The 72,089-nt window shown below is 38.5% G+C and overlaps 1 pseudogene; it reads right to left on the reverse strand.

Moving 5' to 3' along the window:
• Window positions 1-16,976: 16,976 nt before the first annotated feature.
• Window positions 16,977-17,086, reverse strand: LOC113250936 (U2 spliceosomal RNA; annotated as a pseudogene).
• Between the last annotated feature and the right edge of the window lie 55,003 nt (window positions 17,087-72,089).

Consider the following 72,089-nt stretch of genomic DNA (forward strand, 5'->3'; position numbering starts at 1 on the left):
CTCACTTGGGCTTGCCTGTCCCGTTCACCTGACCTTTCCCTCCCTTCCAGCATTTACAGCCCCCAGAAGTCAGGGCCCCAAGCACACGCACAAATACCAGGGTTTCTGCTTTGAAGATACCGCCCCACGTCCTAGAGCAGTGCTTCCTGAGATTTAAACCTGTGCAGGAATTCCCTGAGGGTCTTGTTACAATGCAAGTCCTGACTCAGTGGGTCTGGGGTGGAGACCAAGCTTCTGCACGTCTAACAAGCTCCCGCTGCTCCTGCTCTTTGTCCCAGCTCTGCACTTGGAGAAGACCCCGTCTTTCTATTACTTGCCCTCTCTGCCCTCTTACATCCCCCAACCTAGTCTCATTCACTCACAGACTTGTTTTTGGCTACAGTGGTAATAGAAAAACTATGGATATTCATGATTTTCTCAGGTAACAGATTTGCATTTTAATCATTTCCTGCAGTTCATCCTTTCCCTCTCTTTGCCACCTCCACGCACAGGAGGAAGACTCACTGATAATTTTACACAGCTGTGCAGAGAGACTAATTTTTTTAAAGATTTTATTTATTTGAGAGAGAGAGAGAGAGAGAGCATGAGCAGGGGGAAGAGGGAGAAGCAGGTTCCCTGCTGAGCAGGGAGCCCGATGTGGGGCTGGATCCCAGGACCCCAGGATCATGACTTCAGTGGAAGACAGATGCTTAATCCACCAAGCCCCCCCACCCCCCAGGTGCCGCGAGGGACTAACATTTGTAGGTAAGAAGGGATAAGGGGTAAGGTTAAGGAGTGAAGAGGAAATTTTTTGGTCTTGTCAAGTCACATGTCCTAATGGCCATTTACGTATATGGGTCTAGTTACTGAGTAAATAAAATAATTCACTGTAGTTTCAAAATTCCTAAAATAGGCGAATGAATGCCTTTCTCTTAGGAACCTATCTTTCATATTAAATGTGGGTTATGGATGCCAGCACAGTATTCCTGTAGAAAATGTTGATTAACTTTTTGTGCAATTAGGCTGTTAATAGGCAGTTCTGTGGCTCTGGAAAATCTAACAAATACTGACAGAACCCAGTGAAATGATGTGGTGATTTTCATACCCTTTCTCCCCAAGACTAAGTGGGGCCCTCCTACAGCAGCCCTCAGGCAGACTCTGCCCTTGGGGAGAGACTCAGTAATTGACATAATCAATGCTTCTTTATCCAAGTTTATAAATAAATAATTCTCAGAAAACAATCCATTTTAAATATATATATATATATATATGCCTTCTCCAAGGGTTATTCATGCTATACCCATTTCTTTCAAAGTAGGACATTGATTCATAGTTTATATATCTGAAGAAATTAATTGATATCTAAGGGGGAAAAATCAATCATTCAGAAATACCCAGTTTTATTGACCATTACTTAGAAAAATACTTTGCAACTGCCGGTATGTTTTACATTCATCATCATCGTCACCTGGAATGCGGTAATGCCCCCCCCCAATTATTACCTAAGTGCAAACACAGTGATGCATGCCGGGAAGGGACGCTGTATGCAAGTACAAAGGAGCGTACTTTAAATGTTTATGTTTAAAAGGAGCTGCCATTAAAAGCAGGGAACTTTCTGCTTGTGACACTGTGGCTGTCCACCCATTTGCATCTCATAGCTGCTCCTGCTGCCTGCCCAGTCTCCACTTCCGTCTTGCTATCAGACTTTGACAGGAGGAATCAAAGACAAGGAGATGGGGCCGCCTGGGTGGCTCAGTTGTTAAACGTCTGCCTTCGGCTCAGGGCGTGATCCCGGCGTTATGGGATCGAGCCCCACATCGGGCTCTTCCGCTATGAGCCTGCTTCTTCCTCTCCCACTCCCCCTGCCTGTGTTCCCTCTCTCGCTGGCTGTCTCTCTCTGTCAAATAAATAAATAAAATCTAAAAAACAAAACAAAACAAAACAAAACAAAGACAAGGAGATGATCCATATTGCTTTTTCCCTTTACAGCAAGGGCTTGCACATGTACCCAAGTCAGCCGAAAGTCGTTCGACAGGAGGCTTCTGGCAAAGGACTTTCTCCGAGATAAAAAGAGAGGCATGGAAAGTCTTTCTTCTACATTTTGGAGTGATTATGTGAAGCTATAATACCCTGGAACTGAGGCAGCCATTTTGTAATCACTAAAGAAAAAGATTTAGGACAAAAGTAAAACTCTGAGGAAGGAGAACAGAAAGATGAAAAGAACCTGGGTCCTTAGTGACATTGTGGAGTTCTGGCTTCAATTGTGGAAGCGCCTCTGTTCCAGACTGCTTGTTCTGTGAAATGATAGCTGCTTTTTTGTTTCAGCCACAATTAGTGTTCCTTGCAGCCCAGAGCACCCTGACTGGTGTTCGGTTTTATAGAACAGAGCCTCTGGGTTGTGCCTGAGTTCTTCCAAGGCAGAGTAAGCTGCGCTGTTTGAGCTCTTCCCGAGGTGGCCGACAGCAGAGGTGTGGTCACCTGCACTTGGAAATAGGTCTATCCAGTGGAAGCCATCAAAATGGGCTCTGCCATCCTTGATCAAGGAGCCTGACCCTGTTTCCTTCCTGTGCCAAATTCCTGGTGTCATTTGTAGTAAAGTCTCAGGTTTGGGGCCAGTGGTGATTTTGTAGAGCTTTTAGTTTCATGGATAAGTAGACATTTGGGGAAGTTTATTTCTCTGAATATAACCTATACAAATTATAGTCTCTTCAGTCATATGAGTGGAATAGAATTTAAAAGCAAACTATTAACAGAGGCCATTCATGTCCTTTGCAAGTGATGTCACATAGAAAGGTCTTTTCCTTTATATAAACTGTTTTTGCTGTTACAAGAATTATCTAAAATTGAGCTCATATCCTCAGACTACACTGTGATGAAAGGGGATTTGTGTTTATGAACAAGGTAGTAACCATGAAGTGATGCAATTCTATTTCTGGAAACTTAGAGGAGCCATTTGTAAAACATAAACTAGAGGTTATGTTGATCTTGCCTGTCCACTTTTCTTTTGATTTTTATTACAGCAAAAACAATTTTTTTTGATTCAGACTAATCCCCTTTGGTACAGATAACTTTTGACTTTCTATAAGCACGCATTATTGCAGTTACTGTTTGTGTATAGGACATTCAAAAAAAGTGAAGGTTTTGGAATTAGTAATTCCGTACCATTTTGGACTTACAGCCTCAAGATTTTAAATACTTTCACATTCTGAAAATAGTGGTAAACCTCTTTCATTTCCTTCATTTTATCACAGTACTTTTCTATATCTTTTTTTTTTAAAGATTTTATTTATTTATTTATTTGACAGAGAGAGACAGCCAGCGAGAGAGGGAACACGAGCAGAGGGAGTGGGAGAGGAAGAAGCAGGCTCCCAGCGGAGGAGCCTGATGCAGGGCTTGATCCCAGGACCCTGGGAACACTCCTTGAGCTGAAGGCAGACGCTTAATGACTGAGCCACCCAGGTGCCCCTCTGTATCTATTTTCATATGCCAGGGAAGTTTGCAAGCAAAATATATTTCATTCCACAGGCATACACAAGAAAAGAAAACAAATTCAACATAAAAAAAAAATCACACTGATAGGTACTCATTAAATTTAGAAAGTATAAGAACTAAGTCATCAAACAAACAAAAACAAGATGGTGTCACAGAGGACATTGTATAACAAAAGCTACAAAGATGTTATCACATCAGCTGCGGCTCCTTGGCTCTCTGTTCATTCTTCCAAATACTAAGGGAGAAAAAAGATGCTAAGGGATGGGAGGGCAGAGAAAGATGAGGGCTGGGAAGCCGTGCTTCTGCTCTACCTAATTGTACTTCTCTCTACCTCCCGTCCATCATCTCCATTGTCAATGACACCTTTGTGTTGTAGAAATTTTTGTATTATTTTTATAGCATGAAATAAGTAAATAGTTAATTGAGTCTTACAATAATCCTTCAAATACAAATAGGAATCTTGATTCTTTCAGCAATAGGGAGCCATTGAAAGAATATTTTTTCAGGAGAATAGCATGTTCAAAGTTGTGCATTAGGGAGATTAAGAAGGCAAGAGTGTGTAGGGTAGATTGAAAGGAATGGCGGAGCCTGATTGGGCAAGCTGGTTAGAGAACACTACATTGGTCTAGATAAACTTGAGAGGCTTTGGTGGGTTGAATTAGGGTGGTGTCCAAGAGAAAGGAGAGGAGATAAGTGCAGAAGTTCAGTGTATCTTAGGTCTTGCATTCTATTCTACTTCATCTAAATTTGATACTCGAGTCCAGCTCTGCTTGAATATACAAGGCCACTTCCAGTCAGATGCCAGAGATGCTTATCCAACCCCAGCCACATGGTCTGATGGCTACACCCGTAGCCACCCTTGCTGTCAATGCAACGGACGTGAATGCCTTACAGTTTTCTAGGCACCCATCTTCAGCACCTTTGCTATGCTCTGTCTGAAGCTCCCTCTCCACATTGCCAGGGCTTAATAGTACTTCAAGAATGTGCTCGAGCCCCATTTCCTCTGCGTAGGAGAGCAGAGGAATAACACTTCCAGGTGGTACAGTTGACCATCCCCTCCTTTGGAGACTTCTGAACCTTATTTGAATCTGGATTTGGAACTTATCATACTGAATTTCACTTACATTTAAACTCTTTTCCAATGTCCACTGTGGTGGTCCATAGTAGGTAGTTGGTAAATATTTACTGGACAGTTAAATTCTGATAGTCGAAGATTCCTGATTCTTACTCAACTTTATTCTTCAGCCCTATCTTCCTTCCTTCATAACACAGTTCTTACAACTGAATTCCTTTGCTAGCCCCTGTTTCTGAGTTTCTCTTGTGCTAATGATTTAGCAACAGAGTCCATATTTAAGGGCTATTCATCTGGGTTGTCTTATTGCCCCCTTCCCCTGCCATCAAGACCTGCCTGAAATCTACCAGTGTTAGCCACTCCGTGATAGACCAACTATGAATCATGTGATCAACCAGGTGACAACTTCCAAGTGTCACCTGATTAGACACCTGATGACTCAACTCCTAGTTGCTGAGTCACCCTCCCCACTCCCACCCCCACACACATACTTTTGCAGACTACCTGGTTTATAGTTGGAGAACTCTGCACACTTGATCTCACACTTGCTCACCAGGCTGAACACCTGCCACCAGCAACTAACACCTCCCCTAACATGTGTTCCTTTCCCAACCACCCACAAGTGGTCATGAGTGATGCCTAGTCTGATTCTTCCTGCCCCTCTAGTAACTGGTGGTACCTTGCAGAACCTCAAGATATGACACAAATCCATTGCATTTAAAACCTGCTTGGACTTGGAGGGGAGGCAGACAAATGTGGAGCAGGAGTCAAAAGGTAACTGAAGCTAACTTGGGTGACTAGGAATGTGGAGGAGGCATGAGGGAAAAAAGCACATAAGAAGGAGCAATTTTAGGAAGGGAGGAAATGAGTTTAGCTTTTAAGAGGAGATGATGAGTCTAAATTTGGATATACCCAGGGGAAATCTTAAAATATTTCATGAGGTATGACATGGCATCAGCCAATCAACATAGATGCCAGTGTTACCTAATGGGTACCTACCAGCCTAGGAGATATTACGTGGGGTGGAGTGAGCAGGTGAACAACTTACTGGAGATGAGAGGAGTTGTAGACTTGGGCCGGCAGGTTTATCCCAGAAAAACTTCCCACCTGAACTTCAACCTGATTGTCCCTTCCCCTTCCTCTAAAGGTTAGACTGTGCTTATATGCCAGTGGGTAGTAGTTAGCCTTTTTTCATCCTCGTATTAACCCTTAGTTTGTCTTAAAATTACGCCCAGGCTCCTAGTGAAAGAACTCCATTGCACTCAACCTCAAACCATTTTTCATGACTTTGTAACAGCAGAGCCAGCCCTCCCCTTCAGCATGTGAAGACCTCTTTTATTCTTACAAACAAGAGAGGGCTGACTGCTATGGATTTATGCAAATTCAGTTTTTAACCTGCCAGCCAAAGAATCAGGCATAGAGATTAATTCTTAAGATGCTTTTCGGCTTTTGAATTTTGTGTTTCAGGGAGGATGTCTTTGATTTTTGCTTTTGGCAGATTTGACGTAGACATAAAGATGGAAAGTTAATTGTTAGCTCTGAGGATTTCTACCACCCTGCCCAGAAAGGACAAGCCTATCGCCCAAGGACTTGACTCTGGGTTAGTGGCTTCTGATTCAAATTGAAAATACAATACACGTCAAATAACCAAATTGGCTGCACTGGGGGTCACTCCAAGAGAGCAGAGAGTTAGCATAGCTAATGAGAACATCTCTAACAAGGGAGGAAAGAATGCTGGATTCTAGTCTAACTTCTGCTAGTATCATACTAGGAATTCCAGGGCATGAGACTTGGATTTTTCCAAATTCTTTCAACAAGGAATGCGCATTTGTTTCCCTTACAGGTGTGTAGGAGATTTAGGTATTTGGAAGGTACTAGCTTGCGTGTCTACTGGCACCTTAGGCTGATTACAAGCTTTTGTCTTTTTATTTCAACTGGTTTAATGGGTATAAGGGGCATTGATAGCAGGACTGTTTGTCATGCGAGGCAGTCGCTGGCCTATTCGGTGGAGACAGACTGCCACTTGGGTCTTGACTCTGCTATGAGCTTTGCCAAGTGATGACATGAACACCCACTCAAACGTCTGCGAAATGTCTGCCTCTTGAGTGTTCCATTTGATCCACTCCCCACCCCACCCAGACACTCGTTTCCTCACTGACCTTGCTCTAGTCCCAGGAGTGAGCTTCTTGGCTTTGATCCTGTGCTGGCAGAATCAGCTACCTCCTCTGAATGTTCAAAAGGCCCCTTTTGGCAAGCATTTCTCTCCCAGATGAGTCGCAGGGCGTTGGAGGCACATCACTTCTTAGTGAGTTTCTTAAGTATGCACTTTACCTGGCTTTAGGCCCAGGGTTATGTGGAAGGAATGATATGTTGGCTGACTGGTACATTCACAGAGATAAGTTTAATGGATTTCTCAGTGTTTTCAGGTGTATTCTTTACAGTTAAGATTGACTTCATGAAAAAAACCTCTACGTATTCTCTGCCTTTAACCATGCCTAAGTTTCTCCCTCCCTTGGAATATAGAGCTTTACTTTACATCCTTGCCTTCTGAACCGCTGCATCCAGACAACTACCTTTCCTTGACAAATTCCTGAATAGGTAGTATGGATTTATTGATTGTGTTAATTTCTTTTCATCGCCTATTCTCATATGAATCCTTGGCAATCTGGTTTCCATTCCTGGTGAACAACTGACATGATTTTTTTTTTTCCCTGTGCTTTTCTACCAGCCCTTTATCCCTGTCTCGGTTATTATGCCATTAAATCTTTCAGGGGCCTTTGGCTCTGTTGATTATCTTCTTTCCTTAAAAATGTGTTCAAGGCTCTGACTGAAACATGGGATCCTTTCTTCACCTCTTCAACTCTTCCTTTTCTCCTTTGCTGGCTCCCTTTCCTCCTTTTAGTCATTGACTCAAGGCTTTGTTCCTATCTCTGTGCCCATCCATTTTCAAAATTAGCACTTTTATGAAAATGGTAGTGATTTCTTCTTAATATTTTAAACTCCAATTTCTCACATAAAATCTGTTCTGTACTTCTATCTATCTACTAGTCATTTCCATTTGGATATCCAATCTCCTTCCCAAATTCTCCATTCTAGGAAACAGGCTAATTGTTTTAAGTCTTGGATCTAGTCACCTATTGGTGTGGGACTCTGGGCAAGTTACTTTATTTTGTCTCAGTTTCCTCAACTGGAGTGGATGATGACAGTGATAGTAAAGTCCCCTTCAATGGATGTAATGAGTAAAATATGGAAAAAGCTTAGCACAGCAACCACGTACCACAGTAAATGCTTTTTTAAAAAGGTAGTTACATTTCTAGTTATTATCTACAATACTGCCTTCTCCTTAGCTCTTACATTTAATAATTCGCCAAATTCTCTTCTGCCTTAATAATCTATTTTCTATCTTTGTTTCTTTTCTACTATCCATTGAATGAATGTTTTCATAAATAGAATTTAAGAACCTCTTTGCTGTGTGTTTATCATTTATTAGACTGCTTTCCAGTTCAAAAATGTTGACCACTCTCAATGAATACCATTCAAATCCTTCAACTATATATCCAAATCTAAGCATCCTGTTCCTACATTGGTGATGAGTTTTATCTCCCGCTACTTAATATATAAACCCACTCCAGACAAGGCAGTCAACTTCTCTGTCCCTGAATATGCCATGCCATTTCTGCTACCCAGGCATGTTCTTTAGATGGCAATACCTAACTTGGGCAGGGGAGAGGTGATATGAGCCCCATGGATTTGCCATCTTTCATAACTTCTTAAGAAATACATCTTAAACCAAATGATTTTGAAGGTAGGAGAAAATCCTTTTGAAAACCTTGGCAACAGGATACACAGTTCTAGGGGGCATAAAAAGTGTGGAAAATAGAAGTACTTGGTTTATAGTATTGATTCTCTAAGTTAGACTATAATAAAAAGTATTGGTTAATTGACTGAGCACTTTACAGTTTGCTGGCGTCATACAGGAAATAAGATCAGCTCTGTTTTCCTCTAGTTGCATCTAATTTCTCTTTCCAATATCAAGACAAAGGACTGCACAGCACAGTTTGACCTCTAGATCCTTTTTGTAAAGAGAAAATTAGGTTCCAGATTATATCCCACAGGATCCACTGCCAAATCCACCGAATTAGCATATGAGTGGTCATTATTAAACAGTATATAATTATCGAGTTCCTAATATATTTAAGGCACTGTTTAGTGCTGTGAGGAAACCTCAAAGAAGAATAAAACATGTCACTTCACTGTGCATGTTCTGGACTTGGCAGTATTTTCAGTACTTGAACGTATTTTTTCAAATATTAATTTTTATGAAAAAATACATCTACAAAGTTAAAAATGTCAAATACTATTACAAGACTTCTGATAAAAAATAATAGTCTTCTGCTCCACCCTTCCCTGAGTTTCATTACCCGGAGGTAACCACATTCAGGTCTTACAGCTTTTTGTCGAGCTACTTAATTCAGTATATATAAAGAGTATTGTTTGATTTTTTAATTCTTGCCAGTTGAGAATTTAGTTCTTTTATTATCCCCAACCTCTGCTAACTCTCACCTTCTTCTTTTTAAGATAATTATAATTTTTGGCAAACTAAATATTCAGGGTTTTTATTACGACATTTATACAAACATTGTTCACCATTCACTAAATAGTGTATTATGATCACACTTCCTTTCAGGTACAACGTTTTTATTACAGTTAATAATTGCCTCATTTTGTCATTTAAAAAATTGTTGTTGTACCTCTAATTAAAAAAAAACAAACCACCATAAAATCCTTCCTAATATGGTCAAACACATTAAATAATCTGTCAGTTTCATCCCTGATCACATCACTCCCAAGAGCTCTCTCTTGGAATCCTCAGTTTCATGTTCCTCTCTGGACTGGCTGTTCTTAGTTTCAAACAGTTATCATAAAGGAAAATATCCTTTCCATATGGGAAATGATCTTTCTCTTCAGTTGGAGCTCATGTTTTCCTCTTTCTTGTTTTCGTCTTCTTTTTTTTTTTTTTTTTTTTTTTGAGGCCATCCTTCACTAGCTTCCTGGGGACGGGTTTATGAGAATACATTTTTGATATGTCTTCTTCTAGCTTCAAACTTGAGTGACAGCATGGCTGGGTATAGAACTTTAATTTGGAAATCATTGTTGCACAAAATTTTGAAAGCATGCTTCACTGTCTCCCACCTTTCAGTGTTGCTGCTGATAAGTCCCACATTGTGTTCACATCATTCCTCCACTGTGACCACTTCTTGCTCTTTTTTCAACTTAGTGACTTTTTAAACTTTTAAAACATATCTACCTCAAGTCTGTGTGATGCTTGGAGATAATTTTATGGGTTCAATCTTCTGCCCTTCCTTGGGAGTGTTCAGTGTCATATTAGTTCTCAAACACTAAATTTTATCATGCGTAGAGTTTATTTTTGCGTTAATCACGGAGAAGTGTCCTGATATGACCATGCACTCATTATTCAGTGGCTATCACTCTCACATGTTTGAAATTAATTACCTCTTTCTCAATGCATCCTATTCTTTTTTTCATTACTTGTAGCTTAGAGAGAATAATACCATTTATACCACTTTAAGAATGTGTCTGTCCCTACTGATGTTTATAAACATATCTATTGGGTTATAACTAAATTCTATAAAATTTATCTATTTGGATGTACAATTCACTTTTTTTTAGTATAATCACAGAGTTGTATAACCATCAGTACAATGTACACTATCACCCCCCAAAAGACCCTCTATCCGCTAGCAGAAAGTCCCCATTTTCCATTCCCTCCTGTCCCTGCAATCACTAATCTAATTTCCACTTGTATAGATTTGTCTATTTTGGACATTTCATATAAATGGAATCAAATCATACAATTTGTGGTCTTTTATGATTTTTTTTTTCACTTAATGTGTTTTCAATGTTTATCCACGTTGCAGTGGGTATCAGTATGTCATTCCTTTTATTGCCAAATTCTACTAAGCATCGAGTTTTCTGAAACATCAAGGTTTCATCTTTGTATACCCAACACCTAGCATAGTATCTGGGAGCTATTAGTACCCAGCATATTTATTAAGTAGATAGATGGCTAATGCTAAGTCCATTTTCAAATCTGCCCTCATTGTTCTGTTTTCAAAATAGAACATTATTTGACCATGGTCCTCCCCCTCCCCAAAGTTTTTTATTTCAAAAAATTTTGAAAAAGATTTAGATAAAAATTAAGGTATTCTAAATATAGATTATTCTTAAATTCTCCTCACAGTGGGAATAGTATACTAGCCACAACTGTCTCCTTTATCAGAACTTCATTAGGGTTTTTTGGTCTTTAACTCAGGCTTTAATCAAATTCATAGTCATGACAAAACAAGATGAGGCAAATAAGAGTTTCTTGCTTGGTTCTAGAGTCTCTTTACTTTGCTGAGGGAGATGGCCTTGGTCGTCAAACTGATGTAATAATTGAGTTCTTGTGGAACTCTGTTCTGATTTAGCACCATAATTTTTTTTTTCCCCTGACAGCACTATTTTCTCTTTTAATCTGTTTCATTTCTTTAAGCCAAATAGAATTAGGTCAAGGCTGAGGCACTAGCATTTCTTCTGGTGTTCTGTCAAGAACAGGTCAAATTGTGAGGATTCTTCTCCTATCTCCTTGTTCAGTCATCGTTGCTAAGATTTCTAAGCTATACTTTCATGGTTCCCCCAAAACGCTGCCTTCTCAAAAGAAAATACACATAAACAATGATTTAGGAAGTCTTCCTGCCTCAAAATCTAAGGATAATTTAAGAAGACTTCAGTTTGAAGAAATAGGGATGAATAAATGACTTCTCAAATTTACCTTTCTGCAATTCTAAAGTATTTGAAATCCTAACATAATGAGGGGCACCTGGGTAGCTCAGTCAGTTAAGTATCTGCCTTCTGCTCAGGTCATGATCACAGGGTCCTGCGATGGAGACCCGCATCGGGGCTCCCTGCTCAGCAGGAGTCTACTTCTCCCTCTGCCTCTGCCCCCTGCTTGTGCTCTCTCTCTCTCTCTCTCTCTCTGTGAAATAAATAAATAAAATCTTAAAAAAAATACTAACATAATAATAGTAAAACACGTGGAAGGTAGTGGTAGGATGGGTATGATTGAGCAGATACCAACAATTAAACTCACATCTATCTGTGGGCTACAGTTTCCATCTATGTTTATGACTTCAAAAACAAGGATTTAATTTTTTAAACTAGCTTAATGGCCTTGAATTGTTTTTGAACAGCTGGAAATCTTTTACAGTAACATCAAAGGTGATTACTCCTTCATGGCAAGAGATCAGGGGGTTTGTGTCTCTTGGATTGATGTTAACTCAAACATTTTTTTTTTTTTTCTGAACACACACACACAGTATTTTTTTTTAAATAAGTCTTTTATTCTGAATTCAGGGGCTATGAAAAAGCTTTAAATGCCCTCTGTAGGGGAGCTCAAACTCAACAATGCAAACATCTGACTTTATTCTTATGTTTCTTCCTCAAAAAGATGAGAAGGACACAGGGGAAAGTTTGCCTATTTTTATCCATGAAACAAGGTCACTAAATATGTTATGTCAGTTAAATCAAATCCCTATCTTTTAAAAATGTTTCTATATAATATATTGGGCCTTCATTTTGCTATAATTCAAGAGTGACACGGGTTCTGTAACTATTATTTTCCTAGATGGTTATTAGAGTCTGAATTTTTGGTTGACATTTCTGAAATAAATATAGGTACTGGAGCACTAGCATTCTGATTTAAAAATCTGACTACATTAGAAGAAAATTAACCTTTTCAAAAAGCCACTGTTCTAAGGAACGATTTTAATCAAATGAGCTTTAAATGTTGTACCTGCATTTAGAATTTTTAGAGGGATTGCAACTCCCCAGTGATCTTCCTTTTGAAGGAGAAAAAAAAATTAAATAAACGATGGAGAAAGTAACTATAAAAATTATAAAGAAGATCCTAAATGAAACCAATTTTTTAAACTGAAATGCTTTTTAAAGTAACATCAGCTTCAGAAATCAAAGTAGAAACTGACTATTGTAAGTAGTTTTGATATCTTCAAAGAAAAATATCAGGTTGTATTAATATCCAGTAAATAGTATGTTTTCTGTTGAATCCTCAATGATATGTTTATTTATACATTTATTTCATATTTGATAGGTACTTACACTGCACGAAACACTGAGGGTGGGGGTAGGGAACTTTTGCAGAGAAGTCCCAGATCTATAGTATGCAACAGATTGTTCATATATGAAGCCCTTCACATACATATTAACCATTTGAGTGAAAATCATAGCGCACATAATGTTTAGTCTACAAACTCAAGTATACAAGACATATTTTTACTTTTCGTTTCCTCACAGTTGGCTTAATTTGGTATCCAAGTCCTGATATCATCAGTGTCAGGGAGATACTATGGAGTGTCTCACGTCAAGAATTCTTGGGGTTCCTTGTCACTCTGGGGTCAGGTGGAGATGTTGGGGCTTGCAATAGATTGAATTGTTTGCCCCCCAAAGCTTTGTGAAGTTCTAACCTGTAGAACCTCAGAATGTGACCTTACTTGAAAATAGGATCATTTTAGGCATGGTTAGTTAAGATGAAGTTAAACTGGCGCTATATGGGCCCTTAATGCAAAAAGGAGAGAAAAGAAACATGCTGGGAGAAGACAGCCATTAGATGATGGAGGCAGGGACGGGAGTGTTGCATCTATAAATCATAGAATACCAAGGATTGCCAGTACCACCAGAAGCTGGAAAGGGCAAGGAATGATTCTCCCCTATAGGTTTCAGAGGGAACATGGCCCTGCTGACATTTTGATTTTGGACTTCCAGCCTCCAGACTGTTGAGACAATAAATGTCTTTCATTCTAAGTCACCTGGTATGTGGTAATTTGCTAGGAAATGACTACAGGGGCTTATACTGTGCAAGGTGTCAAGGGTGGGGTGACAGGGCATCTGGTCTCTGGTCTTCTGGACACATAAAGTGAACAGGCTGCTTTTTACCTGACTCCCCAGGCCTGGCAGTCTCTGCTATTTGAATACCGTGCTTGGGACTCAGGTACTTTTTAGGAGGCAAGAACCTCTGAATCCTTTGCCTGGTATATCAAATGGCCAAGGTTAAGACTCTGACACACCCTGGAGTACTGCTTTCCCCATTTCCTCTCCTAGCCCTGGGAGAATGTTTACTATTTTGCAGATAGCCCCTTTCTCCCGCCTACTTTCAGACTGCTTGGTTTCTTCTTCCAAAACTTGTGTCCCCTTTGCCCTTTCTCAAGTCTTGTAAATTCTCCTAAGGGATTGGACCTTTGGAAATCCTCAGAGATAGGGTCTTCCTCTGTCTTCACCCCCCCTCCACCCCTCTTCAGGCAATGAAACCACAAACAGTGAAGGAGAACCTGATACAGGTAGACTGGGGAAAGAAACAGTGGAAAATGTAAGAAAGAAATGTCTATAAAATAATCTACCAAACTATTATTCACTCACAAAATTATTAACAGGGCTACATTAAATTAGCCAATGGATTTTTAAACTATTTGCCCAGACTCCTCATGACTTGACAGTAAATTAAATTTAGCAGATTGGGGCTGAACAAGGAGATCAAGAGAATGGGTCTCTCCAAGATTCCATTTTAGGACATTGTTGCATGAATAATTGACTGACTCAACCATATACATTACTGATCACCACGTGACAGGTACATTGATTTTTAAGACAGACAAAGTAGCCAGACACAACAAATTAAGAGCCAGTTTTCTTGGCTTTCTTAAGTCAGTGATTCCAAACCTGTCTCAGAATCACTGAGGCTCTTTCTAAAAATACATGCCCAGAATTCAATCCTGGACATTGCTGTCTGGAGTAAGGTCGGGGAATCTGTGGTTTTTAAAAGTCCCTGGGGTGATTTTGGCCAATCTGGGGGCACCACTAATCTAAAAGATGAGATTAATTTAATAATTTGTGCACTGATCATTTGTATATATATATATAGTCCAAATGAACACATATATTCGGTGTTTTGGTATACTGTCTTTTATCATCTGCATAACCTTTGCTTTAGCAGAATTAGTTCAATAGGTTATACTTACCTATCTTTATTTTGAAATCCACACTTGGTATTTAAAATGAATTCATTAACTTCCTGGACATAAATCTTTACTGAAGTCCCATCAGACTGGTAGGAAGATTTCTTGCCGTTTGATAAAAGGAGAAACTGAGTCTGTTTCTAAGTGACACAAAAGTTCATCAATTACCAAGACATTTCCAAGTATTGAGACCTCAGTTATATTATCTAGTCCTCTTAATTTAACACTATTAGCATTGTTGAAATTAATCATCAAAGTATTCTAAATTAATTATGTTATTCAAGTGCTAATAAAAATGACTCATTTTCAATGCAAGGCTGTCTTTAAAATATCTGCTCCTATGTAAAACTCTCACTTGCTTCAGCAAGTAATGTAGCTGTGCATGTGCGTGTGTGTGTGTGTGTGTGTGTGTATGTGTGTGTGTGTGTGTAGTAAGGTGTACCTATGACACCCCTTTTCCCATTCTTGGCTGAGGTATGCCAATCAGGAACAATAAAGCAACAACACAATGACAAAACTAGACGAGATCAAGTGAATTGCTTAACTAGATGTGTCCCGTAAATTTAGAACAAAAAGAGTTGATCTGGTAGATTTAGAAAGACATAAAGCAAAGTCTATCCAAGTGCCAAAATCCACTGGATAATGCAGTTAAGATAAAAATATACATATGGAGAAGCACCTAACAAAAAGACACTGTCTAGCTTATTGTCGAACAAGAGTCTTTGTTTGTTAAACACTTGATCCAGGCCCAGCCCAGAAACCCAAAGACTAGTGTAAAAGGCTTCCAGGAAAGCAGGAAAGGAATGCTAACCAACCTAACCTACTGGAGCTTATCACTTCTCTAGAAGTTGTGGTATTTCGCATTGTTTGTGTAAGGAGTAATAAAGGCCTGGCAGGCTGCTACCTGTTAAGCTGCTGACATATGTTGCCCGAGCGGCTCTCGGATTGGCTCTGTGCTCCTTCCTGTGGGGGCCACAGCAGTGACACAGCCCTCGTGCTGGCAAAACAAGGTCTGAAAAAAAGAGTCAACGCTGACCTCGGTGTCACCGCCTTTTCTCTCCACTCCTGGGCAAGGGTGATGCCACTTGCATTTGGAGGTAGAGGCTGGCTTTGATGCGTGGAATTACTTTGTCTTTCCTCATAGGGCTGTTTTTCTACATAGGATTTCTGGCTAAGTAGCCTCTTTCCTTTGGTTTCCTTTCCTATTTTCACCTAAATCTGTGTCCTCTGTCCTTCACTGGTACCCAGAGCCTCAGCATCTGGGTTACGCTGACATGATTGGGGTGTTACTACAGAGCATTTATGCGGAGGAGTGAGGGTCTCTACTGCAAAATGCCCCCCAAAAGTATTTCTGGGAAGGTTGCTTAAGCTGGGTGTTTCTCAGAGGTGATGCTCTTCTCCACACGGATACTTAGGGAGTATTGGATTCTAGCTTGGTTTGGAGTGTATGTAAATGTTTCCATTCAGTTTATTAGGCTCTAGTAGTCGGTTTATGCTAAAATATTTCGCTAAATCAAATGAAAACAGCAATAACTTGCTCAGTAACAAGATTAATATATTTTCAGCAAATCAGGGCCACTCTTCATGGATTTTTCCTTGTCGTTTGTAAATAGAGGGCTGGTAGAAAGTGTGAGGCCTGATGACGGCACTGTGTCGGTGGTACCCTGAAAACCCTAGGATATACCGCGTCTAGAGTTGTCTCTGAGTAATGACAAAGTGACTCACCTTGCTACTTGGGAAATTTCATCTCACAGGAGTTTTCCAGAATTAGATTCATACATAGGGGAAAAAAATTCCTATGCACATCAGAGAAGCTGGTCGCCATTAAAATAGTCTCAGGAGGTTATTTTCTCACATTAGAGCTGAAAGTTTCATGTGATCCTCAACTTTAACACATTTCACAGATCATTAAATGCTACCTCCTTGTGTTGCTCATGCCAGAAACCTGGGAATTGTCTTCGACAGCTCTGCTTCTCTGGCGGTAGTCAACCCCTTACCAAATGTGGCTGTGTCAACCGCCAAAGTACATTTGAATCTGTCAGCTCTTATCTCCGTTGCTACCATCTTCTGCTTAGACATAATCCTGACGGGCTCTCCTGCTTTCACACTTGCTCCTTTCAATCAGCTCTGTACAGAGCAACCAACATGATCTTCTGTGTGCGAATTTTCATTTCCATCGACGCTGCATGTGGGCAGAGTTTCGTATGCATATGCACAGAACGAGGATGGTCATAATTCCGCAATTCTTACACTAACTATCCAGAAATAACAAAGAGCTGTCTCCTCTTCCTCCTGCTTTCTCAGTCCCCAGCGGTAACCGCTGGTCCCCCTTTGTAGTTGTTGAGAATTTATGTTACGTTTGTAAATTACAAGTTTATACTGCTTTAACTTGAGATTTCTGTTTTACTGAGAGGAACAGATACCACACTTGATCTGAGCCAAAAGGCCAAGAAGCTATGATTTTTCCGTTTTAGAAAAATCACCACTTTGAATTCCTGTTTACTATGAAATGATGAGAATGTATGCTGTCCTAAACACCCCCTTCTCTCTTCTCAGCCCCAGTCCATCTTCCTAATGGAATCATATCATGATTTTGAGTTAGATCAAAATTCAGGGTTTGTAGTACTCTGAATATGATTTTTAGTCTTAGCCAAGTCATGTGGTAGACTATTATTACATTTCCTTCCCTGTTTGAATTGTTTCCCTGTTAATAATTGCCTGGTCTTTCTTGGCTTAGTTATCTATACGCATATCACTAATCCATTCCTAATTTTTCATGAGAACTGGGAGCTCTAGTCCTAATATATGTCCATGTTCCAGTACAGTTTGGTGACTCGTGATGGCCTCTACAAGCTGCCAGGAGTTTTATTTTGCCATTATTCTGAGGATTTCTATTACTTCCCTTTTGTATTGGAATCCTTATCTCTTAGATCCACTGACCGAAGGGATTTTGTTCTATCCTCCTACTTGATTGAGAGAATTAGTTCTGGGTTAGAAATCATTCTTGCCCCAAAATTTGAATTACTCCATTGTTTTCTAGCTTCTAGAATTAATATTGAGTAATCCAATGGTATTCTGGTTGTGGATCCTTTTATGTGACTTTCCCTCTATTTTATTTCATTAGTCTCTTTTAAGACCAATGTGCCTTGGTGTGGGTTTCTTCTCACTGTCTGCGTTGGTTTTGTTCCCTGTTTGTTTTTCTTTTCGCTATTTCTGTATTTTGGTTTCTGATTCTCCCACTAGAGATTTTCCTCAACTGTCTGGTGATTTCTGGCTTTCCATTCATATTTAAACTAGCTGCTGGGAGGATTTGTCAACTGGGAGACTTTACTCCAGAGCAGTGGGTTTGGCAAACCGAGACCCATGAGTCAAAGCTGGCCCACTGCTTGTTTTTTATGGTGCTAACGATGGTTTTTACAGTGCTAAATGTTGAAGAAAATCATGAGAACAATAATATTTTGTGACACATGAAACTTCTTCTGTTTTTACTCTAATTAGCTTACTATAGAGAACTGAGTGGACCCAGAAGTTGGAATTCCTGTAGAGAAGAAAACAATCTCAGACCCCCCCCCCCTCCAAGGACTTATGTTCTTCATTAAGAGCATTTCTGACCATCCCAACAAGTAGAGAGCCCTAGCACCGATACAACCCAGGCAGTTCAGGCACTGTCCCCTCAAGCCTGCCTCTACTTGAATGGTTTGAAAAGATAATGCTCATAAGGCTGCTCTGGAAAGGACACTAGGCCCAGAGTATAATTGTTCTATACCAAGATTTGCAAGTCCCAGATGGGTCCTATGGGACATTCTGCATCAGAGGGGCAGGACAGGGGAATAATACATGGCAGAGATTCGTGGGAACATATGCATACCCAACATCTGCAGTTACTTGTATTTTCAAGGTGAATGGAATCTTTCAAATATGTTGATCAGTTCACATGACTCTACTACTCAAACATTTCCATGATTTTCCATCACATTTAGCACCAACCATAAGTTCCTGATCATGGCCTAGAAGGTCCTGCATGCTCTCTCCTCTTCTCTCTCTCTTTCTGACTTCCTCTGCTGCTGGTGTACCCTTTGCTTGCTCCACACAACCCACACCAGCCTCCTCGCTGCTCCTTGACCATGCTGAGCTAGTTTCCTTCCGAGTCTTTGCATTTGCTCTTCACCTGCCTGGTACAGTTTCCCCAGATCTTCAGATGTTTTGTCTGTTTCATCTCATACCCACTCCCCACCTTTGCCTCTCTCTGTGCTGCAAGATTGATCTTTACAAATTATATCTCCCAGCCTCCCTTGCCAATTGGTTTCCAGTTAAGTTTGCTGAGTGAGAGACATTCGTCTTTTGGGGTAGGGGGAGTGGGGAGGAGGAAAGATGGAGGGGAAGAATCCAGGAGATTTCTCCCCTTTTCTCCATTTTGGGTAATATCTCCAGCAATCCCTGCATCTTTTCCATGGTTCCAGCATTTGCAAAATGGCCTTGGCCTCCGGGCTTTTTTTCTTTATTCTTCAGCCTAAGGGTCAATTGCAAATCTCTGGGTTGTCGCATTGTCACCTGTTTGCTCTTTAAGCATTTCTAACATCATCACAATTGATTCTCCATACTAAATCTAGACTACTGTGTATCGGACTACTTCTTTCCTGCTTGGATCCTGACTGATATATCTTTCTTTATGTTTCCATAACACTCTATCACTACCTCCTATTAAATTACTATTGGTTTACTTCTTTATTTTCTGTCTCCCCTATTAGAATGTAACTTCCACGAGGCCCACATGCTTGAAGACTCCAGAACAAGCATCTGAACCTGCTCAGGAATAGAGGGCCATGAATTTCTACTTCCTGATGATTTACCAGCAAGCTGGAAATAAGGGCCAGCTATAAGGTTTTGTCTTTCTTTTTTTCATTCTTTCTTTCTTTCTTTTTTTTTTTTCCGGAGAGGAGTAGGAAAGGAAGCAGGTACATTTGGTAGGATGGAGCCTGAGTCAAGCGCTACAAAGAAAGCTTTAACTGCCCTATCTCAGGTTTAGGTAAGTTCTTTATTATATTTCCAGTTTTAGGGAAGATGTTCAAGTTCTGGCTCCAGGAGCCCATAGAGAGTAATAGGAACTGACTCTATTATGTAGAAAGAGGTAAAACTATAGGATATTTTTGAGCACATTAAGGGAAGGGACATGTGGACTGATGGGGGGCGGGATGCAGGGTTTTCTATGAGGCAAAGCAGGTAGGAACTCATGCATGGTAACAATAATAGTTAACACTTGATGTGTGACACACTGTTCTGTGTCCTGTCCTAAGTGTTTGGAATTATTAATGCTAATATGAATATATGTGACTAATAATGTATAAAACTATATTAAGCCACATATTTGAAAATACCAAAACTAACCACATATTCTGTATGTTTAAATGAGCAGCCATTTAACTTGTTCTTGAATTATTGATTTACTTTTAAAAGAACACATCAGTTACATAAATAAATGAACCTGTAAATATAAATCCCAGACACATACCAACATATAGGAGGAGTAAGTGTAATTGTTTTGCTAAACACTGAAATAACAGATGGGAATGAAGGGTGAGTTCTTACCTCCTCACAGAGGGCTCTGTCCATGGAATATGTGGGTGCTTTCTACTTCATACCATTTTTAGTAGCCATTTTCATTTCCAAGGGTTATTTAGAAGTATGGGTTTTAATTTCCAAGTAGGTAAAATTGCTTGGGTATTTTTCATAATTTATTCTCATTTTATTGGTTATGATTACAGAATGTGGCCTGAAAAGTCTATACTTTAAAGTTTTTTTCTAAGGACATCTTTTTGTGGCCATTACATAACTGATTTTGTAAATATGTCATGGGCAAGTAGGAAGAAAACTAAGATCATCTATTTGAAACATCTCTATTTACATTATTATGAGTTGTTTATTGCATTATTTTATCCTTTTTTTCTTACTTACTTTGTCTTATTCTTACTTTTTAGCCTACTTCTGAAAGATATTTTTAAATCTCCTACTATATTTTATATATTTTTGCATTTCTAAGGATTTTTCTTGTTTATATGCTGTTTTGTGCTTAGAGATCTATGAATGTTATCTTTTTTAAAAATAGGACTTATAACTTGTGGCTTTTATCATCATATTCTCTCTTTATCCTGTTTAGTGCTTGGAACCTTAAATTTAACTTATATAATATTGACATTTCCTCTGTTATTTATTTTTGTTTGTGAATGTCTAGTATTATTTTGCCCTCCTTTTGTTTTTAGCCTTTTAGAAAAAAAATCCACTGTTGAAAGTGATTCTCTTATAAACAATATGTAGCTCTGGCTTAAATTTTTTTTAAATGCTAAAGTAACAGTACCTGTCTTTAAATAGGAAAATTCAGTCTGGTCACATTCAGGGTTACAATTGACATACTTGGTTTTATCCCATCTGTTTTAATTAATATTTACATCTAATTTGTTAGCCCTTATTTTTTCTTATTTTTTATATTTGATCAAGTTATTTTTCATTCTTTAATTTCCCCTGTCAATTTGGAAGGTCTCTTGAATATTTTTATTCTGCCATTGGTATATTTCCCTTTTGATCAAACATACATTTATCTATTGGATTGACCCCAGGTTTTGAACTCTGCAAAACCTCAAGGCCTTTGGTCAAGTCATAAGCGAATGATGCGCCTCGAGAGGCAATGTTTTCCTTCCCACTATTAAGGTTTCAGGCGCTTAAGCTATTAATGGGAAAAAGTAGGTACATTCTAACAGTGGAGTTTCTGAAGAAGTCAAGACCAGGAAAACACAAATGAGACAGTGCCCTCACTAGGCAGCTGCACAGAGCCCACGAGGCAAGCCACAGAGGTCTGAAGATGGGATTAGGAGTCATCGGGTACAAATGCAGTGGAGGATCAGCACTTGGGCCTTTAATCTGATTTGATAGAACTGCCCTACCTAGGTCTTCCAGGGTGTGCCTTAGGAGAAAGCTTCTGGTTCCATATGGCCAGGTTGTCAGAGGAATGCTGACAAGTATGAGGTTGGGAAATATAAATTGGTCAATCTCTCTATGGTGGGAGGCCTAATATCAGTAGGAAGAAGAATAGGTAAAATTTTATATGAATGTGGAACAGCAATTAAACCTGTAATAGTAAACTGTAAAGAACAGTAATGAACTCACATATATGACTCTAACATTGCAACGGTATTCATGAAAATATGAATACATTTTTCATTAGGGAATCCAGTTCTCATCTCTTTATGAGGCAGCACTGTGTTTCCCTGTAAGTCTCTGAGACCAACTTCCCCAGGTGTCTGTGACTTTGAACTTCTGCTCTTCAATACCACCACTTGCTTCTAATGGACAGAATATAAAGTGGGGCCTGAGTAGAGGCTGCAGAGCCCGCCTCTTTGGTTTATTTCCTCCCTATTCTGCTTTCCTATTCTGTGTTTTTCAGTTAACCCTGGGAAGCCCACCTCACCTGCTTTCTCCAACATATTTAGATTTGGAACTTGGTTCAAAATTTTGTTCAAGATGCATCTTTTCCAAAAGAATTCCATGACTAATCTTTGCCCAGTTTATAATTTAGGCTTTGTGTCCCCCCTCCTAACTAAATACTTATGTATTTTTTTCCATCAATATAAGAAGCTCTTTAAGGTCATAAAAATGTGTCTTTTGTTTGGTTTTCTCCTTCTTTACACTAGGATACTTATATGTGGGCCTTAAATACTTAAAATTTTGCTTAATTGATGTTTGCACTGAAAGTATAGAAATACACAAATATAAAAATGGAGGGACGAATTTTTAAGACATCAGTAGAATAGCATTGCAGATTATTTTAGAACTAGCTATTGAAATATCAATGGATAAGAAAAACTATTTTTAGAACTGTAAGAATCAGTGAAGCAGAATTCTAGCATTAAATGGTGTTATTGAAAACGATGAAAGAACCAACAACACAATAAAAATGGATGAAGGATATAAATGCATTCTCACAGACAGAAATACAAAAGCCTCTTGTTAAACACATGAAGAGATACTCAACCTCACTCATAGTAAGAGAAATTCATATTAAACTGATAGGAACTTCTGATTCTTAACAAGACAGAGTAAGAGGAATCAGATTTAATCTTCTGCCTTAATAAAATAGAAAACTAGACAAAATATATGAGACAAGTTTTCAGATAGTAGGCAATAAGCAACCTAAGTCTGTGATCCCTGAAAAAAAAAAAAAAGAAACAACAGCAAACGAACAACAAAAAAGAAAGACCGATACAGTAGTGCCCCCTTATCTGTGGTTTTGCTTTCTGTAGTTTTAGTTACCATGGTCAACTGTGTTTGCTAGTAGCTTCACGCTATATCACAAGGCCTGCGTCATGCACCTCATTTCATCTCAGCACACAGGCATTTTATCATCTCACATCATCACAAGAAGAGGAAGGTGAGGACACTATAATAAGATATGTTGAAAGAGAGAGAGAGAGACCACATTCATGTAACTCTTACTACAGTACATTGCTATAATTGTTCTATTTTATTATGAGTTATTATTGTTAATCTCTTCCTGTGCCTAATTTACAAATTAAACTTTATCATAGATATGAATGTATAGAAAAAAAAATATATATATAGGGTTTGGTACTATCCATGGTTTCAGCCATTCACTGATATGTCTTGGAATGTATTCCCCACAAACAAAATGAAACTACTGTAATTGCTCTAGCTTGCTGTGCCTGGACAGTTTCCAGTCTTCGGTGCAGAAAAAAGGAACTCAACAGAATAGGATCTCTGGCTGAAAAGAGGACAAAGATTAGAGTTCAGGGAGGCCAAAGGCTAGAAATTGTGGGGCAGATACTGGAAAGGAGGAACTGGCTCAGAGGGAAGTGGAGATCTGCGGGGGGGGGGAGGGGAGTCCCTTGAGTGTTTTGCTGATTACTAATGGATATGTGCATGAAAAGAAACCACCTGCAGCTGGGTTAAAATCCACTGAATGTCAGTAGGCAGATAAATTCCAGGACCTCACATAAGGCTGGAAATAGTTTGTGCTCATGCCTGCCAGGGTGGAAAGACCTAATGCTTAGGCGCTGAGTAGAATTCTAAGTAGAGCTAAATTGGTCCTAGACTAAAGTCTCATCTAGACCCATCTTAACAAAGCTTAAAAGCAAGTCTTAAAATAATGCAACTTATTTCAAATTACTTAATTAAGCATAAAAATAAAACACAATATTATTTAAAGGAATACAAGAAATCCAGCAACAAATAGCATGAAATCATAATGCCCCAAAAAACTACCAGGGATGCAAATATGCAGAAAATATAATCCATAGCTCAGAAATAAAAATCAATACAAACACACAGACAGAAATGATGAAACTAGCAGACAATAATGTTAAAACAGCTATTATAAATATGCTTCATGTGTTTATGAAAATATGGGCAATATGAGAAGAAAAATGGGGACAAAAAATAAATAAATGGTACTTATATGAAGTATATATTTTATAGTTTTCAAGTAAATGAAAATTCAATATCTGAAATGAAAAATGTACTAGATGAGGTTAATATCAAATTAGTAATTATAGAATAATTGATTAATGAACTTGAAGACGTAACAATAGAGACTATCTGAAATGAAGCACGCAAGGGAAAAAAATGAAAGAAATGGGCAGCAGTAACCTATAGGTTAAGCATTCTAATACACATTTAATTGGAGTCCCATAAAAAGGAGAGGGATAGAAAAATTATTTAAAGAAATACTGATCAAGAACTTTCTAAATTTGAGGAAATTCCAAACTCATAAATCCAAGAGACTCAATGAATCCAGCAGATTTTACATACAGATAAGCAGGACAAAGCACACCATAATCAAATTGTTGAAAAACACTAACAAAGAAAAGAATCTTAAAAGCAGACAGAGAATACAGACATATTATGCGGAGGAACAAAGATAGGAATGATAGAAGAATTCTTATCAGATGTTATGCAAGCTAGAAGATAGCACAGAGACATCTTTAAAGCACTAAAAGAAAAGAAATCTGTCAAACTAGAATTCTTTAACCAGTCAAAATGAAAAGTAAAAAAAAGAAAGAAAGTAAGAAAGAAAGAAAGACATTCAGACATATAAAAGCTGAAAGAATTCATTATCAGTATATCTGTACTTCAAGAAAGATTTTTAAAAATTCATCAGGGAGAAGGAAAATACCAGAGGGAAATTTGGATCCTTGCAAAGGTATGATAAACACTAGAAATGGAAAATACATGGGTAATATAACAGGCATATTTTTCTTACCTTAAAAATTCCTTTAAGAACAAATTATCTGGGGCACCTGGGTGGCTCAGTTGGTAAGCATCCAGCTGTTGATTTTGGCTCAGGTCATGATCTCGGGGTCCTGGGATGGAATCCTGCATCTGGCTCTACACTGAGGGATGGGGGGGAGGGGTCCGTTTCAGGATTCTCTCTCTCCCTCTGCCCCTCCCCCTGCTCTCTCTCTCTTTGTAATAAATAAATCTTTAAAACAAACAAACTGAGGGCTTCAGAGGGGAGGTGGGTGGGGGAATGGGATAGGCTGGTGATGGGTAGTAAGGAGGGCACGTATTGCATGGTGCACTGGGTGTTATACACAACTAATGAATCATCGAGCTTTACATCAAAAACCAGGGATGTACTGTATGGTGACTAACATAATATAATTTAAAAATATTACTAAAAAAATAAAACAAACAAACAAACGCAAAAACAAATGATCTGTTTAAAGCAAAAATATCAACAATGTGTTATGATCTATATAGAGATCATAAAGGAGAAATAGATAAATCCACAATTATAGGTGGAAATTTTAATACTATTCTTTCAGTAATTGATAGAACAAGTAGACAGAAAATCAGAAATGATATACAATACTCAAACAACACTGGCAAGCAACCTGACCTAATTAACATAGAACACTCCAACAACAGAAAATCAGAACAAGATATGCAATACTCAACACTGTCAACCAAGCTGACCTAATTAACATTGAACACTCCATTTAACAACAGAAAAATATACATTCTTTTCAAATGGACACAGAACATTTATCAAGATAGACCATAAAACATAAAACAAGTGTCAGTAAATGTAAGATTGAAATCATAAAAAGCATGTTCTCTGACCAAAAAAGGTTTAAGTTAGAAATTGATAACAGGAAGATGTCTGAAAATCCTAAATATTTGAAAATGCATCAACACATTTCTAAATAACCATGGTTCAAAGAAGAAATCACAATGGTAAGTTAGAACATATTTTAAGCTAAATGAAAGTAAAACACAACAAAATAAAATCTGTGAGATATAGTTAAAGCAATGTTGATTAAAGGGAAATTTATACCATTAAGTGGTCATATTAAAAAAGGAGAAAGCTCTTAAATCAATGATCCAAGCTTAAATATTAAACTAGAATAAGAAAGGTAAATAAAGCCTAATGTGAGCAAAAGAATGACATAATAAAGACAAATCCAGAACACTTGAAGTAGCAAATAGAAAGATAACAGAGAAAAACAATGAAACCAAAGTCAGATTTTTGAAAAGATTAATAATATTGATAAGCTTTAAGTTAGATTGTTTGGAAAAAAAAAGAAATAAAATACAACCAATATCAAGACTGGGAGAAGTGAAATTACTTTAGATTCTACAAGTATTTGAAAGATAGTAAGAGAATATTATGAGCAACTTCAGGCATTAAATTTGATAAAAAATAAAATGAACAAATTTATGAATGACACAAATTAATTAAACTCACTTAAGGAGAAATAGATAATATGAACAGTCCTAAGCCTACTCAAGAATTGAATTAGTAGTTAAAAACTTGTCCAAAAAGAAAATTGTATGTCCAGTAAGCTTTATTGGTTAATTAACCAAATGTTTAATTTAAAAAAATCCCACTATTTTTATGTGACCTCTTCCAGAAGACAGATGAGAAAGGAATACTTCCCAACTTACTTTATGAGGCCAGCATTACACTAATACCAAACCCATTAAAGACAAGATTAAAAAAAGAAAAAAAAACAACTACTATAGACCACCAAACTCCATGGAGATAGAGGCAATAAACTTTGACAAAATTTTGGTAGATCATATCCAGCAATAATAAAGATAATACATCCATCGTGACCAAGGGGTGTTCATCATGGGGATACAAAGTTATTTTAGCATTTGGAAGTCAATCAATGGCATTCACCACAACAACAGACTAAAAAAGAAAAGCCGTATAACCATTTTAACAGATGCATAAAAAACATCTGACAAAATTCAACACTCGCTCATGAAAAAAACTCTCAGCACACTAAGAATAAGAAGGCACTTCCTCAATATGATAAAGAGAAGTTACAAAAACCTACATCCTACATCACAATTAATGGCAAAAGACCAAAGATTTTCCCCTCAGATTAAGAACAAGGCAAAAATGTTCACTCTCCTCATTTTTTCCCTCAAATGGTACTGGAGATATTAGCTAGTGCAGTATGACTAGAAAAAAAAAATAAAGGCATACACATAAGAAAGAATAATATTCAATCATCTACCTAAAAAATTAATAAGTGAATTTAGCAACAACTTATATGATACAGGGCCAATATACAAAAATGAAATACATCTTTATGCTATCAACAATTGGGAATTAAAATGAAAACACCATTTACAAGAGCATCAAAAATGAAATATTGAAGATTAAGGTTTTTTTAAAAAAATATTTAAGATATTTAAAATGTTCTAAATATTTAAAATCAAGAGAAATAAAAGATCTAAATTAATGAAGAGAAAGGCTATCTTTATGGATTAGAGGAGTTAATATTGTTAAAATGCTAGTTTTCCCCAAATTGATACATAATTTTAGCACAATCCCAATAAAAATGTAGCAATATTTATGAAATTCACAAGGTGATTCTACAACGTATATAGAAATAAAAAGGACCTAGAATAACCAACATGCTTTTGAAGAAGAACAAAATCATAGGACTTACGCGACCTGAATTTAAGAGTTACTATAAAGGTAAGGTCATTAAGACAGCATAACATTGGTATAAAGATAGGCACATAGAGCCGTGGAACAAAATAGAGTCCAGAAAGAGACTCTCATATATATGGTCAAAAATGTCAAGGAGATTCCACAGGGTAAATATAGTCTTTTCGATAGAGTGCTAGAGCAAATGGAGATCTGTATCTAAGAAGATGAAACACAACCCTTGCCTCCCATCATACACAAAGATTAACTCAAAATGGATCATAGACAGAAATATAAAAGCTAAACTGGTAAACTTCTGGAAGAAAACATAGGTGAAAACCTATGTCACCTTGGTTAGCAGAGATCTGTTAGATAGAAAACCAAAAGCACAAACTATAAACCAATAAATAAGTGGTTACATTGGACTTCATTAAAATAAAGAATTAGAATATTTTGCTCTTCAAATGAGTCTTTTAAGAAAAGAAAGGCAAACCATACCTTGGGAAAAAGTTTTTTTTTTTTAAATGTCTTTAATAATAGACTTTAACTGGAATATATAAGAATACTTAAACTCAATAACAAGAAAACAACATGATAAATATTGGACAAAATACCTGCGTAGGCATTTCACTAAAGAAGATACCTGAATGGCAAATAAGCATATGAAAAGATGCTCAACATCATTATCTTGAGGAAAAAGCAAATTAAAATCTCAATTACTATGACATATCCACTAAAATGACCACAGTTAAAAACTGACAATATTTTGTTTTGGGAAGGATATGATGCAAATGGACCTCTCACACATTGCTGGTGGGGATAAAAAAGGGATGCAGCAACTTTGGAAAACAATTTGACAGTTTCTTATAATGTTCAAAATACACATTATACAACTCAGCAATACCACTTCTAGAGTATCCAAGGTATCTAAGCGAATTCAAACATATTTTCACACAAGCACTTATACTCACATATTCATGGCTTTCTTAATAATAACCCCAAACCAGAAATAACCAGTATGTCCATCCATTGGTAAGTAGATAAACAAATTTTAGTTCATCCTTACAGTAGAATGCTACTCGGCAAAAAAAGGAATGGAAGATTGGTACAAACAGTGTAGATAAATGCTCAGAAATATTTTGCTTAGGAAAAGAAATACAGAAAAGACTGTATGCCATATGAAGTTTATATGAAGTTCTGTAAAAGATAAAGCAATAATAACTAAAAGCAAATTAGTACTTGTAAGGGATTGGGGATGGGACTAGGGGATTGTCTATGAAAGGGCATGTGGGAATTTTTGTGTATGTGATGGAAAAGTTCTTTATTACATTTGTGGTTGTGACTACATGACCATATACAGTTGTCAAACTTCATCAAATTGTACACTTAAATTTTATTATACAAATTATACCTCTATAAAGGTGATTTTAAAAAAACTACTCAATCAATTTTTCACCTATGAAACTGGCAAAACCCTTAAAGTTTGATAATGCACTGTATTGATAAGACTTTGAAGAAACAGATACTGTTATGCACCATTTGTGTGGTTATAAAATAGTTCATTATATTATAAAGGGCCGTTTGGTAGTATCTGTCAAAATTACAAATGTATATAGCCTTAGGCTCAGAAACTTCCATTTCTCAGAAATCACCATAGTCATAATCTTGCATTTGTTCAAAAAGTTTATGTATAAGATTACATTCTACCTTATGTAATAGTAAGTGGTTGGAAATAACCTGAATGTCTATCAATGGGGAACTGGTTCCATAAGTTACAGTATGTCGTGCTACAGAATGCCAGACTGTTGTTGAAAAGATCGTGGAAGACTTTTTTGAAGGTACGTTGTTAATTGGAAAAAGCAAGGTACTGTAAAATATGTAAAAGAAATGTGAAGAACTGTAGGTGAAAAAAAAAGTCATATTGGCTTAAACAGACTTAAAAATTCTCTGGAAGGGTAAATATGTTAATAAAATAAAATGGGAAGAAGAGGGAACTGAAAAAAAATGGAGCACTATATACTTGTTATAGTTTTTGAGTCTGAATTCTAAAAATTAAACAATAGTTTAATAACAATGAGAATTCATAAAGTCTATGTAATATAAACACAAAGATATGAGAGAAAAAAAATCTCTGAGAAGAAAAACACGTATCTAAGGGAAAAAGAAAGAACATGGATGCTAAATAAGGATTTGGATGAAGTTAATTATGATGCAAATTGATTAGACATTTAATTAGTGATCTTAAATCTTGTAGACATGCATGAAAGATGAACAAATGATGTCTATAAACGAAGTTATAAAAATCTTGAAAACACACTCATTAAAATGTATTAAAAATATTCTACTCAGTGTACAACATAGTAGCTATGGATGACATTATTAAGATGATTACCATCCTTAGTCAAGAAATAATTATAGAAAACCTATTGCAGCTATATCACTGTGTCTACAGGATGCATGAAGCAGAGACATACTTCTTCTCTTTAGAAGGCTAAGATGATGAGGACAAGACTCAAACGTTATGTTTGAGTTAAATAAATGTTAAATGTTAAATAAATACATGCTAAAAAATGGCAGGTCATTCCTGTATGATCAGCAAGGAGATGGCCAAGGAGGGGGACCAAGACAGTGAGTAGGAATAAAATGGGAAGGGGTACCCTTTCTAGGATGAGGCACATTGTTTGAGCCGTGAGAGGGAGCAAAGGGAGGGAATGGAACAATGCACAGGTCAGACCAGAGGGAAGGACTTCAGCGGAGAGATGGAGAAGATAAAGTAAGCATAAGAGACTGTGATGCTGAACTTCTTACAGGCACACGCTGCCACTGGAAGCTCGGAGCAGAGCTGAGCCCTGCACAGTGGAGTTGTAAATAAAGCATGTCCAGCTGCGGTGGGCAGGAGGGATCGCAGCCCTGAGAGATTGCAGGCAGAGACCAATGAGGGAACAGTTGTTGTAACTTAGGTGTGAATGATAACAGATTCTGGATAAAGGTCTGGTTGAGGGATTGGAACGGAAGGCATGGGTCCAAAATAGATTACTTCACAAGACACGACAGAGCTGGTGACTAATCAGATGTGTAGGAGAAAGGAAGGAAAGAATCAAAGCCATCTCTGGGGCTTGAGATTGTCTTGCAGAGACAGTGGTAGTGCCTTTTGCAGAAAGAAGAGAGTCAGGGAAGGTGCTGCCTTGGAGAAGGAGGAGCGGGAGTTTGATCTTAAAAATCCTGTGCTGCAGGGGCGCCTGGGTGGCTCGGTCGGTTAAACATCTGACTCTTGGTTTTGGCTCGGGTCATGATCTCAAGGTCCTGAGATTGAACCCCACATCCGGCTCTGCACTCAGCAGGGAGTCTGCTGCTCCTCTCCCTCTGCTACCCCCACCCCGCCTGCTCACACGCACGCTCTCTCTCTCTAAAATAAATAAGTAAATCTTTTTTTAAAAAGTACTATGTTGGAGTGGTATACTGGATATCAAGTGGTATACTGGGTATCAATTTAGGAGGAGAGACCAGACTCGCATAACTGAAATATGAAAGTCATCAAAGGACAGGAGGGTAAAGAGGGAAAGTAGCAGTTTGCTGGAAGGGGAAGCTAAGAAGGAGAGCGATACAGACAAGGTGAGGCCCTGGTAATGGCTAACACAGTAGGGAGGCCAAAGGGAATAAGGCCTGGAAAAAATCCATTAGATACGGTGCGTAGGAGGTCAGCAGTTCCAGTAAAGCAGGCAGTTGAGGACAGGATTCCAGGGGAAGAAGTTGTGGGGGAAGAGGCCCCAAAGCATGAGAGACGGGGGTACCGACCACTGGTTTTAAGAAGTGTCATGAAAAGCAGGGAGAAAAAATATAGTCAGAGTACGACCGAATGGTCGCATATTTCGGGAAGCCAAGGCAAAGGAAGAACCCGAAGAGGCATTGCACCAGGTGCTTAATGTCTACAATTGTCTTAATTTTAAAAGGTTTGAAAGGGGATTGACATTTCTATTAGTGCATATATTTCAAAGAAAGCCAGTCTTCCAATGAAAGTGAAGAACAATGTGTTTCTTGGCACTCCAGCATAGAGGTCCCAGTCTAGAACCCCCCAGGCTGACTCGGGCTCACAGACACTTGTTGCCTGAATGCCGCGATCCGCAAGCCTCCCGGTGACCCCATAGCCAGCCGAAGCCAGGTAGACATATGCGTTTTCAACTTCTCATCTAATACTTTCTAAGGCGAAACCATCCAAATGAAAGAGAGACAGTAAAATAACCCAATAATTCAAGGCAAATACATCCAGACTTTGTCTGAATATACTATTTTTTTAACACACTGAGTTCAATAAATTTTATTTCTAGTTGTTATTTTCTTTTGAATTATCTCAACGTGCAGAGCCTGTCTGTGCCCCCAGCCCCAGGGCTCTCGCTCTCGAAGAACTGATTAAGGTCTGAGGGCTCAGACCCCCTTGCCTTTACCATGTGCTCCTGGTAGCTTGAGTGTCCCTTTTATCCCGTTCTGTTTAATTACCATGCAAACCCTCTGTTGAGCTTTTAATTAGCAAGTTATCTTCATCTGAAGACTGGAAACCCTGGGCTCTTTCAGCATATATTAGACAGCTAAAATATGAAATTAAAGAAAACAGAGTTTTAGCCAACAGAAACAAGTGACTCATTTCCTCGTGAAAACACACAAGGTTTACGTTACTCTGGCAACGATATTCCAGAACAGCGCCTCTCCCCTCCCCTTTTAGAGCTTTTATGTGTTCCTGTTACAGTCTGTGTTCTACGGTGACCTAATGTGGAACGAAGTCACTTAGTGATTCATGAGACGGGAGAACGGTGCTTTCAACTCAGCCCATCCAATGTCCTTTTGACCGAAGGAAGAAAAGTTTACTTTGCACAAAGAGAGGAACTGTAAGAAGAGAGAAAGAACTCTTGACTGAGTGCTGTCCTAGGGTGTAAGTGTGGTCCCGCTGTGACTTTCAAAACACCATGACTGGTTCCAGTATGTTCGAATTCTAAGTGTTTTTCTAAAGGCAGCTGATTAAATCATAGTGCGTAACCTGTATGCAAGCCGCGCAGGGAGATGAAGATTTAGAGACTGGTTTCGCAAAGACCCCAGATGTTTCTTGGGCCTCACATCATGGGTGGGAATTTCATGGTGCTGAGGTCCAAAATTTCAATCCAAATCACTCCAGCGCTCCAAAGCAGAACTATGTAGGGCAAAAACAGCTGCACGAACTCTCTTTTTCCCCTAGGTTTTAAGCTGTCTGAGGTACTGGAAAAGAAGTGGAGAGAACCTTCGATTGATTAGGCTCCTGTTGCCGATGTTATGTGAAAATTACAGTCTGGATGAAGGGAAGGCTTCAGGATTCTACGTTGAGAGACCCTGCGTGAGCAGCTTTCTATTTTTATTGAAAGGGCGGTAAATTATGTAGCTATTAGAATGTAACAGATGAAAAATTCCTGGTGTATGAAGATTTTTCGTTTCTCATACTTACAGTCTGCCTGTGCAAGAGATTTTCAGCCTTGCTCAGCCATTTGTCCTCCTCAAAAAGTGTCTTGCCAATTCTCTGGGCTTTGGAGAGAGAACAGAACAGGCGGAGAGAGATGGGAAAAGTGGGAGGATGAAGGAAAACAATTTAGTGTCAATTTATACATAATGTTGTATTTATATATAATGTCAATTTATATAATGAGGGGCTAGGAGAAAGAAGATAGGTTAAAAATAGTAAGAAAATTCTGGGTGCCTGGGTGGCTCAGTCGGTTGAGCAGCCAGTTCTTGATTTTGGCTCAGGTCATGATCTCGGGGTCCTGGGATCAAGCTGGACATTGGGCTCAGGGCTCAGCGGAAGTCGGCTTGAGGATTCTGCTTTTCCCTCTTCCTCTTCCTCTGCCCCCCCACCCCCACACTCATGCTCTCTCTCTTTCTCTAGAATAAATAAAAAATGAATCTTAAAAAAATAATAGGAAAATCATATAGACTGAAGGTAGGAAAGGAGATTTTTTTGAGGATTTGAAGAGAAAGGTCCAGGAATAGTTCCTATATGTGATAGTGGCAGATGGGAAGGGAGAAAAAAGGATTTTAATAATTGCTGGGATTCATCATAGTGTTGAGGAAATACAAGAAAAGGACCTGATCTATTTTGAAATCAAAATTAAATTTGTTTGCAAGAATTGTATATGTTTAGCCACAACATGGCTCTGGAACATGAACCATATGGGTCATGGTATTGTAAACATTATGCTATTATATTTAAAAATTGCTTGGCAAAACTGAAAATTATTCCTCCTGGAAAGATCATTTTAACTTGGAGCATGCTGAGTAGAAATTATTTTCTCTTTTCTTTCCTTTCTTTCTTTCTTTTTCTTTCTTTGTGTTGTTTCTAAATATTAAGGTAAAAGGCAAAAGTCAACAATTTATTTAGGACAAAACACTCTTATTCAGTGTCGTCATCAGGAAGTTGGCTCTGATGGGAATGCCTTTCCCTCCCAACGTACACAAATGAAAGGCATTGGGAACAATTTTAAATTCGAATTAGTTCATTATTAATTTTTTACATGATTTTCTCTTAATGAAAGAACATAATGATTTTTTTTCTTTTTTACTGTGATTTTTCTCTTTCTTCTGACATCGACTCCCCTTCCGGGTATTAAAAAAAAAAAGTCCATCTATTGGGCATGTAGCTTGTGAAGTTACAATTACAAATCCCCCATAGAAATACGGATAACAATTTTTTGAAATTAATAATCCAAAGAATTGCTAAGCATTTTCAATTTATTCAGCAATGTAAAATGAGAAAGCAGTTTTCTGTACAGGATGAAGAATGCATGTTTTACGTTTTTGAAAATTGTGATTGTCTACTATAAATATTAATGGATCACATCTACATAACTGTGTAAGTGCCAAACAGTTTGTAAATATTTCAAACATGAAATATTAAATATGAATGAATTATAATTGACTACAAGAATTGAACTTTAATAGAAATAAACACTAACCAGAGCCTTGACCATCAGTTTTAAAAAGATGTTACATGCTACAGCATATTGGCTATGAAATGCATCATTATTATTAGTGAACAATGAAACATCAGATTCCCTATTTGTTTGGCCAACTGTTTTGGGGTCATCTATTAAATTTCATGATAATATTGCCAAATTTAATGAGTAATTTTGCATATGAAAATTTCGGGCAAAATTCAGGATGATTTTATTCTATAATAAATGCTGGCTATGTCCATATGATATGAGAATGAGTAAGACTGAGAGAAACTCTGGAGTCATGGAGCCAAAAAACCTTTGATTAAATAAAAATTTTGTAATCGTGATAAAATACACATAATGTAAAATATACCATCTTAATTTAAAATTTACCAATTTTTAAGTCTACAGACCAGTAGTAAGTATACTCACTTTGTTGTCCAACCAGTCCCAGAATTCTTTCCATCTTGCAAAACTGAAACTCTACACCCATTAAAGAACTATTTCCCATTCCTCCCTTCCCCTAGCCTCTGGCAACCACCGTTCTACTTTCTGTCTCTACGAATTTCACTACTCTAGATACCTTATGTTAGTGAAATCACATAGTATGTGTCTTTTTGTGACTGGCTTATTTCACGCAGCATAACGTCCTCAAGGTTTGTCTGTGTCATTGCTTGCATCAGAATTTCCTTTCTTGGATGAGAGCATGTCATTTGAAAGAACATGGATGGACCTAAAGGGTATTATGCTAAGTAAAATAAGTCAGACTAGAAAGACAAATACCGTATAACTCCATTTGTAAGTGGAATCTAAAGAAAAAGTGAATAAACAGACAAAAACAGAATCAGAGCTATAAATACAGAGAATAAACGGATGGCTGCCAGAGGGGAGGAGAGCAGGGGTGAAATGGGTGAAAGGGAGAGGGAGATACAGGCGTCTAGTAATGGAATGAGAAAGTCACAGGAATAAATGGCGGAGCCTAAGGAATACAGTGATATCGTAAGAGCGATGTAGAGCTATACTTGTGAACATAGAGTAATGGATAAACTTGTCAAATCACTAAGTTGTACACCTAAAACTAATGTAACATTGTGTGCCAACTATATTCAAATAAAAAAAATTTCCTGTCTTTATATTATAGGCTGAGTAATATCCCATTGCTTGTATGTACCACGTTTTCTTTTATCCATTCACCCTTTGATGGACACTGGGTCACTTCCATCTTTTGGCTATTATGCATAATGTGGGGTGTGCGTATACTTCTTCATGCCTCCAATTATTTTGCATATATACCCAGAAGTGGAATTGTTGGATCATATGATAGTTTTATCTTCGATTTTTTGAGGGACCGCCATACTTATCCACAGTAGCTGCATCATTTTACTTCCTTTACTTCTGCAACACACGAGGATTCCGATTTCTCCACATCCTTGCCAACATATATTTTCTGTTTGTTTGGTTTTTTAAATATTGGCATCCTAGTCAGTGTGAGGTTGTCCTTGGTTAAATTTAACTAAATTCAAACATAAAAATTATTAAATAAAGTGAAGTCTCTTGTACATATAGAAAGAACCATAACTTAATTTTTGCTTAAGTTGCTTATCCTTTTTTTTCAGTTTATTTTTTAAAGTGATATAGATATCATGTAACACCATATTTTAAAATAAAATTATTTCATGCTTAAGGGTCTACTTGTCTATTGCTGAGTATAAAGCTCGCAAACTTAGTGCCTTACAACAATGAAAGTAATTTGCAATCAATAATTTAGTTCAGAAATCAACTATCTGTACAGGGTTTGGAGAGGACTGCTCATTTCTGTTCCACTTGGCATCAGCTGGAATGGATATTTGGAGACTGGAACATTCTGACGGCTTGCTCACTCATGTCTGGTGATTGGTGCTGGCTGTTGGCTGGGACCTCAGCTAGGCATGTGGGCAGGAATGCCTACATTTGGCCTCTCCTCATAGCGTGGTGACTAGGTTCCAAAAGCGAGTGTCCTGAGAGAGAGCCAGGAGGACGTTGTATTGCCTTTCATGTTCTATTCTTAAAGAACCCGTGGTGTTGCTTTTTGTACTCTACTGTTAAAAAGGTCATAAAAGCACACCCAAGTTCAAGGAGGAGACATAGATTCTACCTCTTGATGCCCCATCAAGGTTACTGTCCCAATGACAAGGTTCTAAAGGAGCATGTGGAATGAGAACTATTGCTGTGGCCATTTTTGAAAACCATGATGTGCCACTCTTAGTGACTTACTAAACCAGGTAACCACGTGTGGAAGCATCTAACTCTAAAAATAGTCACATTTGTATTATGTTTTAAGGTATATTATAGATCTTAACCATGCTATGTTATATAGAGATAATCTAAAGATACTCGTTGGTGTTTGTGTGTGTGTGTGTGTCTGTGTGTTTGTGCAAAAATTATCCTCTATTTACACACAAATAAAGTCTATCTGTCTATCCTGCCTCTATTCTATGGCTCATCTATCAGCCTTGCAGGCTCAGAGCAAGAGTGTAGCTAGAAAACCACATATCATATATTTAAATAATTAGTAGTTTCAAGCAATCAAGTTAGTCACATGTTAAGAAGAATTGTTTCCATTCTCTTAACTTGACAAATGTTTATTCATAACAACCTGGAAGGTCAGATTTTAGCTTAGAATTTTCAATCCGACAGGTTTTCTGTCAGATGTGACTGGGACAGACTGCCCCTGACCGCTAGCTTCTGTTTCCTTTTCTCCGCCCCCCAGCCCAGCTCCACCCAACACATTGGAGAATCTCACGCACACCCATGTGGACAAGCCAGCCCATGTCCGAACCTCAGCTGCAATCCCATACTACAGGTGGCTACGCTTTAGCCAGCTCTCAGGGCTAGGAGTACAAACATCAGAAGTGTAGAACGTCTTCCGGAAGATGATGCAGGGAGGGGGCCCCTGTGGACATTGGGAACCTACATGACATTTGGGGGCCATTTGTGTAGGGAATTCTAGGGTCTAAAATTCACTGAATGAGATGTAGAAGTGGGGATGTGGGTTCTGAGTGACCATGTCTGCCTAGTCCTGTCCACTTAGCTCCCATAGGATGGAGGAGGGCCAGTGCAGGGATCTTTAAAACTCAGGAACCAAAACAGGGAGCCTCTTGCCTGGATCTGAAGGTGGTAGCTGTGGGAAGGTAGGGAAGTGAGCGGTGCTGCTCCCTGCCCGAGCCTCTGCTTTGAATGTTAGGTGCCGCCCTATTTTCTCCCCTCTTATGTTTTTCTTCTTTCTTCCTTTTCCTTTTTCTTTTTCTTCCTCCTTTTTCTTCTTCCTTTATTTCCCCCTTTTATTTTTCTGTTCCCTTTCTAGATCTTCTAGTCCCTCTTTTTTCATCTTTGTAAACTCCCAAATGTTGGGACTTTGTTAGAGACCTTTCTTTTGTGAAGTATCGTTTGCTGGACTGAGGTGGTTCTATCCCAACAGGGATTCCACTGCCTTTCTTCATCTGCCATTTTACTTTATTTTCCTGCATTTCTAAGTTGGAGTCTGAGCCTCCATAATGGTGCTGTTGATACCCATCTCATGGTTTGAAGACTTAAAAACCAAGCTTTATCATATAGGAACCATTTCATTTCAAGGTGCTCAAAAAATGGTTTGCCCTATTGACCTCCAACCATGCATGAACAAACAACTTTTATTAGAACTGGTGATACTTGGAAAGGATATTTGGAAAGAGTGAGTCAAAGCTGTTTGTATCTTATGAAAAACATTTTTCCCCCTGGTTTTTAGTTCATTTTAATTCAAGTACCTTAGCAGATGCTTTGGGTTCAGTTCCAGTTGGTTTATCCAAAACTAATATGACAGAATTAATTAACTCACCCTTCACCTCTTTTTTCTCCTATCCTGTTTCATGTTCTCCAAGCCTCCTCTTTGGCTTGAAGTAGTTTGCTATCTTATACCTAACAGCTTATTTCCTGCTCCTCAAATAAGGCTACTTTAGTTCCTGCTGGATTTGCACATCCTCCATGTCCAGATGGGTGACACTAAGAGGTAACTAGATTATACTCCAGTCAATTGCCTTTATGTCATTATCCCTGCTGGCTCTTGTCTCTGGCAAAATTCTAAGACTAGATTACTAACATACACCTTTCTACATAGAAATAAACAAATAAAAAATAAGAAAGTCACATCATGACAAAATCTTTTTAATATTAATTAAATAAAAAGCAGAACGTGTGTTAGCTTCAACTTTTTTCCATTTAGATTTTAAAGAGGGCAGAAGCTTCTGGATACTTTATTTGTATATGTCTGAAAGCTCTCAGTGTACATTGGATATATAGAATATAAGACACTGAAAATTGAAAACTAAAATTGACATAAAAATAGATCTGTCAACTCCTAATTCCCAAAGGTATAACATAAGCGCTGGGAAGTTAAGCATGGAAGCTATGGGCCATTACAAAATGTTTCAATTCTTCTGATATGATCTGCCTGACAAATTTTTACTTTTGGTTATTTTTGATAAGATATATGTTTTTGTTTTTAAAGCGACACTTGCTGTTACTTTCAGTTTTCAGTGTAGAAAATTTGGAAGAGCACAAGAGTAAAACATCAATAATTTCATAAACCAAAGATACCCCTTATTTCCATGCACATGTTTTTTCTTGTTAAAAATAGTGTATTTTTCCCATGACAAAATATCTTCTTCTACAGCAATATTTATAATATTTTACAGCAATATAAAAATACTTTGTGTAAGTAACATGTGCACTTGGTAATAAAGTTTCAAACCATATAGGTGAGTTCAAAATAAAAAATAAAATTTTCCCCTGGAAAATATGACATGTATTCTTATGTCACTAAATGTGTGTTGTTTCAAAGAAAATATTACTAAAAAACAAATTAACAGGAGAAGGTGGGAGAAAAGGAATTACTTAAATCTTCATTCTCATCTTCTTTCTCTTTTATTAGAGTATGACTTTCTTTTTTTTAAAAAAAAAAAAGGCCAAAAAAATCTATCTATTTAATTATATACTTTTTACAAATAATTTACTTTCCCCTTGAAGACATTCTTGTTGGAACCTGTGATTCCCTGTTACAATTTTTAGCTATTGTTTTATAGACTGGCTGATTGCTGTCAACTTGAGATTTCTTTCTTTCTTTTCTTTTTTTTTTTAGAGAGAGAGAGAGGGAGAGCGCGCATGTGCAAGTGGCGGGGTGGGGGGAGCAGAGGGAGAGACAGAACCTTAAGCAGGCTCCACACCCAGTGTGAAGCCCCACACAGGGCTCCATCTCATGACCCTGAGGTCATAACCTGAGCCAAAATCAAGAGTCAGATGCTTAACTGACTGAGTCACCCAGGTGTCCCTTGAGATTTCTTTTCATTGCATTCTTGGGTTAGCACTATCATTCCTTAGATTTCATGTCTTTCTTGACAACCTTTTCAATTTGTTATAACATATCCTTTGGTAGTATTTTCAAGACAGTCTATGGGTCATGATAAACTGTCTTATTTTTCCATGTCCAAAACTACATCTATTATGTACTTAAATCTGATTGATATTTTGGCTAGATACAGAATATAGATTCAAATTCTTTCTCAGTATTATTAAGACATTGCTCAATTGACTTATTGAATCTCATGATCCTAATGAAAACTCTGATACCATTCTGATTCTCATTTCTTTATACATAACTGTTCTTTTTTGGAATCTTCTAGGATAGTTATTTATCATCGGACTTGTGAAAATATCCTGAAGATGTCCAAGTAACGGCCTTTGAAGAAACATCAGTAGTATTATACATACCCCTCAAAGATTTAATACTTTAAAACAACAGCAATGAAATATTTCTTACCATTCTGTTGGTCAGGAAATAGTGCAGGATTTGATGGGGCTGTTGTTTTGCTCCACAGGGGTCAACTGGGATCACTCACTCAGTCGTATTCAGCTGGCTGCTGGGGTGGGCTGGAAGGACAAAGACTTCATTCACATCTTTGTTGCCTCAGTGCTCTTCAACATAGCTTCTTTCTCCAGATGGTGTTCTTCGTTCTAGGGGCTAACCTAAGCTACCTTGCAGCATGGCAGCTGACTTTCCCAAAAAGGGCTAAGTTGGACCTACAAGACTACATCAAACATAGTCTCAGAAGCTACCCAAGGCCACATGTGCCACATTCTGTCAGTCAAAGCAAGTTTCAGGATAAATACAGGTTTAGGTATAGAAAACTTGATTCTACTTTTTGCTGAAAGAAATAAGTCTCATCACAAAAGCCATCTGGTATAAGAGGTATTGTTGTGGCCATCTTTGGAAACAATCCACCAAGAGGATTAATGAGAATTTTCAAACCTGAGACCTATTATTTTCAATTTTAGAAAATTTCCTTTCACTATTTTCTCCCTTTCTCTGTTACATTTTGTTATATTCTCTGTCCTCCCATTTAGGGATTCCTGTTAGATAGGTATTGAACCTTTTAGGTTGATCTTCTATATCTTAACTTTTCTTCCAGGTTCTGCTTTCTTTAAAAAAATTTTTATTTATTTCTTTGAGAGAGACAGAAAGAGAGAGCATGAGTGGGGGCGGGGGCAGAGGGAAAGGGAGAAGCAGGCTCCCCACTGAGCAGGGAGCCTGACTGGGGGCTCAATCCCAGGATCCTGGCATCATGACCTGAGCTGAAGGCAGACGCTTAACCAACTGAGCCACCCATGCACCCCCCAAGTTCTGTTTTTTTATCTTTTAGAAGATTTCTTTATTTTTCCCCAGAACCGCAATTGAATTTCATATTTTGCAACAATGTTTTAAATTTCTAAGAACTCTAAAGAGTCCTTTGATTGCATATTTTTCTTAACATTGTATTCTTATTTTCTATATGCAACTTATTCTCTAATATTTTTAAAATTGAAAGTTATTTTTTGTTCCCTTAATTATCACTGTTTCTTTTGTGGTCCATTGTTTTATTTCTTCATCATATTTACGAAAAAAGCACAGGAAAACAAGCTTGTTTGGTAACGGTAACTAGTTTGAGATTTCTCTGTACGTGTTTAGACCTGTTGAACCAACAGGTTTCTCCCATTCATGGAGACATGAGTGAGAATATGAGCACTGAATGATTACTGGCAAGTTTCACTTAGGAAGTAAGATCAGAAAGCAGGCAGGCAAGTGGTCCAGCTTCATTTTGTGTTATGTCAAATAAGGAAGGTTTTGTTCCGGAGCACTTCCATTCCCCACTGGTCCTACTTTCTCCCTAGCATATCGGTCAGGTTTTTGTTTTGTTTTGTTTTTTGTTTTGTTTTGTTTGCATTATTACTTTAGTTTTATCCTGGACACAAACATTACAACTCTCCTAGGAAGAGTAGGATGGGTTTGATGAGGGGCCAAATGGTATAGTTGCTGTGAAAATAATTCTTAAACATCTTGACTTTTACTACTTTCCTAGTTTGGTCCCTCTCCAAGCTTGGAGCCTCTCCTTGGCTTTGTTGCTGAGGAAAATTATTCCTATGCTCTTTCAGCCTTTCTGGTGTACATTCTACTTTCTGTCTACCAGAGATTTACCAAAAGCTCTGATTGCCTGATGTTTCCTCCTCTTCTTTACAACATTGCTATGCACTTATTCTTTTTGTGCTTCTTTACTGTCCTAACTTGGGAATATATTCTGTCTGCCATATTGAAATGGAAAACTACAACATGATGTTAATGGTTCCTTGGTATTCCACTATATGGATGGACTGTAATTTGCTTAAATAAGCTCCTATTTCTGAACAGTTAGATTGTTTCCATTATTTGGTTGTTACTCTTATAAATGTGTCAAGGAGGACAAAATATTATTTTAAGAGACAGTTCTAGGCATAGCTGGAGTAGGACGGATGAGTTAACAAGATAGCTAAAGTGTTTCTCATAGGAAATAAGATTTTTTTGGGAGGAAGGGGTAAATGAGCTGAGGAGAAGAGAAAATTGAAAGATGGAGGAGGTCCAGCAATATAGCAAGAAACTGAACCAGGTAGAAGAGACAACCAGAAGTAAGGAGGACCTTGCCAGGAGAGGGAGGTCTAAGATTGGCTGTGTTCTGCTGCTATGTAACACTCTCAGTGGCCTCACACCTAGAACAGTCTAATATCACAGTCCTAGGAAGGGAAGGGATTGGGCAGTTTCTAGCAATGAAGGGTGACATGATGCAGAAAAGAGACATTGGGGATGAAGAATATAGCAAAAATAGGTACTTGGAGCCAGAAGTTACTAGGAGAAATATAAGCAAGTCTTCTCCTTCCCAGCCTCCACAGATCCCCAGAAACATGGGAAGAGGGTTTGGATTTCCCACTGGGGATTCAAGGGAAATTTTACTTGAAATTTAAAGTGCTAACTCCCCATATCAGGTTTCTTCCACTCCATTTCAATATCTTTTTTATTGGGTTACACTGCGTCAGGAAAAGTCTCTTCTTCTTCTCCTTCCCCTTCTCTTTCTTCTTCTTTTTAAAGAGAGGGCACACACATGAGTGGAGGTGGAGGAAGATCAGAAGGAGAGAGAGAATCTTAAGCAGGCTCTGTGCTGAGTGGGAAGCCCATCGCGAGGTTGATCTCACCACCCTGAGATCATGACAACCAAAACCAAGTCTCAGATGCTTAACCGACTGAGCCACCCAGGCACCACAAAAGTCTCTTCCTTTTAATTAGAAAAAGTTTCCAGGATGCCTTAGGTGAGTGGGGCTGGACTGCTGACCGTACCCTAATTCCACCATATAAGAGCTTAGATTTGGCCAAGAGGGTGGCCTGAACGACCATATCCTCCATGCCACTAAGAGGCCTCTGAGTATTGTGAAAGAAAGCTCGGCTCACACTGGCTTATAAGAGAGAGGCAGAAATGATGAGCTGACTTGATGTGAAGTCCTGCAATAGAGTAGGCTTTAAGTTAAGCTTCATTCTGTCTCTCTCCGATATTGCCATTACTCTTCAAAGAGTCAAAAAATGGCTGCAGATGATGGCACGCAGAGCAGGAAGAGAGGATATTCTCCAGATGTTTCTCTTGAGAGGAAACTTTTCTCAGAATCCCCCAGTAAACTTCCCCTTACACATGTCCACTCTTAAACCAATCCCTATTCTCAATGGCTCATATGGGTCCTGAACCAGCCAAGAGAAATGGGATCACATGATTGAATAAGAGTCGGAGAGGGGGGAAAAGAAGACTGGGAGAAAGGAGAAAGGGTGTTAAGAAGATATCCTCAATGCCCAGTGTATTCTCTTTTCCATAGGCAGGGCTCCCTTTCTCCATCTCTGATGCCCATATGATAAGATCTTGCTAATTAAATGCAGCTGTCTTCATGTCCTCTTTCTGACTTGAGGCCTCCAAGAAGGAGAGATAAACTTGGTTTCTCATTGTTCTCCAAGCCCACGGCTGTTTTCTGACCCTTTCCAACAAAGACTACCTTCTATTTCTCCTTCGTGGGATTCTCAGCATCAAAGTAGTTGTCGAGAAATTCCCGCAGCCTCTCTAGTCTACCAAATGTTTTACCTCGTAAGCACCACTCCTACGCAAATATTGGCGTCCCCAGCTATCTCTGGGATATTTCCATGACAATTCTATGCCTTCTCCTCATACGGACTATAGTTTGCTAGCCACCAGAGGATATAAACATTTCAGATGTTGTCAGATATCTCTAATTGCCTTTAAAAGAGATGGTACCAATTCGCACTCCCATAAATAAGAAATGAGTGTCTGTCTCCTGTCACATTCCTGCCAACACTGTGTACTATCAACCTTTTGATCATTGGGAATTTTACAGGTTAAAAACTGGAATTCTTATTTTTGTTTATCTCTTGGTCAGCTAGTATACTTCAAGTAATTTTTTGCATGTTTAAGAGTGTCTGCAGGAAGTATTTTCTGAGCCCGTGCATATCTAGGACAACCTATTGCCTACACACATGAATGCAAACCTGAAAGTTCTAAGTTCATAGCACAATTGCATCTTGTTTATTAGGAGAAGTGTGAAGCTAGGCCGATTTTTATCTTGATGCATAACTTGATATTGTTTTGAATCCTTAAAAATTGTGGATTTTTTTCTTTTGTCATCTAAGCTTTTCTTCCCCAGAACTTATTTATGCATAAGTTTTTTTGTATGTAGGTATATATGTGCGTGTGAACACACCAGTTTCCCTCAAGAATATGTTCTTGTATTTTAGTTCTACTGTTGCCACTGTCTATTAGTTCTGGTTTCTTCTTCAGCAAATGCAAGTTTCGATGAATTCGATCTTGGCTCCCTATTTCCTCTATTTGGCATTTTATATCTGGTCCACTTTTCCTTCACTAACTCTCCTATGATAACACATACCACATCTTGCACATCTTAAAACTTATTAATATACAATAACACCTTTTGGTTATTTGTTCATATGTTTCATTAATAAGACATTTATAATTTTTATTCTTCGAAGAGTGGCTGTTAGTATGTACAAAGATAAGATGCTTGCAAGGGCATTCTTTTGTCTATAACTAAAGGTAGGCTTTGGACCATCTAATCAGACTTTTCCCAAAGCCCTTCTCTGTGACACTCAGTTGTTTGGACAATTCTTATATAACCATACCTGTGTGAGGAATTCTAAGCCAAAATTGGTGACATGTGTTTAACATTATACATTGTACCAATTAGGAACTTTATTTCAAGAAGATTAAGTGATCAAACATTAGCTAGCCACACAATTCCTGCAAACAATGATTCTCTACTTCTTACATGTCATTGTCAACATTTATAAATAAAATAATGGAGGTTTCGTGAATCAGTAGACTAGGTAATCGGGGGTGAACTGGCTGCAGTAATTATGTGGGAACCACATCCAGCTGAATCTTAATGTATTTTGTAGCTGTGACAACATAGAAAACAGTCTCAAGCGGTAGTTCCTCATCTTGGCTGCACTTTGGAACCATCTGGGGATGTGTGGATGAGCCGAAACATACTGACACTCCAGACACAGTGCTCACTTCAAGCACGTCAAACAGTCTGGACAAACTGACCACCCTAATAATATCTACTCAAAATGAGCAAAGAATATGCCCTTTGATGCAACAGTTCCTTTTCCAAGAATCTGTTTTACAGAAATACTCATGTATATCTACATAAAGATTCATTTTAAAGATATTTATTTATTTATTCATCCAACAAATATTTGTGGAGCCTGTATTCATGGCCAGCACTATTCTAAACACTGGGGCTAGTAAACCGTTTGTGGCCAGGAAGATTACAGCCTTGTGGGAAAGGCCAGATAACAAACACACAAACACACAAACTGGGGAAAGTAACAGATAACGTAAGTAACATAAGTTATGCAGAGAATTCAAATATGGTACCCAGTGATGTCCTCTGGAACGTTTACTTCTCACACAGGACTAGGGGAGATCTATTTTAGGCTTCTGTCTGCCTCGACTTTCCTTGTTATTTCCACATGCTGTGGAAGCCTGTGGTGGGGAAGAACCTTTCTGAGGGTCTCTCCCTACATTTCCAGCAGGCAGTAGGACTATATCCTGGGAAGCAAGGCAGTCTTTTCTGTTCCCAGATGCTCCCAACCTTACCTGATTTCTTTCTGTCTTTTTCAAAATTTTATTTTGATTCTGGTAAAATACACATAACAAAATTTATCATTTTAACAACTTTAAAGTATACAATTCTATGTTATTAAGTACATTCGGACTATTGTGCAACCATCACCATTATCCATCTCCAGAACTTTTTCATTAATTTTAATGAATCCCAGCTTATCAATGATTTCTTTCATGGATTGTGTCTTTGCTGTTTTATCTAAAAGGCATCACAAGTTATAAGCATTTTAAGAAATAAATCAGGGACGAAACAAAGTCAAGGAATATGTTGTTTCTGTAACTGAGGAAAAACAAATAGTAGAAAAAGTACACGCACGCACATATTCATTCATTCATTCATTCATTCATTCATTCATTCATTCTTCTCAGAGACCAAGCTATCAGAACAGACAACAGGGAATAGAGAATCAGAAGATCAATAGGGACAAAGAATTGACTGGTAATGAAATTCAAAGTAAATTGTGTGAGATAAATATTCACAGTCACTTATTGAAATCATTGCATATGCACTTGTTATCATTTTATAGAATTTAAGAGCAATAAGAGTATTGGAAAGGTAATACTATATTGTTTTTTAAATTACTGTATAAAGCAGCAAGGATAAGCTTAATTTCCACGTCTAGGAAATATATTGGAAAGAATTATAAAAAATAATTTTTTAATTCTTAGAAAATAGATATTGATTAATCCCCATCAAAGCTTTGGCAAGACCAAATTCAGGTGGGTTAATCTGACATATTTCTTTTGACAGCCATTGATCCAGATCATACATGGAATACTTTAAAAAATTGTTGTTAATAGTTCATAGCCCTCTCAGAGGGACATAGAATGATTTAAAGTCTGCAAACCAGCTTCTTACATGTATCATAGGTAAAATAACTGTAGGGCAGTTAGTGGTCATCATGGAGTTGCAAGAATATTGGGTGGATGCTTTTGGGATACTTGCCTTTGTACTGACTGACTTGATAAGGAGGGAGTAAATTTCATCTCCTTCAGGAAGAATTTAGTCTAAAGGTTAGAAAAGTCCCTTTTTTTCTGACTGTGAAACATGGAAATACATAACCATCAGAAATCATGGAAGCTCATTCTTTGGACACTGTGAGAGTATGGGGAATGCTCCCTGATAAAAACTGCTTTGATGAAGTTGAACACTAGTCAGAAACCGATAACACACAGCTCGGTAGAAATAAGAGGAAAGTAATAATAAGTAAACACTCCTACAACACTCACCAAATACCCGTCAGCATTCTAAACCCTTCCATATGCCAATACTGAGAGGGAAATAAAAAGCATGCAGTACTGTAGAGTGATAAGTTCTCAGCTTGTGTTGGGGGAAAGACTCAAGATTCTCATTTTAAAAAAATACTAAAAGATTTAATTTTTATGGCAGTCCACTGAACGGTTAGACGTTGGTAATATACCTGTATTTTTAAAGAAAGAATGAAGCCAATAAAGTGACAGGTATGAAATGAACATAGGAAAAAGGAAACATTTCTTAAAATCTGCTATGTGTCAGTCACCATGTTACCTATTGTTTTGTGACATCTCATTTAATCTGCACAATAATCTCTATAGGTGAGGGTCATTGTCACCATGTGGTAGATGAGGAAACTGACACTTGGAGCAAACTCCCTGTTGCCTGAGACGTCCCAATATCCAGGTCTTTAGGACTCTAGATTATGGCCTCTCTCCCTATGATTTATACTACCTTCTACATAACAACAGGCACCCTGGTGATCAATCAAAGCCTGAGTGAAATAAAAGGGAGGCTATAAAATTATAGTCTCCTATGACCATAGCTAAGAGAAAGTACATACGCATTTTCTCCCAGTTATCCATTGCTGAGTAGCAAATATCTTAAAGGGACAAACAACAGTTATTTTAACATGCCCACAGATTCTTCTGGTCAGGAACTTGGCAGGACACGGTGGAGATGTGCTCCATAATGTCTGGGTTCTTCTCTGCTCCACGGTGTGTCTGGGTTCTCAGTTTAGAAACTTAAATGGCTGGGAGTGACTGGGTCAGCTGGGCCTGGAATCATCTGGAGGCTTCTCTCAGATTCTGGGCACTTGGGCTGGGAGGACTCAAAGGGTGGACTCAGCTGGAATGATTGACTGCAGGCCTTATGCGTGGTCTTACCATGTAGTTTGGGTTCTAAGAGGGCATCCTCCAAGGAAGCATCTGGAGGGTGAGCATTCCAAGAGAACCAGATGGACCTTTTCTGGCCCAGCTGTGGAAGTCATGCAGCATCACTTCTGCCTCATTCTATTCACTACCCGTGAGTCACAAAGACCGGCCCAGATCAAGAGAGGGCAATGAGATTCCACCTCTTGATGAGAGAGTGGCAAGGACACATGCAGAGGAGCAGGTGGAATGGAGATATTGTTGCTACTGCTTTCAGATAAAACAATCTATCACACATAGGATCAGAGATTGGGGAAGAACAAGAAAGTAATAACTATTTATCTGGAAGGATTGGAGTGTGTATCTGCGTGTGTGTACCTTTGAAAAATTTCTCTGGTAAAATATTTTTGCAAAAACATCTTTAAATGATAAGCATGACCCTTGGAAGTGTGAACAGCTGTAGTCAGAACAGAGATGTTTACTCCACTTTCTGGTCCACCTATCATGCCCTCCAGATAGAAGTAGTAACAGGATGACTTATTTCCTAAGCTAAGTTGAACTTAAGAGAAAAAGGCAAAGGTGGGGTGTGGCCTAAGGTACAGGAGGGATGTGACTTATTTGTCTTCGGGGATATTACTGTGACTTATTAGAAATGATTTAAACCGTTGCTCAAAGGATTTAGCTTAGATTAAAAAAAAAAAATCCTGGCACAGTAAAGTTAGAAACTCCAATGAGTTTTCTGGAGGAAGATTATGAAATCTTTCTTTCAACTGTCATCCTCACATGAAGGTTTGTAAAAATATAACTTCCCCAGGATGAGCAGGACAAATGGTAACCTATGGGTAGGCAAGCAGATATTCTGCTTTAATCTTAATGAGAGCTGCTGGACTGAATTTATTATTCCAGAAGAGGGAAGTTTGAACTCAGAGGTAGATTCTCTGTGTGCTTTGAGTCTAGAATTTTCCTGAATTTTTTAATAAGGATGGTTGAGTTTTGTGGTGTCAGTAAAAGGATTCCCGTTGCCTGTGTTTAAAAAAGCACTGCCTAGATTTTGCCCAAATATTAGTTTATGAGTTGAAGTTTTTTCCAAGTCTTAGTTGGTAATTTTTGGTGAATTTCTGCTGCTTCGTTACAGTGAGCCAATGTAAATGTGCAAGTAAATCCATAGAACTAAATGTGCATGATGAATAGAACTTTGGTCTGTGTTGAGTAGCCTCACTTGGAGTATTACGAGCTTGAAGAAACAGGGAGCAGCCGTCAATGAAAACTTTGTGCTCTGTAGAAACCAGCCTACATAAATATTTTATTTAGCTGAGATAACAACAGATTCGTAGAGTAACTTGTTTTTACTGTTGCAATCGAATATGATTTGATCTAGAAACTCCTAACTATATATTTATCTCCAGTGAAGTTAAACACTTATTTAGACACATCAAAGAAATTAATTTTGCCTTTTAGAACAAAATACGGAATCTGATCAGGTGAGATCCATAGCTCTCCTTATTGGAAGTGACCATTTTCCCAGTTATGGTGAATAATTTTGCATATCATTTTTCAAAAAAGTGTATTTTAGAGTTGATACATACAACACGATTCACTTTAAAAGTAATTCTTCAGAATCCAAGAGAATCATATTTTGGAAAAGGCATGGTGATGTGAGAGTTTCTAAGAGTCTAAACTATAGGAGATGGATTGTCATTGTGAAATGCTGGCCCCTTCACTCTCCTTCATGCCCACCCATAGGTCTGCCCTCCATCTCTTCTTGAAGAAAGAGCAAAAGAAAGCAGCTAAATACCCAGAAGAGAGATCATGCTTGATTACAAGGTAGAAGAGCCCGTCCTTGAGAGCTGTGAGGCAGCCGGTGCTGATGCTTGGGAATATCCTCTTCATATTTTAAACTTGGATCAGTTCCCAGGTCCGGGCTGCAAAGATGGACTGCAAACCTGTCACTCGGCTCCGAAAAGCACCGCTTCAGTGCTAGAGGACTTATCAGTCAGTGTTGTCCTCCCTCAGCTTGGTCAAAAGAGACCTGGAAATACTAGCTGAACTCAAGTGATGGAAAAAAGGGCCATTGTCCCCCAGTGTAGAGACAGAGGTGGCTTGTTCTCTGGATTCCCACCCAGCCTCGAGACTCCTGTACTTCCTGTCTTCCTAAAGATGTTGGTGCAAACACACGCCACCACCACCAACACTGTGACACCGCAGCAAACACAACCACAACCACAGCAAAGACTGCTGAGCCCAGGGGCAGAAATAGCCCAGCCCAATCGCTGAGAAGCCATCTAGAGGGATGCTTTTCTGCTTTATTCATGCACTGTTTTAAAATAAAGGTCCTATTTTGATGATTCACTAGAAACTACTGAAGTCTTTAGCCTGAGGGCTAATAGTGATAGCCGTACTTCTTTTTAAGGAACACTCATAACTAGTATTTATTTTTTTTCTGATTTCTCATTCACTGGGGTGGATAAAACCATATGCATGAGATGATGAAAAAATAATAAACAGTAGTTGTAGCCAACATGTTTTGAGTGCTAGAATTATGTGTGTACATTATCTCCTAATATATTAAGTCACCGCAAGTCTACGAAGTAGGCATTCTTATTATCCCATTTTACAGATGAATACCCTAAGGCCTACAGAGATTAAGTAAATTGCTTTAAGTCATAAGCCAGTAAGTGGCATAGCCAGAATGAGACACCAGCTCTGTCTGATTCCCAAACCCAACCTGATAACCGTCTTCCTGCTCATGGTATTATGAAGAGTCTCAAGTGAACACAGTGTCATGCTGACATGGCAAATTCCGAAATTGCTTGGTTCCAGTGATTGACAAAAACAGTTAGCTCAAGAAAATTCGTATCCATCCAAAACCCCAATTTAAGTCATACTGAAGTGATGCCAGGAGGCCAGGGACATTAATTTGACAAATGAGAAGTGTACGTTGTCACCCCTGGGCAAGGATGTATGCTTTCGGAATAGAGTTGCCTGTCTCTCTACTAGTTTGTAAATCTCAAGCTTTCTCTATTCCAGGATTGAAATAAAAGCCCAGTTAGGCACACGGAATCAGACCTAGACCAGAGCAATGAGTCACAGCCAATTCAAATATTCTGCTAAGTCAGCAAAGGATATACTCCCAGGGTAGAAAATCCCCATTAGAATCCACAACTTATAATAGAAATAGTGTCTAAAACGTTTCATGTTCAGAGGGTAATCCTTGGCAAATATGAATTTCTCCAGAGGTTAGTAATAAGACCTAACTTTTATTGAGCATTTACTATGTGCCAGGTACCTTCCTGAGCTTTCTATGTGGACTTATGCAATTTTCACATCAACCTTAGGAGTAAAAGACTATTATTATCAGCTTTTCTAGTCAAAAAGGTTTAGGCTTAAAGAAGTTGAAGAACTTGCCCAAGGTCACATGGTATGTAGGGAGCTAGACCTGTATGACTCAAAAACCAGTGCTCATGGTGTCATTGTTCTTATAATTCTGGTGTATAAAGAGAGCATACAAGAAGAAAGAGAATAAGTTAAAGTCAGAAAAGGTAGAGAGAGAGTTGGCTGCCTCCCCCTTTTTCTTGTTTATGGAGATAAGTCTTCAAGAACACCCTTTATGCTATAGGAATTGGACATTCCTTGGTCACTAATGTTCTCCCATCCTACCAGTGCCTTCCCATCTCCTAACTCCTCTTTCTACCTCTGCAGCTAATGCTCTACATTCTGTATCCTCACCTACCCTCTCTTCCCAGCACTACCATTTTCCTTTCCCCCTTGTGTCCCCCAAAACCTGGCATACAAATCCCCAGCTCTGGGCAGATCCAGCCCTTGCTGCTCTCTGAACTAAGCCAAGCTAGCTTCCAGGAACTGCTAGAGAAAGGTCTCCCAGCCAATTGGTGGTCCCACTCCTCAGTGCAATGTGCATCTTTACCCCTCGCTTCTTTACTCCACACCTCCCACACTCAGTCCCAGGAAAAAACCTTCTGGAAAATTTTTAAGCCCCTACTCAACAAATTTATCTCCACCTAAATTAGAACTTTTCCATCACATCCCCTGTGTCACTCCCATATGGACCCATATTTCAGAGGAAGAAATGGGACTTCCCATGGGAAATTTTATGGATGACAGCCCAAATCTTGGAGATGAGTGAGATTGTTCCAGTGAACAGTAAGAAGCTAAGGGAACTAAGGACAGAAGTTGGCATCTATTATATGCTCATAGGAACAAAGACAGTGAAGGAACAGAGAAGAGAATGTCAGGGAAGATTCCAGGAGTAGGTGGTGTTAGGGAAGCCAGCAAAGGACTGGAAAGTTCATAGTGTTAAATGCTGCAGAAGGGTCACCTAACTAATTGCAGCTCAACTGTTAGATTTCCTAAAGAGAAGTTCAGCGGGTACATTTGTCCTGAAGATTCAGTGGAAGGGCAGGAATTCAAAGTTAGATTGCCATGGTTTGAAGGACAAATGGTGGAAGATGGTATGAAAATAGTGACTATAGAACTCTCTGTGTTTAGGGATGTGTTCAAGCCTCTACCATACTTTCTTTGTTTTTCTTTGCCTGGTCTATGTTGCCTTCTCTGCTTGGCTCCTATTCTATGTGTTTGCCGATGTCCACTGGGAAAGCACTAGAGTCTCTTTCAAGATGCTCAGTGGCAGACAAATGTATGGAAGAAGCCATAGATGAGTGTAGGCCTGGGAAGAAGTGTTTTTCATTTTTTAAGATGAGAAAGACTTGTCCATTATCAGTTCATCAGTAACTGTCTACTGAGTGTTTCAGCTAAGCTCTGTGAAAGGCAGGGCCCTGGGGCTCAGGGGATGAAAGTCCATCAGGAACAGCAGGCATTAAATGAATAATTCTAAACAATTAAGTAAACAATTATGAGAAAAACAATGAAATATCAGGTACTCTGGGAATACAGAACAACAATTGCCTATGGGTTTGAGGAGGGGCAAAAAGAAGGCCAAGTGGAAGGAATGGTGGCGTGAAGACAGCATTCAAGCATACTTTAAAATCTATGCAAAGGCCCTGAGGTAGGTGAGCACATGGAATATACCTGGAGCCAGTAGGAAGTGCTATGTGGCTGGAGCACAGAGAAGAAGTGGGGAGTTTTCAAGATGAGGCTGGAGGTGGGAATGGAAACCATGCAGGAAGGCAGCTCCCAGCTATAGGGAAGGAGCCCACAGAGAAAGTGAGCATGGAAATAAAGAAGGGAGAGGGGATAATTGCTGTCCTCTCCACTCCGTCTCCAGAGACGCTGTCCTGGTTCAGTCTCAGTGTCTCTTACTTGGACCATGTAACAGCCTCCCAATTCTTCTTCCTGTCTCCAGTCCAACAAGTACACAGCTGCCAAGGTAACCTTTGTAATATTCAAATATATGGATATGACTTCTTTCCATAAGAGAAAAAAAAAAAACAACTTTGCTATTTTCCCCATTGTCTGTAAAATCCGAACTCCTCAGTTCAGCACACATGCCTTTTGGAGTCTGGAACTCTTCAGTATCATCTCTTGCTTTCCTACCTCATGCATATTTCAGGGCTACTCACAGTCTCTCCACTTAAGCACATCAGCCTGGGAATCCTCTCTTCAGCGTATGTATGTGCTAATCCCAAACCATCCGCAAGGTCAAGTGTCACTTCCTCCAGAATGTCTCCCCTGTCCTTCCTCCCCAGGCAGGTTTTGGTTCCTCCTCTGTGCTCTCATTGTGTCCCGTGCATGCGACTACCATATCACGTATCAAACACCGTCACGATTGCGGGTCTGCTCCCTGGTGCTTCTACCTAACTGTACATTTCAGAGATAGGAAGTGACTGAAACCTGTTAATTGTCAAATTTCCAGAAACTAGCACAGTGCCTGGCGATAAGGCAGATACTCCACATGAATGATGAATTGAATCTATTTCTTTGGCAGTTAGCTAAGAACAGGAACTATATACAAAATTTTGCTGGAGATCCACATCCCCCCCCCCCCCCCCCCCGCCCCGCCCCAGCAATGGAACGGCTTTGAGATTTTGAATTAGAAGTCAGGGTAGTCAGGAATTATACCTCATTCACCTGAGTTGTAATTACATCATATGAGAAACTGAGAACTTTTGCAGTGTCTATTTAATTTGATGCATTCAAATTTTTATTATGACCTCCTAACTTCAGACCAAAATAGATGTAGGGGCTGATACATTCAAAAGGATAGTTGTGTTGGTCATGGCTGGTTGTGATTGCCCAGCTCTTTCTGTCAATCAAACACTGATTTTGTTCATTTTGTTCAGGTGGCAATGAGCCTGGGGGGGAAAAAAAATCAGTGTCCCTTCTACCTAGGATTGGTCATATGATAAAGTTCAGACTAATGAAAATAAGCAGGAATGGCACATGCCTTTTGATATTTGTTTTTCTTCTTCATTCCAAGAATAAGGATTCAGTGCTAGGGTAGGACAGCTATCTCAAGAGCACAAGACAACAATTGTAGAAGGAAAGTCTGCCCTGAAGGAAAGATTCACTGTTATGTGAGCAAAATAAGATCCTACTTGTTTAAGCACCTATTTGAGGAGTTTCTTATGTTCATGGCCAAACCTAACTCCTAACTGATAGAATAATAAATGTTAGAAGTAGGAGAGAAATATGAGACAAAGGGAAAACAAGGTCAGGGACATAAAAAAGAACCAGGAATGTATTTAATATGAAAAGTACATACTGTGAAGTGCTATGTACTTTCTATGGGCAGACCCTATATTTGACTCTAGGTTTCTAGAAGACAATAGGAAGAGGGAAATGTGGTCAGTTATCTATATAAGAGAAAAAGCAAACTTACCCAGAAGAAGAAAATGAATTTCGATAGCAAGACAAAACAGATATTTCTTTTCGTCTGGAACAGCATGACATAATAAACAATGTCCTTGTCGCATCCTTAGAGCAGTCACCATCTCTGGGTGGTTCTAATAACTGATGGCCTTATCCAAAGTGCAGTGAAGCAAAACAATTAGAATATTTAGACAAATAATGGGCTACACATAGTTGAGGTAATCCTCCATAGATAAGCTTTCTTTAATTACTTTTTTAGGTACATCACATTAAAAATCTGTTGGAAACTGTGGGTCTTCCAACAGAAAAATATGCATGCACACCAATTTTTAACCATACGGTTGACCCTTGCATGACGTGATGGTTGGGATGCTGACCCCCTGCCCACTTGAAAACCCACATATAAATTTTGACTCTCCCCAAAATTTAACTACTAATAACCTACTGTTGATTGAAAGTCTTACTGGTAACATAAACCATTGATTAACACATATTTTGTATGTTATATATATTATGTACTGAATTCTTACAATAAAGTAAGTTAGAGAAAAAAAAAGTTATTAAGAAAATCATGGGGTGCCTGGATGGTTCAGTCAATTAAGCATCCAGCTCTTGGTTTTGACTCAGGTCATGATCTCAGGGTCGTGGGATCGAGCCCCTGTGGGGTTCCACTCTCAGCACGGAACCTGTTTGAGATTCTTTACCCTTCTTTTCCCTCTTCTCCTCCCCCTGCTCGTTCTCTCTCTTTCTCTCTCTCAAATAAATAAAATCTTTAAAAAATGAAGAAAATCACAAGGAAGGGAAAGTGTAGTGACAGTTCTGCACTGTAAAAAACCCTGTAGAAGTGGACCCATGCAGTCCAAACCCATATTGTTCAAGGGTCAGCTGTAATTTCAAGTTACAGACATTTAAGGATTTGGAAGTTCTAGGCTAAAAACCCAATTCCAATCTGGACTTTTTTATATCTAGCAGCAGTGACTTATTTGACAACATGTATATGTTGTCATATAAGTAGGGTGACCAACTGTCCTGGTTTGCCCAGGACCAAGAGATTTTCTGGGCCATAGAACTATCAGCACTAAAACCAGGACAGTCCCAGGTCAACAGCCATAGTTGGTCACACTATATACAAGTGCAGAACCATATACCTTGCTAGCCAGGCAAGTTTCTCTCTCTCTTTCTCTCTCTCTCTCTCTCTCTGTACCTGTGTGTGTGTTACAGAGGTGAGAAGACTTTTTTCTATGAAAATTAAGGGTTTCACAAGGACACTTGCCTGAGTTCATGGTCACCTATGATACCAAAGGACTCTCACAGGCAGAACCAAGAGGCTTCTTCAAAATAAAATTTGAATATAGCCCAATGCATGAACAAATGGACAAACATGTTCCCAAAATCTAACCCCTTTTTGTAAACCTACAATAATTGGTATTCAGTACTCATCTTGACTGTGTTTTATGTCCCCAGAAGTACAGTTACAGGTTTTTGGGATATATCTTGAAATAAATCTTTTGCAAAACGTATTCCAAAGTAAGCGAATGAAGAGACTCACTATGTGGAAATAAGTAGTCATAAACCTGTTACAAGTTGGAGAGAATAATAAAAAAAAAAATACAACTTTGCTTACAGAATGGTTGATTTTAGGTTTTAGAATCACTGAGGTCCTTCTTTGTGGTAATATTTGTATAGCAGTGCTAGTTTTTATTAAAGTTGCCAGTCGACTCCCATATTAAAACCCCTATTACCAGGTGTAAAGAAATTGTTGATTTTATAATCTAACAGGAAGACTGGCCCTCAAAAGCTGGATAAGCAACAAAAAATAGTTATCATATTAGTAGAGAATCCAAAGTCTGTCTTTGTTTTACCCATTTGGCAATTACTAACTGCCCGGTCAGGAGAGCTCCTTTCTTTCTTTCTTTCTTTCTTTCTTTCTTTCTTTCTTTCTTTCTTTCTTTCTTTCTTTCTTTCTTTCTTTCTTTCTTTCTTTTTTTTGAAAGTAGAAAGTAGTATTCTTATAAAATTCCCAAGAGGCATCAATGGTCACTGTTCTCAATTCAAGTTGTTTGGCCCATCCTCAATTCTGAAGCCTTGTAAAAGTCAGGAAAAACTACAAACGATATTATATTATTTCTGAAGACTTCTTCATGAGAAGATAGAGGGCCTCTCACTTGCAGAGCCATAGAGGATGCTGGGAGCTCCTAGTTGTGTTCAAGCTGGGAAGAGGAAGCCAGGGAACAATGTGGAAGAATTTCATGTAAGCATTTCTGGCAAGAGATCTCAGAAGAGAAGTCCAAGACTCCCCACATTTCTTGTGATTGCTTCTCTCATTCTAAAACGTACCTAATTTTTTATTTGTAATTTCATGTTCTTTTTCTTTAAAGTGACTGACCCTCCAAATTGTATAAGCCTCGGGTCCCCCAGAAACATGAACTGCCCCTGCTGGAAGTCCACTAGATCCTTCTTTCCCTGAGAAACATACTACTTCCCAACAAAAGTCTGGCCTAAGTTTTCTATAGAACAGTTAATTAACTAGAACCAAGGTTTAGCTTCCAGTAACATGTTACAGTATCTTATGGTTCAGGACGCCTGGGTGGCTCAGTAGGTTAAGCATCTGCCTTCAGCTCAGGTCATGATCCCAGGGTCCTGAGATCGAGCCCCGCATCGGGCTCCCTGCTCAGCAGGGAGTCTGCTTCTCCCTCTCCCTCTGTTGCTCCCCTTGCTTGTGCTCTCTCTCTCTCTCTTTCTCTCTCTCTCTTTCTCTGACAAATAAATAAAATCTTTAAAAATATATCTTATGGCTCCACTCTAAAGAACAAAGGTGCTGGAAGGTGGAGCTCAGAAGGTTGATTCCTCTGAGTACTAGAAATGGTTATAAAAATAAAATTGATCATGCTTTCAGCAAATTCCAGTTTTTAATATAAATTAAGCTGGGGCCAACTAGGAGCTGTAGGCATAATCTTTGTTGAGTAAGAGAGAAAACTAATGAAGGTGGACCATAAGGCACTGTTTTATATTATACAAATAGAAGGTATACTAGTGTGCTTGATGAAAACAAAACTACAATCTAAAATCCAAAATTCTACTCTGTGTGTGTGTGTGTGTGTCTGTCTGTCTGTCTGTCTGTCTGTCTCCATTTCCCTCCTCTCATCCCCAAAGAGGCAGGGGTTCTCCTGTTGTAAAAGACAAAAATGATCATTCTAGGGTCTTCTTGAGTTAATAAAATCTTCTTAACTTGAAAAAGAAAATTATGAGATCCCATATGTAATAGGCACTGTTTCCCTTTAACCACTGATGCTAAGTTATGTAAATAGATCTTAGGCTGAGAAGTAGTCACTTAGTTTGGCAAATATAATCTGATCCGTTATATTCCCTAATCCAAAGTAAATAACTTCTTATAGAACTGATTGACCTGGGATTCAAGTGTCAAAGATTTGTGGGATATGAATAAAAGCATTAAGGAAAATAGTCATTGCATTTAGATTTATGGATAGAAGATATGATTGATTTAGTGGAGCCGTGATTACAAGAAGATGGAATTTCCCTTAAAATGAAAAAGAGTCATTGCATAGACAGAACACACTTTGGCTTTCCAAACCTTTCAAAGATTAGTGAGGGCAGATGGAAAAAAAATAATAAGCAAAGTTAGTCTTAGCACCAATGACATGGGGAAAAAAAGTACATGTTTGCCACATCCCAGGTTCTACCTAATAGAGTGGGGGGGGGGGATGGAGGTTAAGGCTCATTAATTAGTCAAGTACATTATCAGCATGAACACTGAGTTCTTCGTCCTTCATTTCTTATTGCATGCCTCTGCTTGCTTGTTGCCAGATTACTGAAGTTTCCTTTCAGAGTAAACCATTGGAGTAAGAAAGTGTGCACATAGCACTTTGGGGCACCAGGTATGGATTGCGGGTCAATGAATTTTGACATTTTAGGAATCCAAGTGAAAAAGGAAAAAGAGTGTGGGGAAGGATTTTTAAAAAGCATTATAAGCTAGGGGCACCTGGGTGGCTCAGTCGATTAAGTGGCCAACTCGATTTCAGCTTAGGTCATGATCTCAGGGTCCTGAGATGGAGCCCTGAGTCAGGCTCTGCGCTCAGCGGGGAGTCTGCTTGAGAGTCTCTCTATTCTCTCCCTCTGCCCCCCCCACCCCTCTGTACACACTCTCTCCCTCTCTCGTTCTCTCAAATAAATAAATAAATCTTTTTTTTTTAAAGCATTATAAGCTGTGTATGAAGAACTTGATGACTTTGGGAGATAGTTTCTCAGTTTTTCCAACTAGAAGTGGTATTTCTCTCTCTATGAATTTCTGCTATATAACTTTGGATTCGTGAGTAGTTTCCTTTTTTTTTTTTAAACTAAAGAATACCTCATATTGCCTTACCACATACCTTCTTGCTATTTGTGAGAAGTTCTCCATTTTTCCTTTGGTTAAAGGATATGTGGAATTGGACTTAGTAATACAACAACTAATCTTAAGCCAATTTGAGCCAACCTTAGTAACGCAAACCAAATCTCTTCTATGTGTCTCCATTTTCCATTCTGAAATATGATAAGAAAAGCTATCCTTGAAGTATTTCTAGACAAATTAAAAGCAGGAAATACCAGAGATTTCATGTGTTGAACTCTCATGAGATTTACTGCCCAATTTAGCAGTTTCAGCATGAGCCTGAGATATGCCTCTGTACATTTTGATGCGAATTCTGAGTGGACTGAACTTGTAAAGCTTTAGAATTTCATCCATCACTTAGCATTTCTTTGATTCGGGGTTATATGTCACCATTAATCACAAAAATACAAGATCCCTTGAAGTATGCTACTTGGGTTCCTCTGTAGAATTAATAGGGTATAAATGAACAAACCAACAAACAAATCAAGTTGATCCAAGAGCTTAATGATCCAGATTTAAGTCTAAAAGTTATTTAAAATTTTGTATTTTCAAATAATTTTCAGAGTGCTTAAACACAGCATTCTCTCAGAGGTGCGAGGTGACTTTCTGGACTGCCTTACTCTGCGTCAATGAGGAAATTTAGCAGCAAATGTGGAACCTGAAACTACATAGGATCTCCCTTGGCTTTGCTGCCCATAGTATAGCTATCACCTTTGAGATCCTGGTCCCTCTATTGTTAAGTCAGTGAAATAGACAAAAGCGGAAATAGGGAAATGTTTGTAGAGCACACAGCTAATGGTCTGAGTGGGATGCAAGGGTTTTTTGATTTAGAGAAAAAAGAAGATTCTGTAATTCTCTTACATGAAATTGTTCATTCCTTCCTCATTGGCTGCATCTGAGGTTCTAAGATTCAAGCTCATGCAATAGGCACCAGTGTGGTAAAGGTTTTAAAGTATCAAAGTTGGGGGCACCTGGCTGGTTCAGTCCATGGAGCCTGTGATTCTTGATCTCAGGGCTGTGAAGTCTGAGCTCCACATTGGGTGTAGAGATTACTTAAAAATAATCTTTAAAAAAAATAAAATATCAAAGTTAAAGGAACTTTGATTTGCTAATTTTGGGCTCTTAGAAAAGAAGAGCTTCTCCTTTATGAAATGCTGGCATTTACAAAAGTAAGTTTGAGAAAAAATGACTCAACGAACAAAATAGAAAGTTGACCATCTTAAAATGTCTTAAAAATTTGCTGGTCTGTAAAATTCAAAAGTCTGGGAATCACTGCCCTGTGAGACGGTGAGGAACTTCCTCCTGTGCCATTTAAGACTCTTCCTGGTCCAGCTGTTTATTTTCCAACTTCATTCTTCCCCACTTTAAGCATAGGAATTCTGGAACTCAGACACAGTCAATGAGTTGTATCACACACTTCTGTACTGTGCAATTCCTTCCATTTCTTGTTCTCCTGGAAAACTCCTAATTATCCTTTAAAACTCAGGGGGAAAAATACTATATTCTTTGTGAAACCTTTGTTGGCAACTCCATCTGATCTCCTCAAGAAGAACCTGGGCACTCCTTGTTTTCTGTTCCCACTGCTCCCAGGTATCCCCCTGGTCACAGGATATCATAATGATGTGTTTGACTGTATGCTCCGTATGGAGTGACGTCCTTCATATACGGACTTTTCTTTCCAGGTTCATCCTTTATTCACTGCATCTAAGTCAATGGCTGACACATAGTAGGTGCATAATAAACTTATGATTGGATTTTGGATTGATGGGTAATTAAATAATATCTCGTAATAGTCTTGCTTGCACTCATTTATTTAGCAATTTATGAAGAAATATTTAAGTGCCTGTTATGAAATAGCTTTACTTTGTATCCCGATAGTTGCACAATGTAAAATATAGCCTTTATTTGTAATTTGCATATAATCCAATTGGGAATGACAAAGAATCCATATGGAAAATGTTATATAATCAGTACAGGAAATGATCAAAGGCCAGGGCAGCATATGTTATATGTGAAAGAATGGAGCGTAAGGTCAGTGTTTTCAACTTTTACCAGGAGACTTTGTTATAGTTTATGTTGGCTAGAGGTTTCAAGAAGGATGTCAGAATTGGTTTGAATATTATGAGCCCTCTGTGCTGCACAGCCAGGGCCACACGAAATCAAGCCTCTTGTTCTCTCTCCCAAAGCTGTTCCCTCCATCCATTTCACGACCCTTTGACTTGTCTGCCCGTTTGTAGCCCTGCCTCATCCCTCATCCTCGACACCCAGGACTGCTTTTCTGTCTCTGATCCTTCAGTTTTTCTTCCTCAACTGTAATTGAGCCTCACCAGCTGATTTTGCAGCCCGCCATAAAGGCCTAGGGTGAATAAGCCACCTGGTGTTTTCTCTTCCAGTCCCTTTATTTTATTGACAAGAAATCTGAGACCCGATAGTCAACTCACCTGAGATCCTCTGGCTATCATTAACATTCTACCTCCAGGGCTCTCCCCACCCTCCTACATTGTATCCCCCTGGAGCATCTTTGAGATGTCCGAAGTAAATTAAAACGTGGGTCTCTCTGAATTGCGTTCTGTTGTCCGTGAAACCTTGTTCGTTTGAGCGCCAAGGATCTGTAACTTTCTGCGGCAAGAGTGCGTTACATTTTCTTTCATAGGAATTCTACTGGGTTTTGATTCTACATTTTTCTTTTCATTAAAAATGTTGAATGCTATGTAGAGATTTGTTAGCAGTTTTAGCAGAACTGGACCGTGAAAGTTACATCATGAAGAAGCTACGTGAGTTCTACATTATGCATTGCCTGAGAACCCCCGGCCTTCTCCGGGTCTCAGCGGGCTTACAGGTAAATTTACGGCTAGGAGAAGATAATCCTAAAATCTCTTCCAGCTTCTAAATCCTAAAATTACGTGCAGACCTGTTATATGAAAATTCGTTGCTCATTGACCTAGTAGCGCGCACACTTAATTTTACAAATCCGTGCTATACAAAAGCATGTAACATAAAAACTGAGTGTTTCTGTAACTTACATACAGCTTCCCCTCACATAGACGCCCACACGCACACACACTCACACCCACACTTAGGATTAGAAATGATTCCCTTTTATCCAAACTCACTTGAGGGTTATCTTTCAGATCGGTTTCCCTAAGCATACAGAGAACAAAACCCAGAAATTCTTTCTAATTTAGATTACGGGAAGTGGTATACGAATATTACTATTTTGCAGAATTTAACTCCACAGACTTCTAGCAATTATTTGCAAGGAAATAGCTGCTTTCATTCCTAATTACAATAGATAGAAGAAAAGCCAAAGGTCATTTTCATCTTTATTCAAGTCTTTAGGTTTACTTTATTTTTAAAAAATCAACTTTCAAGGAGCATTTAAACATGATCTTGTTTAACTTAAACCAATTTGTACCCTATTTATATTTACTGAGATGCAACAGAAGTCCCAGCTTTCCACTGGTTTGTTTTTTGTTTTTGGATGAAATCTTAGTTGTTTAATGAACTTCAATATTTATATTTAGCTAAAGCTCTGCTATCATTTATAACCAGATGAGACAGCCAAGGGAAGATAAATTGATAATTTATTCCTCTTGCATTAGGGAAACAGTGCTTGTATTTACAATATGCTTAGCATAGCAATTCCCTGCCTAGCTTCCTAATATTTGTGTACATTTTATGATGGAGTGTGACTTTCAAATTAAAAATGATTTGTTGCAAGAATATTGACTGGGAAATGCATTCTGAGAGGAGATACAGAGAAGATGTAATGAGATTTTTCACTATTCTTAGCCCTGGGCTATTCAATAATTTTTCTTCTTTAAAGCTAGGAGGAAGAAAGGGGACCTCAAACTGAGTGGCAGATGTTAAGTCAGGAAATGGGAAACTGCGCCTTCCCCAGAGCTTCGAGTCATCTCCATGACCTCTGTGGCCTCGTTGAAAGGCTTTCTCTGAATTGAATGACAACATGGAGGCTGTGGGTAATATTCCAAATCAGAGAATGTGGGTGTGACTGGGAAGCCGTGACCCTTGCCCTTTGTGGTAGTTCAGACCTAGGTTAGGGGCGAGGTGTGAAGGGCTTTGCAGCCCTGGGTGGTCTGACAGGGTCTCTGAGGTCCTCCTACCAAGAGGACACCTGAGAGATTTACCCTGAGTGCTCCTACCCTGGGTCTTGCTCGGCTCCTCTGGGTCTAGCCTCCCAGCCTTCCTTCAGGGTATCCAGTTAACAGCCAGGAGTCAGCTACCATTTGACCCGCATGTTTTCTAGAGTCAGCATAGACATGCAAAATAGATAAATGCAGAATGCATTAGAAAGCCACTCCTACCTCCTATTTCAGGGCATATACACAGTGGTGTGGCTCCGAACAGACCCAAGCTCCTGCAGAAATAGAGCACAAATTGGTACAGGCAGAAGTGACAGAAAAAGTGATTCTGAGAACAGGGTCCTCCCCCCACCCCTGCCAAAGCTTTATGGAGATGTAACCCACATCGAACGCTGCGCAAGCTCACGATGTAACAATGTGACAGGATGTGATGCAGGTCTACCCTGAGAAATGATTACCGCAATAAGGTTAGTTAACACATTCACCATCTCACATAGTTACTTTGTGTGTCGGGGCGGGGGAGGGGCAAGGGGATGAGAACTTCTAATATCTGCTCGCAGTAACTTTCGAGTATACAGTACAGTATCGTTAACTAGTCGCCATGGTGCCCGTTGCATCCCAAGGACTCACTCATCATATAACTCAGTTTGTTTTGTACCCTTCGGTCACCTGCACCCATTTCCCGCCCCCATCACCCCTCACCACCACCAATCTTTTCTGTTTCTGTGAGTTTGGGTTTTTTTGAGATTCCACATAACTGAGGTCATACAATCTTTGTCTTTCTCTGCCTGACTTATTTGAATGGGGTCTTTTAAGGTAGAATTTTTTATGCCAATTTCTTGAAGTATTGCAGCAGTGAAATAATACAGTAGTGATTTCAGCTTTTTTTTTATTAAGAAGTTTAAGAAACATTTTCGTTTTTATGTGTTTTTAAAAAGACGCCAGTTACCAAGACCAAGCAATTTATTGTCTTCTTCAGTAAACTTTGTTCATTTTCTCAAAACCGGCCTCCCTTTTACAGTGTATCACACACTGAGTCTCTTCTCTTGCCCCAAGCCTCTGCCCAATTTGCAGGACCTTTTTCCCTCACATCATTGCTTGTTAACCTAGTAAACCAGGGAGTATTGCCTTTTAGCGGCTTTGCCTGCACTTCCCTACGTGTAACCCACTGCCAAGCAGACAAAACTGGTATTTATCACATCGGGGCAGGTTTTCACTGCTGGTAAGTATCAGCTGTCTAGAGAGCAGGCGTGGGGAAGTCACTGAGCAGTTTCTATGAAGAGAAGAAAATGTGAAGCTTGGGAACTGCTAACAGGAGGAATCAGCATGCCCTCCCAACCAGCAGAAGAGACGGGGTAACTCTGTGAAAGAAGAGGATGCTTCAGGAAGGAAGACGGAGAAAAGGAGGCAGAGTCAGCAGAAAGGAAATGCTTTAGATCTCAGAACGTGGCACGGTGATTTTATTTGAAGATGGGGCAAGGCCATCAGCTGCTAGGAGGTTTCTCGAGGCGTAAGCTATCATTTTTCTCTGAGTGGGTTCTGTTGATATTTGGAGAGAGATGAAGTACATTCCCTCCTCAAGGGGATGGGATTTATTTCAGGAAGTTTCCCTTCGTCACCGACTGGCATACCTTTATCAGAATATATGTCTCTTTATTTGTTTATTCGTCTGTCACTAAGGAAATAATAGCTAGTATCGTGTGTGTGTGTGTGTGTGTGTGTGTGTGTGTGTGTGTTTAGGAGAGGCACAGAGGACTGGAAAAGGAGGTCGAAGTACAACGGAGTAGGTTTTGGTCATGATGAGACACTGGAATGAAGGCATTCAGATTCAAAAAGTACAGAGTACCAACTTTGTTAGGGTCTGGCCAGGGCAATGGGAAGCAAGAGTGGAGTAGGGGTCAAAATCACCAGCAGGCAGAGAAGCCTTAAACCAAGGTGTTCAGGTTTGTCCATGCAGAGTTATGGGGGGAAAAGATAAAGGCAAAAATCCAAACAACATAGAAAGGTGTAAAACGAAAGGAAGAAAATTTCCATCCCAAATCCCCACCCCATTAGGACACTATGGAGGTGTTCTTTATTAAAAATATACCCACTTTGGTGGTGTTGGAAGTCAATGTTAACCCTTGCAAGGCGATTGGTGCTGGGCTACCAGTGCTATTTCTTGATCTAGGGTTGCAGTGAGTTTGTGAAAATTCACTAAACTTTACACTAATATTTTTTGGTCTATATTATACTTAAACTAAAACGTTTATTTACTTAAGCCCTATTTATTTGAAATATTTCAGACTTACAGTAAGATATTAACGATATTGTAATAAACACAAGCACCTGTCTACCCATTACCCAGTTTAAGAAACAGAATGTTACAAAGTGCTCATTACCTGAGCACATTTCCGACTCCCATCTCCAGATAACTACCACCTTCATATTGTAGTTTTTCTTTCGCATATATTTATACTTATACCAAATATATATCTATTCCTAAACAGGGTATGCACTGTTTTGAGGGCTCTCTGGTTTCATTCTACATGGATCTCTTTGCAACTTGTCTTATTTTAAAAAATGGAAGTGAAATTTACATAACATGCAAGTAACCATTTTAATGACACAATTCAGTGGTGTTTAGTATTCAGTTTTGTGCAATCACTAGCTATCTCTAGTTTCACAACTTTTTCATTACTCCATAAAACACCTCATACTCATTAAGAAATCATTCCCCCTTTACCCATCCTCTCAGCTCTAGTAAATTCTATTTGTCTCTATGGATTTGCCTATTCTAAATATATCACATAAAAGAAATCATACAATATATGACTTTTGCTGTCTGCCTTCTTTTACTCAGCATAACTTTTTCAAGGTTCATCCAAGTTGTATAGTAACATGTTTCAGTATTTCATTCATTTTTGATTGAAGCCCACCTAGTGGGTGTGAAATGCTATCTCATTCTGGTTTTAACTTGCATTTCCCTATTGACTATCTGTGTGGAACATCTTGTCTAGTGTTTGTTGGGCCATTTGTATATCTTCTTTGAAGAAATGTCTGCTCAAGTCCTTGGCCCAGTTTTTAATTGCGTTGTCTTTTTATTATTATTATTTTTTAAAGATTTTATTTATTTATTTGACAGAGAGAGACAGCCAGTGAGAGAGGGAACACAAGCAGGGGGAGTGGGAGAGGAAGAAGCAGACTTCCAGCGGAGGAGCCTGATGTGGGGCTCGATCCCAGAACTCCGGGATCACGCCCTGAGCCGAAGGCAGACACTTAACGACTGAGCCACCCAGGCGCCCCATGTCTTTTTATTATTGAGTTGTAAGAGTTCTTTATATATTCTAGATACTAGACCCTTATCAGATATATGATTTGCAATTATTTTCTCCCATTCTAGGATTACCATTTCACTTTTTAATAGTGTCTTTTCATGTACAAAAGCTTTTAATTTTAATGAAGTCAGAATTAACATTTTTTTCTTTTTTTTCTTGTGCTTTTAGTGTCATATCTAAGAAGGTTTTGCCTAACTCATAGTCATGAAGATTTGCTCTCATATTTTTCTTGAGAATTTCATGGTTTTAGCTCTTATATTTAAGTATGTGGCCCATTTTGAATTAATTTTTGTATATGGTGTGAGGAAGACATTAAACCTAAATTGTTTGTATGTGGCTACCCAGTTGTCCCAGAATCATTTGTTGGAAAGACTCTTTTTTCACCAATGAACCGTTTTACCACCCTTGTTGAAAATCAATTGATTATCCCTGTGCCAATGCTGCATGGTCTTGATTACTATAGCTTTGCATTAAAGTTTGATATTAGGAAATCTGGATTCTCCAACTTTTTCATCTTTTTCTAGATTGTTTGGCTATTTCAGGTCCTATGCATTTCCATATGAATTTTAAGATGAGCTTGTCAATATCCGCAAAAACCAGCTGGACTGTTTTACAGATTGCATTAAATCTATAGATCTATTTGGGGAGGCTTGCCATCTTAACAATGTTAAGTCTTCCAATCCATGAAGTTGGGATGTCTTTTTATTTATTTAGGTCTTTCTTAATATCTGTCAACAGTGTTTTATAGTTTACAGAGTATAAGTTTTGTACTTCTTTGTTAAATTTATTTTTAAATATTTTATTCCTTCTGATGACATTATAAATGCAATTGTTTTCTTAATTTCATCTTTGGATTTTTCATTGCTTGTGCACAGAAATATGATTGATTTTTGTATATTAATCTTGTTGACAAACACATTTATCAGTTCTAATTATTTTAAGGATTTTCTTTATACAAGGGAATGTCATTAGCAAGTAGATAAAGTTTAATTTTTTCCTTCCAATCTAGATGTCTTTTGTTTCATTTCCTTGCCTAATAGTCCTGGCTCTACCTTTGTTACAAAGTTGTGTAGAAATGGCAAGAGTAGACATCCTTGACTTGTTTCTGATCTTAGGGGAGATTTCATTGATTTATGTGCTAATATTTATTATATTCTCCTTTCTGCTTGCTTTAGGTTTAATTTGCTCTTACTTCTAGTTTTATTATTTAGAAGCTTAGGTTAATTATTGTAGGTGTTTTTGCTTTCTCCTATTTGCATTTAATGCTATAAATTTTCCTCTAAGGACTGCTTAGCTTTATCTCACAAATTCTAATATTTGTACTTTTTACTTAGTTCAAAATATGTTTAAACTTCTCCTGAGGTTTCTCTTTGACATAAATGTTATTTAAAAGTGTGTTCTTTAATTATCAAATACTTGGGAATTTTCCAGATCTCTAATACATTTTTTTTTTTAGTTTTAATTTTGTTGTGGTCTAAGAACATACTTTGCATGATTTCTATTATTTTAAATGTGCTAAGGTTTTGTTATAGCCCAGAATGTGGTATATCTTAGTGAATATTTCACGTGTCCTTGAGAAGATGTGTATTCTGTTGTTGTCAGGTGAAATGTCTTGTAAATATCAATTACATCAAGCTCTTTGATTGTGCTGTTCAGGTCATGTATATTCTTACTGATCTTCTGCCTACTTGTTTCATCAATTCCCAAGACAGGAATGTTGAAGTCTCAAAGTATAATTGTGATTTGGTCTATTTCTCCTTTCAGATATATTAGGCTTTTGCTTCATGTATCATAGAAGTCTGTTATTGGGTGAATATGCATTTAAATTTTTATGCCTTCTGGGAGAATTGGTTCCCTTTACATAGTGTCCATTTTTATCCCTGATAGTTTTCCTTGTTCTGAAATCTACTTTGACTGAAATTAATGTAGCTATTCCCATTTTCTTTAGATTGGTATTAACATGGCAGATCTCTCTCCACCTTTTTACGTTTATCCTGTCTTTATATTTAAAGTGGGTTTATTATAGACAGCATGTGATATATGTTTTCAGTGTATCTATATGACTATATGTATTATCGATAGACTTACAGCTTTCTGTCTAAATAAATACAGCTGATCTATTTTCCTGATATTTTTCCTAATGAAGCGAAGGTCCTTTTCTTCTCAAAATACCAGTAATCACTGGACTGTAATAGAGCAGTTTCCTTGAATTTCCTGAGTCACGGTAGTTGTTTTCTGAAGTCACTTACGGCAGGACAGTTATTTAATATTGAACATCATGGGTTGAGACTTGATTATGTGACTGAGGGACCGGAAGAGTCCAGGAGGATAAAACTATGACACAGAAGACTCCTGAGTGCCAGGAAACTTTTTAAATTCAGAGAAAATTACTTCATCGTATGTGGTGATTATGTCCTACATCACAACAATTTAGACCGAGTACAAGCAGAGTGTTTAGATGAGATGGAGTTCAACACTCTTGATTCATAAATGAGGAATCTGAAACCAAGTTCTGTGCACCTAAGTTTCCGTACAGCAGATCATATTTTCCTTGTGCTTTTGGCAGAACAGAATAAGTGACATTATTACATTGTTTTTGTGATTGTTTTACCAGTAAGATCCATCCCAGCAGCTACCTAGATTGATGCTTTACAGGGGCCATGAGCCTAAGAGAGAGGCTGCTTTCTGTGGGGATGGGGGTGGGGGAGGTATTATAATAAATAAGATGTCCCAACCTCGAGCTGGGCTCCATGTGTCTAATCTCTTTTTCGGTTATTTCTCAACATTCTTGTGTTAATTTTCAGATCTTGCAACTTCTAATCTTGAATTAAAATTTCCAAATTATATTTACCAATTCCATTTAGATTGCTGCTAGTGAAACTGGCATCCTCTTCCAGCCAGGAGAATTTACCTGCATCAATGACTATTACTTGGCAATGCCCACCTGACATTGCAGACTTGCCTTCTCTGGGCAGTTATTAACTATGAGCTTCAGGGTCAGTTTGAATTGGTTAAAAAAAATCTAAAGGTTAAAAATGAAGATTGGAATTGTCTGAAGCTCTAATGTCAATATTAAATTACCGTTCCTAACGTAGATGACTTGAGAAAACAACTATCGTGACCCAAAAAATTCAAGGAAACTGCTTATAAAAATGCTCTACGAAATACATATAGTCATATAGATACACCGAAAACATATATTACATATGCCTTAGATATTTTAACTTTCTTATTCTAATCACCCACAATGCCAGCAAATAAGAAAAGTCCTTAATTTAGCAAAATCAACCATCAAATATTTGTAGTATTTTTCTTTTCAAATGTTTGAATTGTCAGTTTTATTTCAGGGTGTTTCTTACTTTTTCCAAACAGACTTGTCAGCCTGTGCTGTTACAGGGGCTCCTCGCAGTATAAGTAGAATGACAGTGTTAGTATGTCTTTCCATTATTGCAGAACCTCTATTTTTTTAAAGTGCCTTTAGTAGGATTCTGGGAATTCTCTGTAGGTTAACAGTGGGGCTCCCACCATTTAGAATTCTTTTCTCCTAATGAAAGGCGTCTGAACCCTTGAACTCTGTCAGGGACTTAGGCATGTTCCCTGGGCCTGATTTTCGTCCTCAGAAAATGGAGGTCAGATACATGTCAAGAATAAAGGAAGGGTCAGATTAGAGTACTTAAAGACTTTGTACATATCCAGATGACATTAATGTGTTGACCATAGTCTCTGGAAACTGCTAGGCACTTGGTGAGTGAGTGAACTAACAAATGAATGAATAAGTAAATAGTGAGTGAAAATGACAGCAAATATTCAGGGAAGCAATTAATTATATGTGTGGTAAAACATCTTACTTTCTGTGTATTTGCCTGGGGTAAATGGAGATTGTTGTAAAAAATATAACACTTCCCAACGTGTTCCTTTTCCAAGGGACTAAGGCAGTATGAATTGATAATGCATTTTCATAAAGAAATGTCTACTGGAGATGCTAATTTAGGATTATAAGGATTTCATCATTTCTTATAAAAATTGGCTTTGAATATGACTACTTTACTTGATGATAGTATCTACAAATCTCTGTTTGACAAATATGTGAAACAACATAAGGGGGAAAAATCATGTCTGTGTTTTATCTCTGTAATTACAACTATAGTGGGTTTATGAGCTCAGGTGTGCAACACATAAAATTTTCTTTATTGTCTCTTACTCAGCTTCTGGCTTTTGGCATCTTTTCCATTAGACTGAAAGAAAAGGGGCAAAAACTTTCGATCTTCACTGGGATCCCTTCCCCCCTGACACCCACACTCAGTTCCTGAGGTTGTGCCCAGTGTATGGGAAAGTACACAGTACTCAGATTCGGGGGAGAGGGTGCAACTTATTTGTCATTAGTCCCCGCAAAAATGCTGCTGCGATGTCCCTCATCCTTGTTTGTGTGGCCTCATCAGGTCCAGATGGCACCCTGGCTCATGATTGGGGCACAGGAATTTTTTGTTAAGGTTGTGTCAAGTCTGACTTTGCTAGATGTGTGCCCTGCTCCCTCTCCTCTCTGGGGCCTTCCTCTGTGGGGTTTTGCTACCATCTTGGAACCTTGTCAGGATGTACTTCTCTCTCTCATCCCAGCCCCTCTGCTCTATCTATCCTTCACTCCTGCTGCCCTCTCCCACCCCCAGGAAGAACTTCTATGCAGCAGAGGGGCGATCCTTCGCTACATTTCTTCTGGACACTTTGTGGCCATTAGTGTACCAAATGTGGGGAAGTCGTACTGGGTGCTTTCATGTTTTGCTCGGCCACTTGTCTCCCTTATAACCAACTTCCTGCTGGAAAGCGAGAAAGGGAAAAAGAAACTAAAAAAGAAGGGGGAAGAAAAAACAAAGAAAAAACATTTTTAAATCCATAAATAAATATCTCAAAATAAAAACACAGACTGAAGTGTGAATGGGAGCTAATGTTATTATTTAATACGTCCCAGGCCCCCTGTTTGTTTCCTTCAGCTATATTACCCCATTTCATCAGCACAACAAGACTGTCAGTAGATGTACTTATTACCCTCTTACAATTCGGTTAGAGAGATTACAGAACCGCTCAATATTAAATTTGAAGTCAAGCGGTTAAAATTCGAAATTCCGTACTTTCTTCTATTTACTTTGTGCCGCTGCACAGCCCTCCGTAAAAGCTAGCCAGCGAATGAGAAATGTGAAGAGAAGTTATTTAGAATTACATTAGACTAGCTGATCTTTCTGGGGACGTGTGGGTTGAGAACTAGGGTCTGAAAGCGAGGGTCTAGTTAATATGGACC

This window comes from Ursus arctos, unplaced genomic scaffold (genome assembly GCF_023065955.2).
Source record: "Ursus arctos isolate Adak ecotype North America unplaced genomic scaffold, UrsArc2.0 scaffold_1, whole genome shotgun sequence".
NCBI classification, from domain to species: domain Eukaryota; kingdom Metazoa; phylum Chordata; class Mammalia; order Carnivora; family Ursidae; genus Ursus; species Ursus arctos.